The sequence below is a fragment of the Zingiber officinale genome, chromosome 2B (genome assembly GCF_018446385.1).
Source record: "Zingiber officinale cultivar Zhangliang chromosome 2B, Zo_v1.1, whole genome shotgun sequence".
NCBI lineage: Eukaryota > Viridiplantae > Streptophyta > Magnoliopsida > Zingiberales > Zingiberaceae > Zingiber > Zingiber officinale.
The window spans coordinates 81265553-81337641 of NC_055989.1; the positions used below are offsets into that span (position 1 = coordinate 81265553).

Here is a 72089-nt window from a genome sequence, read left to right on the forward strand (position 1 = left end):
TACATATATCTAATACTATATATTAAATATATCATATTTTAAGGATGAGCAATCAGTGCGAGCCATTGGATCATCCTTCTTGCATCGTATACATAATATCAAATATTTTATATCAAACAATTAATTGATCAATTTATGTTTCTTGTTAATTCTTTAAATTTGACCGCAAGATTATCAACTAAATTGATAAATCAATTTATCTATAATCAATTTAGGTAAACCAATTATTATAGGTAAAATCATGATTCACCATAATATTTATCAAATATTTTATGTGGTCAAACTAATTAAAAAGAACATATATACTTTTGTCTTAAAGTCCATACGACGAACAATGATAACCTAGCTCTGATACCATTGTTGGAACCGAATTTGAAATTCAGATATCGTGTTTCTACACTCTTATGTACAGCAGAAATTTAAAATTTTATTTAAAATTTAATAATTAATCAAAGGAATGTTTGTATGAATTTTTTAAGCAAAAATAAGCATGATCTTTATCTAAGCATGCATTACAATTTAACTTTTAAGTAAGATTCTATAAGCATAACAAAGATAATATATCATGTGATTGATTCATATAATACTAATTTAATCATTTTATTTAGACATGCTAAACTATCTAAAATAAATATATTAGATCATTTAAGCATAATTTAAATAAAACCATTAACACATGCATCAATATACATATGAATCATAGTATAAGCATAAATAGACCTTCCAAACAACCTATGTTTGGGGATGACTCCAACTATTCCAGTTGTAACGAAATAACTCTTTGTTAATTGTCACGAGCTCGTATTTCCTTAATTCAATCCGGTCTACAATCGGAGTCCTCTTTCTAACACCTGATCATACTAGAGATCAAGTGTCATTTTTCGTCGGACGATCGAAACATCTTCCTCAGAGATGAGGAAGGGGCTGCCCAATTATCCCTTCACAAGGGGCTATCTAATAGCCCTCAACAAGGGGTTATGCTTTCCAAAATTTTATAAAAAGGTGGATGGATATAATGTTTCTTGAAGAGGAGAAGCAACAATAAGGAGATGAATCTTGTTCGATGGAAGAGAAGAAAAAGATCTCTATTTTTTGGTTTGGGAGGGACTGCCAAAATTCTCCAATGAGAAGTAAAATGGTTGTCAAAAATTTTCCAAGGAGAAAGAAAGGAAGTAGAAATTCTCCAAGGAGAAGTCGAACAAAAAATGTGGCTGCCGAATTCAATTCTCCAAAAAATTAAGCCGTAGAGGTGACCACCAAAAGATGAAAAAAATTAAAAGCTTCACCACTCAACTCTTCAAGGAAGGCTCGTTAGAAAAAAAAAACGTGGTTGCCAAAGTGGAGTTAGTGGAGGTAGTGGAGGAGATGGTGGGAAAAAGAAAATAAAATTAATTATTTTCCTTTTCTCATGTCACGGTGAACCAAGTCTCCATTTTTTTTATATATTTATTTATTTTTTATTTCATGATGTAATTCTTAATGTGATTCCATCTTCTCTTGGGCTTGAGCTTTCAAAGCCCATTATATCTTCTATCTTTGTTTATTAGATTTTTAGAATTTTTCTAAAACCTAATAATGTGAGTCCATTATAATCATATCAACGATCCAATATAGTTGATGTAGCAAACACACTTGCTCACTATTATAATAATATAAATCTAATTTATAGACTGTGCGGAACTCTTTCACTCTCCTTGTTCCATTGATTGGAAATCACTTTAACATTTGATCATATCAACTTTATTTGTTAATATATTGTTTGATCACATCAAACTCTATTCGTCAAATTTAACTACTTGAATTTGACTTTCTCAACGAGAAATAGGAAAACCAATACTTGTGTGACCCTTAATGATTTAGGGATACAGCTAGCCGTGGGTTCACAACTTTTTATGATTTAGGCCTATACTTTTCCTTTATTTGGGCATACCCTTAATAGCTCCATCCTATGATCAATCCCTTAATTATAGGACGTCAGAACTAATTCTGATTAACACCCAATGAATCTTGGTAAGAGCGTCTAACAACACAACCCCATGCTTCCCTAGGTATCATTGAATAGTGTCTACAAGAACCAGTTGATTATGGTTAATGTATAGTTAGGTCCCTTCATCTCATATATCTCGGTCGAATCTGCAACCATTTGTACATCAAGGATTGTATATTGATTATACAACCATGTGATATATCTTATAGTGATATCGCATGTATAACTAGGAAACTTCTTTCCTAAAGTACATCTTACAGCTTTGATCAAAGACTTCATACACTATAAAATAATATATTATATAGGATATCCACACCTATAGGTGTGTGGCGAATCCCCAACTACAATACACTGGCTCTTATATGTTTCGTTACTACACTCAATCTCACCACCTGATGACCCTAATAGAGTCAGTAAATGAGTTAAAGTACAGCTCCAACATATAGAGTCTCAGTGTTGTCCCGGGCCATAAGAACTACTAGTGTACAACCATAACCAAAGACTTATCCACTTGATAAATGATAACCACTTGGAAAGTTTATGTGAGGGATGTTCGATGAATTCATCGTATGATCACCCATCTATATGTTTGAACATCTCTATGTCCTTACCAATGAAACATGGTACACTATATCACAGATGCTAGTCTCTAGCTCAAGCAGCCTTTTATCCTTGTTTATTAGGTGGCCCAACTGATTAGGACAAATTTAGAATATACAATGAATATTTATATATTTCTTGATGACCATCATATGTACCACCACATCTCTGTTGGATCGAAAGCGCTAGAGGGGGGGGTGAATAGTGCTCGTGGCTTTCACTCGTTTCGGAATAGGAAAATATTCGAGTTAACGCGGCGGAAATGATAGTCAGAATAAGCACAAACACAGAGAGACACCAAGGGTTTACTTGGTTCGGAGCCTAGGGCGACTCCTACTCTAAGGCCCGCGATTAAAGATCGTTTTCGGTGGGCAATCACTATTAGTTCGGAAAACTTTTGCAATCAAGGATTGCAAGTGCTGAATAAAGAAATGGTACCGACAATACACAAGAATTATGAGGTCGTCAGTTGTCGGAGTAGCAGCGTGTGTTGGAAGCGTTCGGAAGCACCAGTTGTTCTGTTCGAGATTGATGTTCGACTGCTTCTCGAGGCTCCTTTTTATAGGCTCTATGATGCTGATCTAGATCCCCAAGTCTCGGGATCAAGCTTGACCCGAGGTGGATCGGTTGACCGATCCCTGCGTTCAGTCGACCGATCAGGCGATCTCCTCCTATCTGATTCGCCCGATCCGCTGGCTCCTCTTCGATTTGGTCAAGTCTCATCCGGGGTTCGGTCGACTGATCCCGTTGTTCGGTCGACCAATCCGCTTCTCTGACCCAATCAATCTGGCCTGATCCAATCATCGATGATCCTTGGTTCGGTTGACTGATCTAAAGGTTCGATCGACCGATCCTCTGGTTGAGCCTGGTCCAATCTCTGTGAATCTGATTTGCTGACTTGGAGGTTCGGTCAACCGATCTCAAGGTTCGATCGACCGATCCAGCTCAGATCTAACCCTGCACAAAAATGTTAGTCACCTGCAAAACAGAGTTAGAACACAATAGATAATATACGAAAAATAGGTTTGACAGTCTTTGGACTGTCCGGTTCTAACTTTGGATTTCTAACTGGAAACCCTAAGTCGAACCGACGCCTACTGTTCCCTCTTCCGGGGAACGCGTCCTCACCTACTCCACTCAGGAGAAGTTACCTTTTGCCAATTTGGTCTTCCAGGCCGACTGGGCTTTTGCTCGGCGCTCAAATCTTCCGATCTTCATGTTGGACGCCCGCTCCACGACTCGTCCAGACTTCCACATGGTTCACAACACTAGGATTTCCACCAAGGGTTACCGCCCCAGAGGGTTTTTGCCCGAAGTTCCGACCCACCAAGACTTTCTGCCTAGGATTACCACCCCCTAGGACCTAGGGTTACCGCCCCCTAGGGTTTTTCCTTTGCCTAACCGCAACTAGGGCTTTTGCCTAAGTGACCTTAGGAGTTACTTGCTATCTCAATCAACATATCAGATAACAAAACAACTTAACTTTGAATCCTTTGCCATTATCAAAACTCGGGTTCGATCGTCGGATGCTTCCCGCACCAACAATCTCCCCCTTTTTGATTATGGCAACCAAAATTCAAAGTTAAGCAAAAGAGGGGTACCATAAAGAAATGTTACTTAGCATAAGCATTAATAACTTTTGTAAAAAGCTCCCCCTTAATAAAAGCTCTCTTTTTCTTAATTTCTTTTAATTTTCTTTATACTCTCCCCCTTTACCATATATCAAAATTTTCTTATACTTTCCCTCTAAGCATAAGTGATTATTGGCCTTAGCAAAAAATAGTTGCTTAAAATAAGTTAACAAATAACAATGTTTATAAAAATTAATTTGATTTTGGAAAACTTAGCTAATGTTAACTTAATACACTTAGCTTGTTGGAATAATTTTTCTTGTAACACTTTTTGGCTAAGTGAAAAGGTCTTATAAGTTTGAGAAGCCTTTGAAAAAAATACTTAGTCAATGTTTTTTTTTAAAAAAAATTGTACGATTTAAACTACCAATTTCAAGATTTAATTTTAGCAAAAGATTTGGCTTAAGAAGAGTTGAAAAATAACTTAGCAAAAAGGATTTGAAAAAATAGATGAGAAAACTTTTAGGAAAAAAAATGTTTAATAGATCAAAATATGATTTTGAAACTCCTTGATTTAAATAATTTTAGATAAGACCACTTTCACAACAAACATTCAAAGAGTCCTACAATCCAAGTATGAGTAATTTCAATTCCTTAGCCACATGTCTAACCATTAACTATTCGCTGTTCACCTAGAGGGCAACAATTTTCACTTAATTAGTCAAGTTAAGTTAGTGATCCAGTTAGATTTGTCTAAGACATGATTACTTAACTTGATTAATATACTTTTGGTATTTAACGCCCAGACTTATGTCGATGCACTGACATAAGCATTCTTAAGTTCAGGCAGTACCCTATGCACCTCACACCGTTCTAAGTATTTTCAAACACAAGCAAGTTAGTCCTAGTGTGCTTGTGAGATGCTTTGGCTGAAACTAGGGGTACATGATTTCTAGGGGGTAAAATCCTATGCTAAGCCGGATTTTTGAAAAAACTAACAAAATTTGGAACTTTGAAAAACATTTTTCCTAAGATTTTAAAACCAATCTGATTTAAAGACAAAATTTTCAAGTAAAGATAAGTCCTATTCTACTAAGCACATCCCTATTTGTCTTCTAAGTGAACTGAACTCAAGTTCAAATAAGGGCTTTGTGAAAATGTCAGCTAGGTTTGATTTTGACTCAACATAGTTAAGTACAATATCACCCTTAGCTATGTGATCCCTTACAAAATGGTGTTTTACTTCTATATGTTTAGTCCTTGAGTGGTGGATTGGGTTTTTTGTTAGATTTATTGAACTTATATTATCAATTGAGATTTTTGTTTTCTGATATTCTAGTTGATAGTCTTTAAGGGTATGCATCATCCATAGCAACTGAGATGCACATTCACCTAGAGCTATATATTCAGCTTCAGTGGTAGACAAAGCAATACAGTGTTGTTTTCTGCTTGACCAACTTACTAGGCATTGTCCTAGAAATTGACAGCTACCACTTGTGCTTTTTCTATCTAGCTTGCACCCGGCATAGTCTGAGTCAGAGTAGCTGGTTAGGTCAAGGGTGCAAGATCTAGGGTACCATAGTCCTACATTTAGGGTTCCCTTAACATACCTAAGGATTCTTTTGACAAGGGTTAAGTGAGACTCTTTTGCACAAGATTGGTATCTTGCACACATACCTACTACGAAAATAATGTCTGGTCGGCTCGCAGTTAGGTACAGTAGGCTTCCTATCACACTTCGATAGTATTTCAAGTCTACTGATTTACCGTATAAGTCTGAGTCAATTTTAGCATTAGTATCCATTGGTGTATTAATAATTTTTAAGTTCTCCATTCCAAATTTTCTAATTAATTCCTTAGCATATTTAGTTTGGTGAATATAAATTTCATCTTTGGTTTGTTTAATTTGTAAACCTAGGAAGAAATTAAGTTCACCTACCAGACTCATTTCAAATTCATTTTCCATTAGTTTGGTGAATTCTTTTAGAAATTTAGAGTTGGTTGATCCAAAAATAATATCGTCTACATAAATTTGGGCTATAAAAATATCTTTTTCTAAGGTTTTTACAAAGAGGGTTGGATCTATTTGCCCTTGGTTGAACCCTTTTAATATTAGATAATTGGACAGACGTTCATACCAAGCCCTAGGTGTTTGTTTTAGTCCGTATAGGGCTTTTTTAGTCTAAAGGCATAGTTTGGTTGTTCTAAGTCTTCAAATCCTGGGGGTTGACCTACATATACCTCTTCTTTAATAAATCCATTCAAAAATATGGATTTTACGTTCATTTGAAATAGCTTGAATCCCTTATGTGCTGCATAGGCCAGCAGCATCCTAATGAATTCAAGTCTTGCTATAGGGGCATAGGTCTCATCATAGTCTAACCCTTCTACTTGATTGAACCCGAAAGCTACTTGACATTCTCTTGCTCCCTTACTTAATCATACTCTTACTTTTAACTACAATTTCCATTCTTTGCTAATCATATATCATTCATGACTCTAGTGGTTATCATACCCATTTAGCTTTATCTATTGTGAGGGGTTCATGGTTCAAACCTTAACTTCTCTTTCTTTTTATTTCTTTTTAGTTCTATTTCCATTTCCCTTTTATTCTAAAAGAGAATACCCATATGTATAGCTTAAATATTTCATGGGTGTTACAGTACACACTGAACAGCCTAGTGAGCAGAACAGGACAGCGACAACTGCACCAACTACCACTACCCATGAGTGGTCGAGTGTGCGGCGCTAGATATAACTAACGACTCTCTCACAACATAAGGGAGACAATGGTCGTTAGTATGCAATGAATGATGAACATGATATAGATAATCATGATACAACCACAGTCATCATCAATGCAACCTCCAAATCCACATAAGTACCCCACAACATGTATATAATCGTCACAATACCGCCACATATCCCACCACATACATGCACCCAAACAGACATGTACAATCAACATATATCCTCTAGTAAAAACACATCAAACACGTGTATATACCATAAATATACAATCAACACAACTCCTCCAAAAGTACATAACAAATACATAGGTACATGTAAATATACGGTCAACATGATGACTCCTATAACACATATCAACCTACGTACAATCCACATCCTATGCACAATCCGCATGGTAATTCAATCAACCAGACAATCCCTAAAATACATACTCTACACGTGTATACACAGCAGATTAAAAATCAAGAGTTGAGACTGTATATGATATAACTAGAACACCTCAAAGATCAAGCATAAGAAACAAGCAGAAAGGCAATAAATGAACATGATATAAGATAAAGCAGCCTATTCCATCACATAAAAACCATACACTAAGTTCAAAGAACTTAATAGAAGCCAAGGAAGAAATACCCGCCTCAAAAATTCTCGTACTAACAGAACCACCCCACGTCACGTTTCTCGTCCAGTTCAAGGTTATGTGTCATATATGTATAATGTATCAAATTATATATACATATATATACTACAACGTATAAATCGTGTACCCAAAAGAAATAGTCATACTTAACGCATTAGCTAAACCGAATTAGGGTCTCCTTCTATTAATTAAATTAAAACCACTTGTCCTTTCCTAATTGTTTAAAATGGAATAACCCTAACATTCCATAAACAATTGGATCAAGCTCCAATAGGATACACCTTTAATTTTCTAACCACAACCCTTAGTTTTCATTCTAACTCCAAATCTGATTCCAACAAGGAATTCTAGTATCAATATGGGTTAAATCAATACATCTACTCACTACTTAACAAATCTAAGCAAAAATAAAACCCTACACCCATTAGAAACCTAATTTAGCACATACAAATGAGAATAACATATGTACCTCTCTAGAAAACACTTACCGTGTGATTTTGGCAGTAATTCCTGAATCTCACAGCCAACAAAACCCCTGCCCAATAGCCACCAAAAACCCTACATCATTTCTTTAAAAAAAATCAAACCCACAACCTAGCTGTAGAGCAATTAGTTTGCTGAAACCCTAACATACAGAGTCTTACCTCAAACAGGCCTCCACCTCTACACCGAGACCTTAACAGTCGCAAGAATTGAAGAAGATGAAGATTTGATAGGGGAGATCCATCACTAGGTTGATCTGAAGCTTTCCTCTAACCTAGATCAGAAAGAACACAGAAAAAGAAGCCAATTACACAAGAATCCTTGAATCTAAAGAATTCCCGACATTGCCTTACCACAATCAGTGGCCTCCATATGATGTCGCGTGATCCACTCCAACTGGTGACAATCCGGAATATACTCTAGTGAACAAATCGAGGAGGAGAACCAAAAGGAATCAGTTAGCTGGGGATGACACGAAGCCAGCACCCCGCGATGCCCTAGTCACTGAGCGTCCATCAATCGCAAGCAAGAAACCACTGAAGAGGTGATCGCTCCATCGGAGATGGCTTGGACAATGTCAGTACCATCGAGATCCAGTGATGTATCCTCCGGCGATGCGGTGAAGACGAGATCGCGTTGGAGAACTCGCACTCCGTCGGCGTGGGGTCGTCCGTGCGCGAGAGAGAAAGGGAAATAGAGGATAGTCGGGTCGGGTCTCTGTGCGCGAAAGAGAAAAGGAATAAGAAGGGAGTCGGGTCGGGATTCAGGTTATTGGGTGCGGGTGGGAAGGAAAATCCTATTTAATATAGCCCACTTAGGGTTAAGGGAATTAAACCCTAAGCAACTCCTCAATTAAACCCCAGTAACGCGTAATTTCAAATAGGCTTCTTCCCACCCAATTTATCTATCCCCTTAACCGGCTCATACAAACTCCATTTAAATCAAGAAAAATTTCTAAAAGTCCCCAAAAAATCCAATAAGATTATTTCTCAAATAACCTTATTATTTATTTTGCGATATCTTACACTTTCCAACTTGATCAAGCTCTAAATTTGTAAGTCCGCATAGGAGAATACATGTTTCTTTTGCATTTGCCTCAATTTTTCTTCTTGTTTGTGCATCCCACTTGTCACAGGCAATGGGTACACATTCTTCGATGGGGAGTATAAATCCAATCTGGACTATAGTCTATATCTCTACTTGGGTCTTCAGTTGGTGCTCCATTTGGTCTTTCCAGTATCTAAAATTCTCACTGGACAAGAGTGGTAGGTGTGTGGTGCTATACCCATCTTGGTAGGCCATTAAATAAGAATCTCGCACACAAAAAAATAATAACAAATGTTCCAAGACTTGGTCTTGGATTAGTAGTGCGGGAGAAAAATAAAAATAGCAATTCACTAATTCTAAGAAATAAATAATAAAATATTAATAAAAAAATATTATTACAAATTTTGGTAGCTACGATATTTTGCTAATACTAACCAATGGTGAAAAGATGAAAAAAAAAATTAAAAATAATTTTGGAGGGTAAAAATGAAAGGCGTAAGAATATTTTAAAAACACAAATGATATATAATTTTCTTTTTCAAAAAGGTCTCCCCTGCTTGATTGGTGGTTTATCCAATTCAGAGCGACATTACTCTGATACCAATTGTAGAATCAAAAAGCGCTAGAGGCGGGTAAATAGCGCTCTTGGCTAATTCTTTTGTTTTAAAACAATCAAGTAAAGATGCAGCGGAATAATGAAAAGACAGAGACAAGAGAAAGCACACCAAGATTTATTTGGTTTGGAGCCTGTGATGACTCCTACTCCAAGGCCCGCGCGTGAGAGTACTTTCGATGGGCAATCACTTATTAATCAAAGGTTACAACAAGATTTACAGTTGAAGTATAAGTAACTTTGAAATACAGCAATACCGATGACTTGGACAGTTGAATCCTTAGCGCAATTGTCGTCGGGGCTGTTTTCGAGCGTCGAGAAGGTGTTTTCTAAGTAGCTCGAAGAAGCGGAACTTGTTCAGAATGTTGTTGTTAAGCTCCTAGTCGAAGCATGCTTTTATAGGCTGTTCTGGGCACCTGGAACCACTCTGGGCGCCTGGACCATGTGGTTCGGCCAACCGGCGCGTGCCACATTAACTTGCAGATTATTTTTGGGTTCCGAGTGCCTGGACTTTCCACCTAGTGTAACCACCCCCTAGGTAGAAAGTCTTGACCAGTCCCCGACTCTAGGACTTTTGCCCGAAGCCCTCGACCCGCCAAGACTTTCCACCTAAAGTTACCACCCCCTAGGACCTAGGGTTACCTACCCCTAGGATTTTTTACCTGCCTAACCACGCTAGGACTTTTCATCACCTACCACCCCTTGGGACCTAGGGTTACCACCCACTAGGATTTTTCACCTGCCTAGAATCTACTAGAACTTTACTTAAGACAACTTAGGACTTTTTTGCAAGCTCAATCAACCTTATTAGACAACAAGACATCTTAACTTTTGAATTCTTTACTATTATCAAAATACAGGTTTGATTATCTGGTGCTTCCTACACCAATAGGAACTTGCTTGACGATGGGTATCATAGGTAAATTTAGACTTGAAGTCCCTATCCGAGGCTTTTTGTGCTTGATGATGAAAATATTATCTGATTCTAGGGAGTTGGAAGATGGCTCTAGTGTCGGCTCAGCCGGAGGGAGTAGACCAATAGATGCAGAAGTTTGATTGAGTTGGTGCTCCTTTAGTAAATCTTCTCCTAACGTGTTAAGAACTGCACTTGTTAACGAGGTATTTCTATCCAAAAAAGCTGGGAGAATAGCCTCAGCTATGAAAATAAGTAAGGGTTATAGACTTATATAATAAGTGGTCAAGGAATGATAAGCACTTATTTACAAGGAAAATAAAAATTTTCTCTACTCACCAAAGGAAGAAATTAGTTCTAAATTGACTGGAGTAAGTCCAAAAATGAATAAGAATCCTTCTATGGTCAGTGCGAGTAAGTTGAACTTTGCACCTTTTAGTTTCTCCATAGAGGTGCAAAAGGTTGGATCTATGGTAATATTGCCTATGTCGGGGATTGGAGAAAGACTCTGTTGCCTAGTTACAGCATAAGGTGGAGGAAAGGGAGGATGTATGAAGAAATATTTATCTCTCTATTCCTCCTGAGGTGGAAATCTATTAAACAAAATTGCCTTAGAGCGGGCCTGGAATTTGAACAGACCATTCTGTATTTGATGGAGATAGAAAAAGTAGTGAAATAGATGAGGAGATAAGGGGACATTTAGTAAGTGATAAATAATAACAATACCACTTAAGATGTTGAGGGATTGGGGAAAAGTTTGTGTAGTGGAAGGTTAAAATACCGACTAACATCAACGAAGAAAGGATCTAAAGGAAACCGGAGGCCCGATTCAACTTGCTCCCTAAAGATGGCAATGCTTTCTAATGGGAGATAGTGAGGACAGTCTTCAGGGTAGGAATGACTATATAGGAAGGAATGTCATAGTTTATATAGAGGTCATAAACATCATTGAGGGTGAAACTGGAAGAACACTGAGCATACCACTCGTTATTCTTTGACATCTTTGAGAGAAAGGATCACTAGAGTTAAAGAAGAGAGGAACCGAGGGTCAGAGGAAAAATGAGGAAGTCTTAGGATTTTTTGCTAAATGTTTATAAAGATTCTTCAAGAAGGTTAACCAAAGGAGACTGTCAGATCATAGCAGTAAGAAAGGAGGAATTAACGTTGAACCATTTGATGGTTGGATTAGGCGATGGGCATAGAAAAATGGGTGTACTTATGACATCACGCTCACACGTGTCGCCAATGAGAGGCCTATATCAATAATCGAGGTAATGGGTCATCATTCCGAAGCATCAGTGTGATTACTGAGAATAGGTGTAAAACTCCAGATCAAGTTAAAATTAGAAGAAAAGGAGCCTTGAAGTTTCTATTTGGGCATGCAACATAAGTTGCAGTCCAGCTTGTCATGAGAATTGAATAAATTTAAGTGCAAATAAGAACAAGCTCGAACGAAAGCGAACCTGACCAGCCACTAGAGACCGGATGGATGCTGAATTCATTTGATCCTGAACGAAAGTAAACTCAGGCAGAGATAAACCCGACTAGTTGCCAAGGGTCGAATGAGTGTTAGGATAAATAGAACCTAAACAAAAATTGGTTAAATCTTACTCTCTCGTCCAGATGTTAGCTTATCTATAAAAACATAAATTACTAGTAGATATAGAAATATTCATATCCATATTATTAAAATGTTCTTTAAAAAGCATGGTCAGAAAATAGAAACATAAAAAAGTTACACCAGTTTAGGAAAAAGATCGGAGGGGGGGGGGGGGGGGTTTAGCAATCTCTTGCAATCAAGGAAATTGGCAGGGGGTTAGGATGTTAAGTAGCCTCCTTCTTTTAACTTCTCTATAGCCCCTTCCACTCCATGCATGAAGGCTTTAGTGATCGATATGGCGATAAGATCATTAAATTCAGGAGATATAAGGAGTAGTTTCTTCCTTTTCTCAAATCACTCATCTTCTCCCATCTTGTAGGCTTCTAATTCCGCCTTAGTGTTTGTTAGCTCAGTCTCTCTAGTAGATAACATGGTCTCGATTTTTGCCAAAGTAGAATGTAAAGAATCTTGTTCAGCGTCTTTAGCTACTAGCTCAAAAATTTTGATGGATAACTCAGAAGCATGTGCAGCTTTTAGTGTCTCCAACTAAGTAGATAACTTTTGACTCTCTGTAATCTGTTCATCTAACTTTGTTTTCAAGTCTAGTCAGAGACGAGTCTCCGATTGAAGTTGGGATTCCATACTACCTATGGTTGTTTGTCACTGAGTTACTTTATCAAACTCAACTTGTGCTAATTTTTGAGTCTCTTGGAACTGAGCAGACAATTCTTATATTCACTCAGAAGCATGGGTAGAAGATGTCTCCGGAATTTGCTACTTTAATGACTCATTTTCTTGAGCCAAATCATGCAACTGTTGAGCTACACTCATACTCATCACCCAGTGCTGAAGAGTAGATGTTGTTAGTAGTATCCAAAAGGGAGGAGAAATGGTTAATTAAAAGTTACATTATCTTAGTCTATTCATATGAAAATCTGTTTGCTAATTCTGTGGGAATAAGCTCACTAAGTTGTTTTCTTGTCTCTTCCTAAGCAATCATTAACTGACCTCCTAATAATAGGGGGAGAGTATGGGAAGGAGTGAATGTTAAAGATAATGAAGCTTGAGCAGAGGGTTAGGAGAGAATGAAGAATGGTGAGTCGTGTGTAGGCAAAGGCTATTCTCCCCAGAAAGACATAAGGAAACTGGGGTCAGAGGTGTCGCCCAGTACAAAAGTAGTTTCCTGAATTTGAGCAGGATGTGGAGTGGAAAGGGTCGAATAAAGGGTGGACAAGGTTGATTCAGGAGATTGCTCTCTCATGTCCCCCTATGTAGGATCTTCTGGTGCGGAAGGTGCTTTCCTCTTGGAGGAAGGGACCAAAGTAAGTTTTTTCCTTTTTTATTTGTTTCTTAGTAGTGACCTCCCCTTCCAAAGGAATATCTTCGAGCAGGAGAGGTAAATCAGAAGGTGGTTCCCCAGAAGTAGCTGCTGTGCTAGAGGGGGTTGCCTGACTACTAGAGGCTTCACCAAATAGAGCACTTTGTGGTAAATCCTGCTCGGCCAAAAGTTCTTGCTCTTTAGCAAAAAGTTCTTCTTCCTCTAGACCAATCACCTTGTCGACTAGGGCCTCAAAAACAACATCCACTATATAAAATAAAAAAAATACTTTAGTTAGTAATAAGATAATGGCTAAGGTATCATAACTTACTTAAGTAATTAGGCAGCCTCTTTTGAATAGGGTTTAAGCCAAACAAATGTAGGAGATCTTCGCGCAACCATTTGTGAATGAAAAAACGATGATCGGTCAATTTATTAGAATAAGTAAGAAAAGTAGGATCATGTTTAAGTCTTTTTAGATCAGGAAGAGGGAGAAAAGAGGATTGCCATTTGGTTAACCAAGGGGCAGGCTGAGATTTCCAACCTTTATTAGAAAATACATTTCTTCAAAGAAATCCTTCTTTAGATGAGATTGAAAAAGGAACACCTCAAGTTCTAATTTCTTAGGATAAGCAAACAGAAAAAGGTTGCTGGGGGTAAAGGGAATGTCAAAAAGGAGGAACAACATGTATAACTCGTATATATAACGAAAAAATTAGGGTTGCAGGGGAATACTAAAGTATCGACTGACCTGCGACATGAAGGGAGGGATAGGAAAACGAAAACCACCCATTAGCTAGTCCTTGAAGAAGGTAACGTGATTATTAGGGTGATAATGAGGATAAGGGTTGGGTTCAAGAATGATGATACGATAATCCTTAGGGATTTTGTACCGAAGGTGTAGGGCAGCTTTATCAGAATTGTTAAAATTCGAACGAGTATGAGTATACCAAGGGGAGAGCGATTCTTCCTCCATGAGAAAATGCAAGAATAATGAAGGGATGGGAACCTTACTAGGATCCTGAGAAGAGGAGGCGTTAAAAGAAAAGTGTAAAAGAGCAAGGAAGCATGGAGAGTTGTAAAGAAGAAAAATCGCCAAAGGAAAAGGTTGAGGAAGATGAAAGTAAAGTATGAAAAAATGAAATATGTTTAGGGTTTTTATCAAGTACAATTCAAGTATAGCTGTTCGATCAAAACGTCAAGTAGGCGGGGGAGCATTGATCCACCTGGTAGAAGATTTTATTGAGTCGTGCAAGCAGGCATTCGCAAAAGCCGTTGGAAAAAATAAGAAGTGATGTCACGTGACAATCACCCATAAACAGATATTTATGATGGATATGATAAACTAAATCATTCCTATAAAATACGACATCCAAATAATAATTAAATAATAAGGTTATTTGATAGATAATCTTATTAGATTTTTAAAGAATTTTTAAAAATTTTCTGGGATTTAAACGGAATTCATATGAGCCGTTTAAGGGGATAAAACTATCCGGCGTAGAGAAAGCATGTTTGGAATACCTAAAAATGGGAGTTGATTGAGGAGTGTACTTAGTGTTTGATTAAACAAAACCTAAGTTCATTTGCTATTTTTATTTCCTCTCCTCTCATCGCCGCACACATCACCGCTCGAGCTCTACTCTTCCCCCATTTCCTCTTCATTGCACCTCTGCCCAACGCCGTCGACGCCGCCCGACGCCGCGCCGCCCGATGGACGGTGTACCACCGCCAGTGACCCTTGTCATTCCGGTAGAAGCTACGCTGGGATGCTAGTGTGTGATCCTCTATGCCCTAGCTATCCTCACCGCCCGATCTCCTTCGCCTTCTCCTTTCTCCTCTCTGGGTCGCCGCCGACTGCCACGGCCGACGTCAACCATCAACCGCCAGACGCCAGCCACCGTGAGACTTGACAGTAGAACACCGGCACCCTAGGTTTTCAGCTGCCTCGCCTGATCGCGTTGCTAATGCTAGGAGAAAACAAAATCAACAAGGGGATTAGGGAAATCCTATTCTCTTTGCTCGTGGAATCGGGAAGAGCCATCACCTCTTCTTCCCGACTACAGTCGCAGACCACATCTCCCTCTGCCTTTTTGTATCATCGCCAACCACCACACCTGATGTTGTTCTTCTTCGATTATCCTCTGGTCAGTACCCTAGTATTATTGTCTCCTGTCTCTTGGTCGGCTCATAATCACAGCAGTGGATCTCCGGCATAAACAAGGGTTGGATCAGTCCTTGTAGCTCCATCTCTGGTTCCAGCAGTAGCTCCACTGATCACCCATTCCGGCAGCTAGGTCTTCGGCTGTGAGATAACAGGGGAGCAATCATATGAAGGTAAGATGTTTATAGAATTGGAGAAGGGGTTGTCAACTTGGGATTGGGTTTAATGCTTAGATGACTGTGATGATTGTTATGTAGGGTGTTAGATTTGGAAATCAACAACTCCATCTTGCTCTGGCCTCAATCCTCGGTAGCGAGCACTTCTCCAATTGTGAATTGACAGAGAGGTCTCCAATTTAGGTGAGTTGATAGAACTAAATTATGTTTAGCCTTAATCAAATGTGATTATTGCATGTTTAATCTAAGGTAGTTGTGATTGGTTATGGATGAGTAATTAGTGGTGTTGTTGGGATTATTAGATGTGGAGGTTAGAAACTGATTATGTGGATGAACTATATATGTTGGGTTTATGATGTTTAGTAGTTGATTTAATGGATTAAATGATTGGATGATTGTGGAATTTAGTTGTATTATAAAGATGATTGATTAATTCAAAGGAAGAGTGAATGTGATCGATGGAGGATTTATTGAAGTTAATCATTAATTAGGAATTATTTAATGAAAGTTCGATTAGGGTTTTCCATTATTAGGTTGGGCTTTGGGTTTAGCTAGTTATTGCATATGTAGTTAGCTAAACTGTATATCATACGATTTGCAGGATGTTGATTCGAAATGAGCGTCTCGACGTGCGATTGGTTTATCACGATCTACAGTTAAAGGCGGATATTTCTTGCTTTATCTCTTTAGTACATTGATCTTAGTGCATGAATTAAATATTCAGATAGTTACTGTATTTATCTTGACTCCACTCTTATTTTTCTTGCATTTGATACTTCCACTCAATCTTTGAGCTACTCGTTTCTGTATCTATACAGTTTCTCATTGCTATCCATGATATTTAGCAGATACCAGACACCAGATACTAGATATTGGATATATAGATACCAGATATCATGTTTACTTGCTTTGACTGCTATTTATTCTTATTTCGTATTGAGCATGCTGGCCACATGTAGCATACCTGTTTCTGTTTATATATATATGATGACTACTGCATTTTATGCATCATGTCATTGCATGCATGTCAACGACCATGTCTCCCTTATGGTTGAGAGGGTCGTTGGCCAGGGCCGCACACTCAGCCACTCATGGGTAGTGATAGCTGGAGAGTGTCGCTTGTCCTATCGTGCTTCCACTCACTCACTCGGGGGTAGTGATAGCTGGAGTTACGAGCAGCAGGGACTCCCGTCGCAGATGTAGCTATTCAGCTACTATGCAACTGTCCCCTCGGTCACTCGAGACTAGTGGTAGCTGGAGTAGAGTACAGTCTGTCACTGACCCAGCCTTTAGACCATACAGGGGTCATGGTGCTAGAGGGGTAGGCGGCAGTGACCATCCGTGCATACGCTGTTATTTTTATATCTACTAATTGCTTACTTATGTTGCTATTGCTTAAATATGTTGCCGCTGTTTTCTTATGCTGATATGCTCACATAGGTTGAGATATATATATTTGAGGTATGTGTTTAGACACTGGTTTACTTATTGGTAGTATACCTCACATGATACCCTTGTAGTTATGAGTAGTACTGTAGCAGGTCTGAACTATTCCTGACCTTACTAGCCTAGGATATGGTTTCAGGTATGGACATCTACTATGATATCACTTTAGTATCTGGTATTTTCCCTATGAGACTGTATACCTTTATATCTCTAGTTCTGTACTATACTCATGCACTATCTGTCTATTATCCACTGAGTCTTTATACTCACCACCTCGTAAACTGGTAATTTTGCCAGGTAGCAGGTAAAGGATTTATGGAGTCGCTTGGAGATCCTGTCAGCCAGTCCCACATCACATTCGAGGACGATCTCATAGTTTTAGTATTCCTTACGCTATTTGTATTTTGGTTTTGTACTTGTTCTTGTATTTGTGTATTCCGTTATATGGAGATTGGTTTTATAATATCTTGCATTTGGTTTGATGTGGTTGTTGTGTCAAGCCAAGCCGACTCGCAGTTAGTTGTATTGTGATTTTGTGATCGTTCTTGTGATTTCCGCGGTGTTTTACTTTGAGCCGTGTGGGCTGTTTTAAATATATATATAACTACGTGGTTGTATTTATTCTTATTCTAACTGAGTGGGTTGATTATATAACTGCGTGGTTGTGTGTATATTCTAGTCATATGTGGCTGATGTATTTTGTATGTATGTATGCCTCAGATTGTCACTGGTACATGGGGAGTTGCTGTCGAAATTTTTCGGTAGGGACTCATCTGGGGGTGTGACAATTCTCCTATCAAAAATGTTTATTGGCATGGATTCATTCTTTTCTTTATGGATGAGCAATCATCAATAGGAAATTTTTAGAAAAAGGTATCAAGTGTCCAAGGGAGGAATAAGAATAGGAGTTGGGAAATGGTGCTACTATAAAAAATTAACGAATGAAACCATAACTTAAGTCCAATCAATTGACTACGCCTCCTTCGACTAGACTTAAAGGGGAGACTAGTGATATGGGTTATGGCGAGTAAATATGGAGGATGACATAGCGGTCAAAGTCAAGGTGATGTGGCAGTCGGAGCCAGGATGGAAGAACATTTCATACTTGATCCTGATGATCACCTAGCTTCAAAGTTGTCAAGTTCTACCTGCATCACCCCAAAGCAAGTTGCTTAAGTAGAGATGACCAGTTACGAACCTGGTCGGATGTAAAGACTTTAGTATTTTACTCTCAAGATGGAAAGTAATACGTTTAACCATAATGATGGTCGGCTGAGTAAAGGTGGAAAGAGCATGAGATTCTCTGCAAATACCCGATTTAGCAAAGTTCGGGCAGGTCCAGAGATATTTAATCTCGTATACAGGTTTCAATACAAGACCGGCTAGGTGAAGGTTGATTGAAGACAAGGTTATCTATATATGCCTGACCGGGTTAAGACCAGACAAACTTAAATATACTTAGCCTTGTACTTAATTAACACAAGATCGGCTGGGCAAAGGCCGAACGAACATAAGGTTCTCTGTGAACACCTGGTCGAGAAAAGTCCAGATGGACCCAGAGATAAGTAATCTTATATATAGCTCCTGATACATGTTCGGTCGGGTAAAGGCTGAACGAGCATAAAGTTCTCTATGAACACGCGATCAGGCAAAGTCCAGACAAACCCAGATATATGTAATCTTATATATAGCTCTTGATACACATTCGGTCAGGCAAAGGTCGAACAAGCATAAGGTTCTCTATGAACACCCGGTCAGGTAACGTCTAGACGGACCTAGAGATATGTAATCTTATATATTGCTCTTGATACACGTTTGGTCAAGTAAAGATCAAATGAACATAATGTTCTCTGTGAACACCTGGTCAGGTAAAGTCCGGACGGACCCAGAGATATGTGATCTTATATATAGCTCCTGATACACGTTCGGCCGAGTAAATGCCGAACAAACATAAGGTTCTTTCAGAACACCCGGTCAGGCAAAGCCAGGGTGGATCCCGAGATACTTAATCTTATATATAGCTATTAATATACGTTCAACCGGGTAAAGGTCAAACGAACATAAAGTTCTCTATGAACACCCAGTTGGGCAAAGCCTGAATGGACTTAGATATATGTAACCTTATAAATAACTCTTGACATATGTTCAGTCGGGTAAGGCAGAGTGAGCATAAGGTTCTCAGTAAACACTGGACTGAACAAGGGTTGTGCAGGCCTAAGAATGTTTCGTCTCATAAAACTCTATATACATACACTAACATTCAGATGATGATTGATTAAACATATGACTCTCTGTATATGCCTAGCCTGGTAAAGGTCAGACGTGTTTAAATTACTTGAAAATATAGTACCCCTAAAATATAGTTCTAACATACGTGCTTTATTATATGACTCCTCAAGTGAACTTATGACATAATATGGGTATTGTATTAGCTTTTGAGCAAGTTTTGCAGTATTTAATGTATAATCAAGTAGATTAATACACTAGCAAATAATGCAGTCAGCCTTGTGGAGCGACTGAGATACATTCAGCAGGCAAATAGCAAACAACACTTCGACAACCAATCATAATTATCAGGGAATATTCCCTTAAACTCTCCTTTGAAAACTATTTGGTTTCCCATTGATGAGTCAATTATAACACCGTTCTTCTCCAACAACCTTAGTAATGTTGTGAAGCATAAAGGACAAAAGAGTTACATTTATGGGTAAAAAAAAGATTCCTCGGACTATTATGAAACACCCAGGTTGTACTTTCTTCCATCACCTAACAAACTCTAACAAACTGGGGACCACCTCATGACCGTGGAGGTTATGTGAGGTCATATAAAAAGGGAGAGCCTCTCTGCTGGCGAGGTACACAAATATTTACATCTGAACCTAACTTTTTTAATACTTTCTTTATTGTTCTTCTTCCACTTTCGAGAGAGGTGACTGACTTGAGCGTCGGAGGGCCTAGTCAGGGATCTCCACCCCGGTCTTAGGTCACTAACGCTTTATTGACTCGTCTGATTGTGCGTAGGATTGTTGAGGAGTTCCTTTAGATCTCGAGAAGCTTATTACTCTTCAACAGACCATCAATCAAAGCCAGCACGCTATCTCATAGCCTTCAGAAAGGATCACATGAACTTTTTATAATGTCAATACAAATATTGTGAAGTTTCATGAGATCATTGTCCTTGTCTTTCACATAAAATAGCTATTTTTTATTCATGTATCCTTATATATGTTTAGTAAATCATGTACATACTTTATTTAATTGTCATAGAAGGAGGAGGTAAGAAGGCCACCATAAAAAAAAACAATATCACAAGTGATTCTTGTTATGAAGAAGATGATTCATCAGTTGTTTGTCGAAGAGGACCTAATCGAGGATCTCATATTCCGTCAAATGGTTATGAAAGGACTATGATCCATGTGGTCATGAATAAGTAAAACTTCGTCCCCTCGGGATGGTCTAGTGGCTAGCACATGAGGTGTTGCCACCATAAGGTCTGGGGTTCAAATCTCAGCAAAGCCGAGATAAAATGTCTACCTTATGTGCTAGTCACTATTCCAAAGGTTAGTAGCCCGGCTAGTAGCTGCCCATGATTTACCTCCTCTGTGTTGACCCTAGGATGGGTTGGCGGGGGCGCTGGGGGCGAGCGTATTCGCCTTTTGCCACCATGAATAAGTAAAACTTCTCATCTTTTAAATTTTATAAGTACCAATATTTTTGTGATTAGTTAGTATTATTTCTATACATTTTTTGATTTCCATATATTAGATTTGTTGAGATTAAGGTTGCTCATGAAATAACAAACGATATCAAAGGAACCATTACAGAAGCTTGACTAATATGGAAAAAGGTGCCTAATGATAATAAAAACATACTTTGGGACAATTTTAAGATAAGTGATAATTTCTGAATTGGTTTTAGTTCAGTTTTGATATTTATTGTAACCATGAATTGCTGAATGTAAATATTGCAGCTGAGATACAAATGGGATAATTTTACTGGTAGGGAAATGAAAAACGTGTGGGATGAAAATATCGGTGAAATATATAGATCATCCATTCATTTGGCTAAAAAAGTAGAATTATCATCGGCGTACGAAGAGTTAGAAAGGGAACCAACCATGTTAGATATGATGGGTAGGGGACTGAGTGAATGGATGATAAGGTATAGAATAACTTAGTTAACAATCATTGGAATAAAGAAAATTACAAGACAATGAAGGATGGATCTATTACAAAGCATGCAGGGGGTTTGATTTCTTTTGGAACACATCGAAAGAGAATGGTAAACCTTTTCTTCTACACAATTATCCAAATAGTCACATCTCTTATTAAATTTTGAATTCGTATTTCATTAAAATGTAATTCCTTTTTTATTTGATATTATAGTGAAATGTGGTATATATTTAATTGTAGTTGAAAGATTTGGGATGAGATGTTGATGACTTTGAAGTGTTTGAACGGATGCATAAAAGAATGTAATGTACGAGAGATTTTGTAGACAACAAATCGGCCTGAGTTAGTATGAGTAAATTTAATCAAATTTATAATTATTTGTTCTTTTATCTTATTAACAATATTAAAGTGAGTATATTACATCGTTAAAGTGAGTATCCCTACAATGCTGATGGAAATACTCTATTGGTGGCTGATTTTTTGTTTAATTTATGTTTATACATTTGGCCTTCATTTTATCTATTACACAGATTATTCCTTATTAGGGTTATACTATTGATTCTTTCTTTCTTGAACTATTAGCATAAATGTTTTGACAATAGAGTTTAACTTGTACAAAAAGGTTGATTACTTTAGTCATGTTGCTAAAGTATTGATGTGGGCAGTTAGAAAAGAACATAACTAAATTTGGAATTTGATTATACTAATATTGATTGCAAAGTAGTATTGATTTTATTGATTTGTTTTTATATTTATTAGACTAACATAATTTATTTTAATATTGGCAGGAAAAATACAAAGAGAAATAAAATGATCAATCTGCTGATCATTCATTTGATCCTAACTCATGGTGTGATGTGGTGGGTCGCTCATCGAAGAGGAGAGTGTATGGACACAATCATTATTTTAGAAGAGTAATATATAATGGAAATTCACTTATACTAGCAAGTAATGAGATGTGTTCAAATGAGGAAAATAAAGAAGTGTCCAAAGAAATCAAAGACATGCGTGCATCTACCAAGAGATTGGAACAAGAAATAATTGACGGAAAGAAGCAATTAGAACTTGCAATCATAGAAAGTAGACATAGAGAAGAGAAGCTTATCGAGGAAAGTTGATAGAGAGAAGAAAATCTAGAAGCGATGGTTCATAAAATGATTCAAGAGATGAGATATATGAATCATATATTTGTATGAGGATCTGACTTCCGTGAACAATGTTATAAATGATGTAAAGGTTAGATTTGTTGTGGGATTTCACATTTATTTAAATACTTGTAGTTTGATACTTTTAGATTTGAAAATTTATTCAGTTTCTTATAATTTTATTAATTATCAATGATTCAGTTAAAAAACATATTTATTTATATAAATGTTAATATTGTGATATCTTTTGTGAATTGAGAAATATGTATATGTTATTGTTTTTCACAAATGATACGTGGATGTGAAATATAAGAATTGGATTATAATATACATTTCGTAATAAAATTAGAAATGAATTTATACACAGAATGGCAAATAGATTCATAAATAGAAATTTTTGTATATACGGATTTATAAATGAAATGAAACTATATTTTTTTATGTTATTTGAGACCGAATAATGAAGGATTTGAGACAAAATCACAGACGAAATTTGTATTTGAAATTAATAGCATTTGATCAAATTAAAAACATATTCATAAATGATTTTATAATCTATCTCTAAAATTAGAAACAGGAAATTTCCATTTCAAAATCAAAGACGACACCTTCAACAACGGATTTATGAGACAGAATTTTTCATCTCAAATTTTCATTTGAGACAGAAAAATAGGCTTCAGAGATAGATTTTTTCGTCTTTGAAACCTTGTTTCCTTGTAGTGATGCGGGCACCTGAACCAAGTTCGAGCGCATGGACTATGGGCGCCTGGACACAATCAACTAAGCAGTTGACTTTTGTTCGGTTACTTGGGTGATGTTCCGATCGTCCAGAATTGAGCTTACTCGAATTCAACTCTGGCATTTTTCTCGAGCAGTCTTACTCCCCGATTTCTCATCCCTCAGAAGCGCCATGCACATCCTTCTCATATGCCAATGTACACTTCCACGCACCTCGTTTCTTAGATGCACCGAACCTGTTGACTCGCTTCCCGTGTCATCCTTTCGCTAGCTGCGCCTTCTGCTTGACACTTATGTTCTTATGTCCCTGCATATTTAGACACAAGGGATCAAATATGCAAAGTCTAACTTAACTCAGTCGATCATATTAAAATCAACCAGAAGTACTTACAATATTTCTCTTTTTGATATGCATCAATCCACATTTAGAAAGATTTAAACCAAATAAAATTTTATACCTCCTTCTTAACTTAAGCTTTCTAACTTTCTCCCTATTTGATCTTATCAAAAATAATGTTATGGAAAAAAATTAGAAAATATTTGAAACATTGTTTAGGGGTGTCAAACAAAATTTTTGATAATCACCTTTTTTTTTTTGCTGAAATGAATTTTCAAAGACAATAATTTAAAAATTATTTTAAGGTTTCAAAAAATCCCTAAAATTTTTATCAATAACAATCATAGTTAATCAAAGTATGATAAAAAATTTTATAAAAAATATTTTTATTTTAAATGTAAGAAATATTTTTAAAATAAAATATTTAAAAATAATTTTTGAGTCTTAAAAATCTCGCTAATTTTTCTACTCATTCAAAATACAATGGTGATTATCTAAAAAATTAAGTTTTTCAAAATTAATCTATGAAAGATTCCAAATTTTAATTTTTTATCAAAAATTAATAAAAAATTAATTAAAAAAGTTTAGAAAATTTTATACTAATGGATAATTCATTTGTGCATCACAGTAAAAATTTTCAATAGAAAGCATGAAAACAAGTATATAAACTAATTAATTTTATAAGCAAAGATAAAAATGAAAGCAAATTAAATCTAAAGCATGCATAAAAATTAACTTTAATCATACAAAACATGATTTAGAAATCCAATATATATAAGCTTCTACCTACTAGATTAATAAGATAATTTTTAGAATATATTTTTATGTCACATTTCTAATTTCATTCCTATGAAATTTAAAATACCAATTTAACCTTTTATAATTTTTACAATTTGAAATTGGTAAAAAAAATACAATTTGAACTCGCTGAACTCTTTTCTAATAATTCTATTTTATCTTTTTTATTTAAATTTTCAACCTTTAATTTTTTAAAATTTTTTAGTATACAAGCATAATTTTTCTTTGATTCTAAATATATTGACCTAGTTTTACATAAAGATTTACTTTGCAATTTTATGCATTCATATAGTTGATCTGGAGGAAGCTGATGTCCTGACTTACCATGTTGGATTCGTCTGTTAATACTCCCCCTTCGTCGATGCTTGCTTCAGAAGTGGTTTCATTGTCGTCTTCCTGGTGGCTAGCCATTTTTGTTAGTCCGGCATACTCTTTGAGCTCAGACCCTTTTGATGACGACTCGTCCTACGTCGCTTTTAGATTCTTGTGTTTGGATTTGGTAGCTCCTTTGTCTTTTGCCTTGCTCTTCAATTTTGGACAGTTATTTTTGATGTGCTCTTCTTTTTAGCAATTGTAGTATCGAACCTTCCTTTTCTGATGTGCTTCTTCTTCTTCGTCGAGTGAGGAATCTAATTCCGGTTCATTCTTCTTGACATTCAATGCTAAGTTCTGACTCGACTCCTTTTCTTTTCTTATACCTATACATCTAGACTCGTGTAATTCTAATATAAAAAAATAACTCTTCTAAAGTACTTACCTCTAGGTCTTTCGAGACTTAGTAGACATCTATTGATGTTCACTCTAGAGTTCTCGGAAAGGCATTAAGTGTATAACGAACTGAGTCTCGATTTGTTATTGATTCGCTAAGGTTGATAAGTCCGATGATTAGCTCCTTGATCTTCGGGTGTAATTGGGCCACCATCTCTCCTTTTTCCATTCGGGGGTTTGTTAACTAACTTCGTAGTGTAACGCCCGAAAATTCTCAAAATAATTATTAGAAATATCTTAGTATTTTTCTGAAATTTTAGGATATTTTTATGGAATTTTTAGATTAGCGGAAGTAGCAAAAATAAATAGAAAACGAAAGCTATAGTAACCAAGTGAACCCAGCAATGTCGTGCTGAAAAGAAAGGGAATCAATTATATTTATATTTGAGTTGGGACGAATTACCCACTTAATATAAATAAAGATTTAAGTGAGGAATTGTTATTTTTCTTAAAGGAGAAAAACCTTTCCCTCACCCTAGTCACGCCGCCCCCTCCTCCTTTTCTTCTTCCTTCGATGCCAACCACAAGGAAGACCTAGGGTTCCATCCCTAGGGCCATAGGAGTGGTTTCCGGCAACGTCAAAGGCACGAGGACGCTCCTCTCCGCGAGAGGAACACATAGACGCAAGGAGATCGTCGAAGGGATCTTCCCCACCGGAAATTTAGCGATTAGAATCGTAAGAAACTTCGAGCAGGAGGTAAGAAACCCCTCACCTGCGGTATAAGTAGCTATTCGTGTGATATTTATGCATTAGTTTAGTCGTATGCAAATTTCAGCACATAAGGTGTGCACTAGCGTACACCAAGTGCTCGATAGAATGTTTAGCGCAGTCAAATGCAAATTAGGCATTTTATTAGCCTGGATAAATGCACTAGAAGCATTTAAATAGCCTATTTAGTCTTGCTCCAGCTTTTACAGGACCAGATGTCCAATGGGTGGGCTCCCACAGTCGCCTCTAGGTTCAGATAACCTAGTTCTGGGTTTAGACAACCTAGTAGAAGCAAGACAATAGCTATTAGCTTATGTTCACTATTTTACTTTCTCAGTGGCACTGTGCTGGATTAGATATTCATTGGATTGGACTCCCATAGTCGTCCCTAGGTTCAGCTAACCTAGCAAACCCTACTAGATTCAGAATTTGCAATCCCGGGTTTAGTTAGGGATGCGCGCACAGCCAGTACAGTCGCCGGGCCCAAACAGCAGCATGATTATTATTTTAATCTATTATGTTATTAGCTTTTCAAAACTCACAAAGATCAGTTATATTAGTTGAGTTTGAATTCAGTTTCAGTCTAGCTCAGTTCATGTTTCAGCTCAGTTCTTTCTTATTGATACACATGATAGTTTATGATTAGCTTTGTATGCCATGCTTTAGTGTTCATGTTCAGTGATTTTAGTATGCCATGTTTAGTCTAAACAGTACATATTTCAAATAGCATGTTTTAAAGGCATATTGCATCGAATGCATGTTTTTGTGAGGTAGATGGTTTCTTACTAAGCGAAAGCTTACAGATACTTGCTTTTCCTTATACTACAGATAAAGGTAAAGGAAATATGGACTAGCGGAGGCTGGAGGGCAATGCTACGAAGATGTGTGTGGATGGAACTTGGAATAGAGATCTTAGGGAATTTCAGCAAGCTTGTTTAAGCACTAGAACTTTTTAGCATTTGGTTATTTTGCACCTTAGCATGTTAAATGTTATGAATTAGTTAATCAAGCACCCTATCATGTTTAGAATACTATTTTTGTGATGTTAGAATGTTTGGCATTTAGTTTAGAAAGGTTATAGGTGATTTTGGCACGAACAAGTGTTGGAATCAGACCCTTGGTTGAAATCAGAAACTCGAATCGATTAGCTGATCGATTCGAGGGTTCCCAATCGATCAGCCGATCGATTGAGAAGTTCGTACCGCGAACAGTAGGCCTCTGGATCGATCAGCCGATCGATCCAGCAAATTCTGTCGTGAACAGAAGGCTCTGGGATCGATCACTGGATCGATTGGCCAGTCTGGATCGATCAGCCGATCGATCTAGAATATTGCCCGAGCACAGTAGTGTGCTGGATCGATCACCGGATCGATCCAACCTAAGCCCCACATATAGTAGCCACCTAGATCGATCAATGGATCGATCCGGCCATTCCAATCGATCCGTGGATCGATTGGGAGGCCTGATATCAGCAAGAAACTCTTAGTTAGGTTCCTTGACCATTGGGGGATGTAATATATGTCATGAATAGTTTAGATTACACCCCTTAGCACATGTAGAACCAAGAAATGATAATAGTTTAGAAAAATTTTAATTAGTACAGCTTCCACATCTAGATTTAGTAATGGTCAGGGAATAGTTAGCACAGATTAATGTAATGATCGGTCTCACATCTTAGCAAGTAGAAGGAGGGTCGTTACAGAGTGGTATCAGAGCAGTTTCCATACTTCCTACACACACATCAGCATTTAACCTGCAGCTTCCAAGTAAGAACATCTCTCACTTTCTTTATGTTTCTTGTTTCATGTTTAGATATAACTAAAGCATGCTTGTTCATGATAGTAGTTGACATGATAACAATAGTTACTCCCTTATGATTGTGTTAGTCATGTATGTCCTCCATGTCTCTAGAGATGGCACGAGGACGCCCAGCTAGGAGGGCACCAGCCACTGAGCCCTAGCATGAGGTAGGCAGTTTAGTGCCACCCCCAGACCTTACAGCAGTAGTGGCTCAGTTACAGAAGCAGCTAGAAGAACAGCGACAGGAGATAGCCACCTTAAAGGCTAATCAGCAGAACACTTCCACTGTCACCCCGGAACCAAACATAGCAACCCCAGTAGTTATAGAGGTTCCACCAGTCCAGCCTACAGCACCAGTAGCCCTAGCAGCAGAGGCAAAGAGAGAAGCCTATCTGATCCAGTGGCAGAGAGTCAAGCCCGAGAACTTCTCAGGCACCAGTGAACCATGGGATGCTCAAGCCTGGTTCAAAATACTGGAGAGTACGATGGAGCTTCTGGACTGGCCAGAGCATGAAAAGGTGAAGTGCGCCTCCTTCTGCTTGACAGGAGATGCACGTATGTGGTGGGAGAGAATTAGAGCGAAGCGCCCAGTGAACCAGATGACATGGGCTGATTTCGAGAATGAATTCTTCGAGGAGTTCTTTCACATGTGGGTTACAAACCGCCACTATGACGAGTTCACTGAGTTTCGTCAGGGTAACCTATCAGTTGAGGAAGCCGTGAAGAAATTCAATAGGTTGGCTCGTCTATGCCCCGAACTAGCCAGCACAGAAAAAGAACAAGTTCGGTTGATGCTCAAGATGCTGAGGCCGGAAATAGCGATGAACGTGGCTGGCGGCATTCATAGGCCGCAAATCACCGAAGAACTAGTCAGCAGTGCTCTAACCACCGAGCACTACCAGAACAATATCAAACAGCAGAAGCAAGTCCTCTCAGAGTCAAAAGGGCAAGGAGGCTCAGGCACTCAGAAACAACAGGGCCACAGCTCCAACTGGAAAGGGAACTCCAGCAATAAGCGCAAACCAGGGAGTTACCCAAAAGGAGGGCCAGCTAGCAAACAGCCCAGTTATCCAAAGTGTGTTACTTGTGGAAAATTCCAACCGGGAGTTTGTCGTAAAGGCACACGAGGATGCTTTGAGTGTGGACAGGAAGGGCATATGGCTAAGCAGTGCCCGAACAAGACTAGTCTTCCTCCACCACAGCCGATTCAGTATGGAGGCCAGCCAACTCAGTTACATCAGATGCAGGCCGCTCTAGATGGTCCACACATCAGCCAGGGCAGACTAGAAGCCCCTCCAGCTATGACGAATGTAAGGATCTACTCCTTAACCAGAGAAGACGTAGCGAATGCCTCGACAGTTGTTACAGGTCAAATTAGTATTTTACAGCAAAGTACAACTGTATTATTCGATACTGGGGCAACCCATTCTTATATATCCAGGGCATTTGCTGAGAAGTTAGCAAGACCTCCAGAGGTACTCAGTAGTCAGTTTCTGACGACCTTACCTTCAGGAGAAATTATGGCATCCACGCACTGGCTAAGAGCAGTGCCAGTCATTATAGAAAACAGAGAGCTCTTTTGTGATCTGATAGTGCTAAATATGACTGACTACGATGTCATCCTTGGAATGGACTTCTTGATCAGATACGGTGCTTCCATCGAGTGTCGTAAACAGAAAGTCGTATTCCAACCTGAAGCAGAAGCACAGTTCGAGTTCATCGGAGAACCCAAGAGAAAGGCCAAAAAGTTTCTCTCCGCTATAAAAGCACAAAGATTAATGGATTCAGGATGTACGGGATTTTTAGCACATGTAGTCAGTACCGGTCAGGACAAGGACCGACAGCTAGCAGAGGTCCGAGTCGTATGTGACTACCCAGTAGTCTTCCCTAAAGAGTTACCAGGCTTAGCACCAGACAGGGAGATTGAATTTGAGATAGAACTCATTCCCGATACAAATCCTATCTCCAAAGCGCCTTACCGCATGGCTCCAGCAGAACTGAAGGAACTTCATGAGCAACTACAGGAGCTGTTTGACAAGGGCTTCATACGTCCGAGTCACTCACCATGGGGAGCGCCTGTGTTGTTCGTGAAGAAGAAGGACGGGATCATGCGCCTGTGCATAGATTACAGAGCACTGAACCAAGTCACGATCAAGAATAGGTATCCTCTTCCCAGAATTGATGACCTATTCGATCAGCTGAAGGGAGCAGCAGTGTTCTCTAAGATAGACCTCAGGTCAGGTTATCATCAGGTGAAGGTTAGAGAAGGGGATATACCCAAGACAGCATTCAGGACTAGATACGGACATTACGAGTTTGTAGTCATGCCCTTTGGCGTGACAAATGCTCCAGCTACTTTCATGGACCTCATGAAAATAGTATTCAGAGAGTACTTAGATAAGTTCGTTATCGTCTTCATCGATGACATCCTTATCTATTCAGGAACTCAGGAAGAACACGCAGAGCACCTGAGAATAGTACTGCAGACCCTTCAGCAGAACCAGTTGTACGCCAAGTTCACAAAATGTGAATTTTGGTTAGATCAGGTGTCCTTCCTGGGTCACATCATCTCAAAGGATGGTATCATGGTAGACCCCAGTAAAATAAAAGCTGTGAGTAACTGGAAAAGACCCAAGAATGCCAGTGAGATCAGGAGCTTTCTGAGATTAGCAGGTTATTACAGAAAATTCGTAGAGGATTTCTCCAGGATAGCCTCCCCACTGACAACTCTCACCAGCAAAAACAGGAAATATCAGTGGACAGAGGACTGCGAGAACAGCTTCAGCGAGTTAAAAAGAAGATTGACCAGTGCACCTATTCTAGCTCTACCCGAGAACACAGACAGTTTCGATATTTATAGTGATGCCTCTAAGTTGGGACTGTTGGTGCAACATCCCTCAGGTCAAGGTTGACCTGGTTGACCAAGCTGAGTCTTGGTTTGAGTTTAGATGTTTGACAATAAGATATTGATTGAAGAAGAGTCAAGTAGGTCAAGGGAGTGACCGGATACTTGACTGGGAAGTCCTAGTGAGTGAAGCTAGGCAGATGGAAAGTCCTAGTGAGTGAAGCTAGGCAGATGGAAAGTCCTAGTGAGTGAAGCTAGGCAGATGGAAAACCCTAGTGAGTGAAACTAGGTGAAAGTCCTGGTGAGTGAAGCCAGGCAAGGGAAAATTCAGATGGATCAAGGATGATCGGATATCTGGTGTTGGGAAGTCCAAGTAGGTCAAAGGATTGACTGGATACTTGGCATGAGGAAATCCAGATGGGTCAAGGTTGACCAGACATCTGGTGGAAGTCCAAGTAGGTCAAGGGAGTGACCGGATACTTGGCACGACTAGAAAAGTCCAAGTGGGTCACACTTGGTGGGAAGTCCTAGCAGGTCAAAGGAGTGACCAGATGCTAGGCATGATGTACCAACGGGTCAAGGTTGACCGGGTGTTGGTTTGGTAGGCTTGGGACTTGGTTTTGGGCAAAATCCAAGTACTGGATCGATCAGTGGATCGATCCAGGAGCTGGATCGATCAGTGAATCGATCCAAGCCTTTCCTAGCGAACAGAGAGTCTCTGGATCGATCCGTGGATCGATCCAGATGTCCCAATCGATCAGTGGATCGATTGGGACGCGGCTGCTTCGCGCGATAAGCGCTGGATCGATCCGTGGATCGATCCAGGCGTTTTTCCAGAGCACAGAGGCGCTCTGGATCGATCCAAAGCCTCCCCGATCGATTGGGAACATTCGGATCGATCGGGATCCGACCGTTGCGTCGGGTTTATAGCCGCAGGCGGACGTTGTCTTCGGCAATCTCTTCTCCGATTCACTCCAGATCTTTCGCCAACTTCTCCACAGCGCTCTCAAAGATCAGATCGCCAGTTCTTGAAGGATCTTGGAAGCTTTCCAAGTCAAGAGGCGGATCAAAGGCAAGAAGAGAAGCTAGGGTTAGGGTTTTCTGTACTCATTGTAAGCTTTGCGCTTGTATTTTGTTTCCCTTTCCTTTCTTCTTGTACTGAGAGTCTTGTAGGGCTTCTCCGCCCTCGGTAGTTACCGAAAAGGAGTGTTTTCATAGTGGAGGGTGCGTGCGTGGTGTGGATCCTTGGATTAGTCACCTCTTGTGAGGTGGATACCAAGTAAACCAACCTTGTTAGCGTTGTGTGTTTGTTTCTGTTATTTTCCGCTGCATATCCTTGAAGAAACAAGCCACGCCGAGCGACGAGCGAGCGACGAGCTATTCACCCCCCCTCTAGCTACTTTTGGTCCTAACAAGTGGTATCAGAGCAAGACCGCTCTTCACCGGAATCATCGCCGGAAGGGTCAAGCATAACAAGAAAAGCTAGAGGGTGAAGAAGTTGGAGCAAATTCTTCAAGTTCAAGACTTTATCAAGCTCAACTTCAAGATACAATTCCAAGATGGGCTTGGATTTGACACAAGGGTGGCTCCACCATACACTTCTACGAGTTTCGATTCTTGGAAATCAAGAATCGAAAATTTTCTTATGATGGAGATAGAGCAATGGTTTGCTCTAATGGAAGGCTTCAAGGCTCCAAGAAATTCAAAGGGTAAAGTTCTCAAGAGGAGCAAGTGGAGCCAAGAGCAAGTCCAAAGGTGCGAGGCTAATGACAAAGTGACCAAGCTTTTGGTCAATTTATTGCCAAGCACCATCCTTTGCAAAATTGGAGAATTTGAAGATGCAAAGGAATTATGGAGCAAATTGGACAAGCTTCATGAAGAGATCCCCTCCACTGTACAAGATCATGAAGAATCCAGAGAGGGTGACTCTTTGGAGCAAGACCAAGAGGAGGACTCCGAGGTTGAGAGATGCTCAACCTCCGAAGAAGAGGAAATCCAAGAAGCTTCATCCTCAAGGGAATGCAACGAAGGGAACAAGGAGGGAGCATACTCCTTGTTTCATGTTCAAGATGATGAAGCCTCCACCTCTAGGATTGAGGGGGAGCAATCCTTGGTGACGCCGGATCAAGAAGAAGGAGAAGCTTCTACATCCGGGTCAAGTGAAGAAGAAGAAGATGGTGCCACCTCCGAAATTCAAGAAATAGCAAATGGAGGAGCAAGTGCCATCCCTATACAAGAAGGTATAAATGTTTCAATTAAAAATAAAAATCATATAATATGTTTTGAGTGTAGGGAAAGTGGGCACTACAAGAGCAAGTGTCCCAACTTGGCCAAGAAGAAGGGTCAAGTGACGCAAAAGAGCAAGGAGAAGCCCGAGGAGACCATTCCCGGAACAAAGAAGAGCAAGGAGCATATCATATGCTTCTCTTGCAATCAAAAGGGGCATTACCGGAGTCAATGCCTCAAGGGGAAGAAGATGGTCAAGGCTCAAGGAGGCATTAGTCAAGGGGGAGCCTCCAAGGTAAAGAAGAATGTAACATTTATTGAGCCTACTCCTTTACATTATGGTAAAAAGCATGATAGTTCTAATTTTTATCATTTTAATGCAATTTACCATAAGAATAGGAAGCATGAGGGCTTTAAGGAAAAACATGTGGCCCTACATGCCAAAACTACTACACCTAAGGCTAGGAATGTAGGTAAAAGTCTAGGCAAGAACTCTAAGGATTGTAGCTACAAGCCTAGAAACAAAAATACTCATGAACTTAATGGAAAAACAAAAACTAAGGACTTAGTGATGGAAAATCAAGTCTTGAGGTCAAGACTTGATAAAATGGAAAAGACCCTAAAAAGGATGGAAAATATCCTATTAGGGCAAAAAGAGCATAACCTAGGTTTAGGGGTACAAGAGCCATCCAATGGCCATAGAGGGTTGGGATACAAACCGAAGGCTAAGAAGGATGTGCCCTCTTACCATAGAGTTCCATATACTTATGGAACAAACCCTAGGTCTAGTGGTCAAGCCAAAAATACTAGGGAAGTCATCCCTAAGAGTATTTTTGCAATAAATGTGACTAAGGCTTCTAAGAAGTCTAAGAAAGTCACAAACAAGGTCACAAGGGAGGCTATCCCTAGAGTTGACCTAGAAAGTGTGACCAAGGCCTCCAAGAAGCCAAGCAAGGTCACTAGGAAGGTATCTAGGGAAGTTATCCCTAGTGAATACCTAGAGCATCCAAGGAGCACCAATAGGTGTTGGGTTCCTAGGAGCATCTTCTCTACCCCATAGATGGGTTAGAGAGTGTCAACTCCGATTAGAAGGGTAGTTAACCCAACTTTGAGGAAATTGACACTCAATGAGCATTTTCAAGGTTTTTGTTAACCTTTGAAAATGAAATGAAATTATTATTTACTCCTTGAAAGAGTAAAATGTGCCTAATGGTGGAAGAATTGATTTTAATCTTAAATGGCACATATTGGGAAATTCATAAGAACTACCAAGTTAGGATTTTGGTATGCTCTTAGGAAATTTAAGGCAATCCGGCCCTAAATTTAACTGTGCTACTCTTGTGGAAAAATGAAATATGCCAACATTTGAGGAATATGCTTAATTTCAATTGGCATAAATTAATCAAGGGAAGTAGAAATGTCAATTTAGGCTTTGGCATTTTCATGAAGCACTTTAGGGCAATCTAGGTTTTAGTTATAAGTTTAACTAAGATTTCAAGGATACTTAGATAGTTAATCTAGGTATATTTTAGTTAGGCTAAATCTTGCCATGATTGTTTGCCTATCATATGCCATGACATCATGTCTATTTTTGCATTCATGTTTTATTATGCAAAATCCAAAAATATCATGTCATGACATTCATACATCATGTAGTTATAGGAATCTTTCTTTTGAAAGTTATTTTATTTTGATGTATGCCATAACATTATCATGCATTAGTTTAATTTCTTGTACTTAAGGACAAATGGCATTTAACAACAAATTTTTAACAAGTGACATCCTAGGTGGATGTCTAATAACTCTAGAATGCCTAGATAGATATGCATGATCCCTAGATTAGAGAAAAATCAAAATCTTACATCTCACAAGGACTATAAGGTGACTTGTATGTGTTTTAGTGCACATTAGATATAAGTGAGATGTTAGGAAGATGAACAAAACTCAAGATGTTGATTTAGTGCATTCTTTTGAGTTTTAGGTTCATCAAAACACATAGTTATGTGTTTTCCCATCATTGGGAAAGCTAATGTACAAGTCATGTGCATTATGCCCAAGGAACATGATGGGATATTGGTTTTGAAAATGTTTTTGGAAAACTTTGGTGAAGGCTATCTTTTAATAGTAATCACCATTGAATAGTTAGACATAAACTTGAAGAAAACGCTAAAGTTTTTGCAAGTTTTCAAGTTTGTGTCAATCTTTGAAAATATGATGTATCTTCATAGAAAATTATTTTTCCTTGATTGTATATACCCTAAATAATGTCTACACGAAATTTCATAATTTTTGGATTTTTGCAGAATTTTCTAGGGGTTTCTGAAGTTGACTGAAATGGAATTTCAGCAACTATCAGAGCTCTGATCGATCCATGGATCGATTGGAGTGCCTGAATCGATCCGTGGATCGATTGGAAAACCTCTCGACGATGGCTCTGGATCGATCAGCCGATCGATCCACAAAACTGAATCGATCAGTGGATCGATTCAGACAGGTTCAATCGATTGGAACCCAACTCCAATCGATCCAAGTTGCTGATTTTGGCTGGGAAGGCCTGATTTCAGTATCTTTGAACCATGTTGAGTCTATGTGACCATTCCAAACCCTTAAAATACATTTGTATACATAAAAAGGGTGTTTTCGTGTTGAAAACAAGGATGGAATGGTTAAGGAAGACTTTATTGAAGTTTAGGTTGAGGTTTGTTTCAAATTTTGAACATTTGAACCTCAAAACTTCTAAATCTGGGTTTCCTAAAGGTTTAAGGATTCCAAGTCATTATTGGTGCAATGACAGAAGTTATCACCATGTCTTTAGGGGGAGGGACTCTTTAAAGGCATGAAAATTATTTTTCATGAACCTTGGAAGGTGGTTAACCTTCTTTAAAGAAAATACTCATGGACGAGCTTTTGAACTTGAAATGGGGAGTGGATATCCTCATTATTTCAAGTGGAAACTCAAGTGGTTAGAAAATGCTCAAGGTTGGGTATTTGTCTACATTGAGGGAGAAATTAAGGATAAATGAAGGGTATGGGACCTTCATTGTCGTGTTGATCACAACGAGTGATGTTGTGAACAACGATGAGCAACTCTTCAGGGGGAGAGTTGTCAACAAATGGATTTGTTGATGTATACCCAAAATTGGGGCATGGGTTGATGTGTGCCCAAAGATGGGTTGATGTGTTTTATCAGTAGGGGGTTTGATGTGTGCCAATAGGGGGAGAATGAAAGGACTTGTGAATAGGAGTAAGTTAGGCTTTCATTACCTAGAGGGAGTTTGCCCTCTTAGGGGGAGAATGAAGAGTCTAACTTATGTGTTCATTACCTAGTGGCATGAAGAATGAGGCTATGGGATTAGCTTAACTTACATGTGGTATTGTAAGTGTTATTTGTTGGTGCAACCTTAGGTCAAGGTTGACCTGGTTGACCTGACTCGAGTTGACCTGACTCGAGTTGTATTTTGATGTTTGACTTAGGAAGATTGTCGGTGCAACCTTAGGTCAAGGTTGACCTAGTTGAGTTGCATGTTGATGTTTGACACTCGTGAGAGAGTTCTATTCTTGATGTGGGACAAGAATAGATGGTTGGGAGATTATTGGTGCAACCGTAGGTCAAGGTTGACCTGGTTGACCTGATTCGGGAAAAAGTCCAAGCAGGGAGCTTGGCACTTGAAAAGTCCAAGTATGGAGACTTGGCACGGGAAAAGTCCAAGTATGGAGACTTGGCACTGGAAAAGTCCAAGCAGGGAGCTTGGCACGAGGGAAAGTCCTAACTGGGATGTTAGGCAGTTGGAAAGTCCTGGTGAGTGAAGCCAGGCAATGGGAAAGTCCTAACTGGGATGTTAGGCAGTTGGAAAGCCCTGGTGAGTGAAGTCAGGCAGTGTGGAAAGTCCTGGTGAGTGAAGCCAGGCAGTGGGAAAGTCCTAACTGGGATGTTAGGCAGTTGGAGAGTCCTGGTGAGTGAAACCAGGCAAGGGAAAATCCAGATGGATCAGGGATGATCGGACTTCTGGTGTTGGAAAGTCCAAGTAGGTCAAGGGAGTGATCGGATACTTGGCACGAAGAGGAAAATCCAGATGGATCAGGGATGGTCGGACATCTGGTGTGGAAAAGTCTAAGTGGGTCAAAGGGATTGACCAGACACTTAGCGGGGAGTGCTAGCAGGTCAAGGGAGTGACCAGATGCTAGGGATAATGTACCAACAGGTCAAGGTTGACCGGATGTTGGTGTGGAAGCCTTAGGTTTAGGGCTGAGAAGTTTGGATCGGTCTGGTGACCGATCCGGTGATCTGCGTTTGCCACGATCGGCAGTGACCGATCGAATCGAATCGATGGCTCGCGGTTGTAATCTGATCGATGCGGAGACCGATCGAGGCAACCTCGCGAAGAAAGCCGTGGATCGGTCTGCGGCCGATCCACCCATCATGATCGGTCCGGCGAGACCGATCGGGCATAGATCGATGGCGGAAGAACGGCTGATCGGTCTATGGACCGATCGGATGTTCCTGATCGGTCCAGACCTATCGAGAGCGCCGATCGGACAAGGACGGCTTGATCGATGCGTGGACCGATCAGGAGGTTCCCTGATCGGTCCATGGACCGATCAGGAATCTAGCCGTTGCGACGCAACGGCTAGTTCTCTGCTTTTCTTCTTCGCAGGTATAAAAGAGGGCTACAGGACTTCGGTGAAATCTCTCCTTTGGCTACTTCTTCTTCCTTCTGGAAGTTCTCTCCTGCCTGAAGCTTCTTCTTCTTCTTCCTGCTGAGCTTTGTTGAGCTCGTTGGGTGCTAAAGCTTCGCGTGAGCTTCTTCCTGTTGCTGGTTTTCTAGCTAGGCTTGGATCCGAGAAGCTGCTGCTTCACCAGGGTTCCTGCTGAATTCAAGAAGGCAAGCAAGTGTTGTTTACATTTCTGTTCTTGTTTTCTTGTTCCTATTTGTACTCCTATTGCTGTTGCAAAGATTGTGGTGAGGTTTCTCCACCCACAAGGAGTATCTATTAGCCGGGTTTCCGGGGACTCATCCACCGACGGATTGGTAGGCTTCGTCCACCTTACGGACACGCCGAGGAGTAGGAGCCCTAATCTCCGAACCTCGTTACATCCTTGTGTTAAGGTTTGATTTTCTTCTCCTGTTTTCTTTCTGCATTTAGTTTCCGCTGCGCTAACCTAGTTTGTAGAAAGAAACGCGAGCGATTTGGGGCGGCTATTCACACCCCCCCTCTCTAGCCGAGTACGAACGATCCCAACATTATTGTGGTATTATCAAACATCAAAAAGGGGGAGATTGTTGGTGCAACATCCCTCAGGTCAAGGTTGACCTGGTTGACCAAGCTGAGTCTTGGTTTGAGTTTAGATGTTTGACAATAAGATATTGATTGAAGAAGAGTCAAGTAGGTCAAGGGAGTGACCGGATACTTGACTGGGAAGTCCTAGTGAGTGAAGCTAGGCAGATGGAAAGTCCTAGTGAGTGAAGCTAGGTAGATGGAAAGTCCTAGTGAGTGAAGCTAGGCAGATGGAAAACCCTAGTGAGTGAAACTAGGTGAAAGTCCTGGTGAGTGAAGCCAGGCAAGGGAAAATTCAGATGGATCAAGGATGATCGGACATCTGGTGTTGGGAAGTCCAAGTAGGTCAAAGGATTGTTGGATACTTGGCATGAGGAAATCCGGATGGGTCAAGGTTGACCGGACATCGGTGGAAGTCCAAGTAGGTCAAGGGTGACCGGATGCTTGCACGACTAGAAAAGTCAAGTGGGTCAAAGGTTGACCGGACACTTGGTGGGAAGTCCTAGCAGTCAAGGGTGACCGGATGCTAGGCATGATGTACCACGGGTCAAGGTTGACCGGTGTTGGTTTGGTAGGCTTGGGACTTGGTTTTGGGCAAAATCCAAGTCTTGGATCGTTGCACCCTCTCTGAGCGATCAGAGTCTCGGATCGATCCGTGGATCGATCGGATATCAATCGATCGGTGGATCGATTGGGGCCTGCAGCGCGATAAGCGCTGGATCGATCCGTGGATCGATCCGCCGATCACGAGCAGAGCGCGGATCGATCCATGGATCGATCCAAAGCCTCCCGATCGATTGGGAACATTCGGATCGATCGGGATCCGACCGTTGCGTCGGGTTTATAGCCATGAGGACGTTGTCTTGGCAATCTCTTCTCGATTCACTCGGATCTTTCGCCAACTTCTCCACAGCGCTCTCAAAGATCAGATCGCCAGTTCTTGAAGGATCTTGGAAGCTTTCCAAGTCAAGAGGCGGATCAAAGGCAAGAAGAGAAGCTAGGGTTAGGGTTTTCTGTACTCATTATAAGCTTTGCGCTTGTATTTTGTTTCCCTTTCCTTTCTTCTTGTACTGAGAGTCTTGTAGGGCTTCTCCGCCCTCGGTAGTTACCGAAAAGGAGTGTTTTCATAGTGGAGGGTGCGTGCGTGGTGTGGATCCTTGGATTAGTCACCTCTTGTGAGGTGGATACCAAGTAAACCAACCTTGTTAGCGTTGTGTGTTTATTTCTGTTATTTTCCGCTGCATATCCTTGAAGAAACAAGCCACGCCGAGCGACGAGCTATTCCCCCCCCCCCCCCCCCTCTAGCTACTTTTGGTCCTAACAGGGACTAGGAGCAGTGTTGATGCAAGACGGCAAGGTAATCGCCTATGCCTCCAGACAACTCAAGGATTATGAGAAGAACTATCCTACTCATGACCTTGAGCTTGCAGCAGTGGTGCTCGCTCTCAAAATTTGGAGACATTACTTGTATGAAGCTCAGTGCAGAGTGTATACAGATTATCAGAGTCTGAAGTACTTTTTCACTCAGAAGGATCTGAATATGAGACAGCGCAGATGGCTAGAACTGGTTAAAGACTACGACATAGACATCCTCTACCACCCAGGAAAAGCAAATAGGGTAGCAGATGCATTTAGCAGAAAGTCCAGTGCTACCTTGTTATCTCTAGCAGCCATGTCACCGCCCCTACAGAAAGAGATCACAGATTTCGGTCTCGAACTCATAGTCAAGCAGCTCTCTACTATGACATTAGAGTCTACCTTGCTTGGTGACATCCAGACAGCTCAGGAACAGGATCCTGAAATTCAGAAAATTAAGCAAGGATTAACAGGAACAGAAAGTGGAGAATTCAGAGTGTCCGCCAACGGGGTGTTGTACTTTGGTGACAGATTATGCGTTCCAGATCAGGAGGAACTACGAAGCAAGATTTTAGAGGAGGCTCACAAGACTCCCTATGCGATGCATCCAGGCTCCACCAAAATGTACCAGGACTTGAAGAAGCGTTTTTGGTGGCCTGGGATGAAGAGAGACATCGCTCGATATGTCAGCATCTGCCTAACCTGTCAGGGGGTTAAGGCAGAACATCAGAGACCAGGAGGAGTCTTGCAGCCCATTCAGATACCCGAATGGAAGTGGGAGGACATTTCTATGGATTTCATAGTGGGACTACCCAGAACCACGAATGGTTTCGATACCATCTGGGTAATAGTCGATAGGTTGACTAAATCAGCCCACTTCTTAGCTATCAGGATATCCTACTCCATGGTACAGCTAGCACAGTTGTATCTCAAGGAGATCGTTAGACTACATGGAGTCCCACGAACCATTATATCATACAGAGACAGTAGGTTCACATCACACTTCTGGGAGTGTGTACAGTCAGCTTTGGGCACGAAGTTAAAGTTCAGCACAGCTTTCCATCCTCAGACAGATGGACAAACGGAGCGGGTAAATCAGGTACTTGAAGATATGCTCCGAGCATGTGCCCTAGATTTCAAGGGAAGTTGGTGCAAATATCTGAGTCTAGCAGAATTTGCATACAACAATAGCTATCGGGCCACTATCGGTATGGCACCTTACGAGGCTCTCTATGGGCGGAGGTGTAGATCTCCAATCTGCTGGTATGAGAGTGGTGAACAGAAAGAACTAGAGCTTCAGACAGATCTAGTAGCAGATACCACAGCAGCTATACAGCAGATCCGCCAGAGGATAGAGACAGCTCAGAGTCGCCAGAAAAGCTCTGCTGATACACGGCGCAGACCTTTAGAGTTCTCAGTTGGAGATTCAGTGTTCCTCAGAGTAGCTCCCATGAAGGGAGTAATGCGTTTTGGGAAGAAGGGCAAACTAAGTCACAGATATATGGGACCGTACCTTATCACTAGAAGAGTGGGCAGAGTAGTATATGAGCTAGAGCTACCTCAGGAAATGTCAGTTGTCCACAATGTATTTCATGTCTCTATGCTGAAGAAGCATATCCCAGATGCCACCCAGGTGATTGAGCCACAGCTGGTACAAGTCCACGAAGACCTCAGCTATGATAGTCGGCCTACTCAGATAGTAGATCGAGCAGTTAAGAAATTGCGGAATAAGGAAGTACCATTAATAAAGGTCATTTGGCAAAATCACACAGCAGAAGAGGCAACTTGGGAGACAGAAGCCAGTATGAGACAGAAGTACCCAGAGTTATTCTAAGTTCGAGGATGAACTTTTTAGAAGGTATGGGGGATTGTAACGCCCGAAAATTCTCAAAATAATTATTAGAAATATCCTAGTATTTTTCTAGAATTTTAGGATATTTTTATGGAATTTTTAGATTAGCGGAAGTAGCAAAAATAAATAGAAAACGAAAATAGTCTACGCGGGAATTGAACCCGACACCTATTGGGTCCTACGACTTATAGATAGCTATAGTAACCAAGTGAACCCAGCAGGGCCGTGCTGAAAAGAAAGGGAATCAATTATATTTATATTTGAGTTGGGCCGAATTACCCATTTAATATAAATAAAGATTTAAGTGAGGAATTGTTATTTTTCTTAAAGGAGAAAAACCTTTCCCTCACCCTAGTCACGCCGCCCCCTCCTCCTTTTCTTCTTCCTTCGGTGCCAACCACAAGGAAGACCTAGGGTTCCATCCCTAGGGCCATAGGAGTGGTTTCCGGCAACGTCAAAGGCACGAGGACGCTCCTCTCCGCGAGAGGAACGCATAGACGCAAGGAGATCGTCGAAGGGATCTTCCCCACCGGAAATTTAGCGATTAGAATCGTAAGAAACTTCGAGCAGGAGGAAAGAAACCCCTCACCTGCGGTATAAGTAGCTATTCGTGTGATTTTTATGCATTAGTTTAGTCGTATGCAAATTTCAGCACATAAGGTGTGCACTAGCGTACACCAAGTGCTCGATAGAATGTTTAGCGCAGTCAAATGCAAATTAGGCATTTTATTAGCTTGGATAAATGCACTAGAAGCATTTACATAGCCTATTTAGTCTTGCTCCAGCTTTTACAGGACCAGATGTCCAATGGGTGGGCTCCCACAGTCGCCTCTAGGTTCAGATAACCTAGTTCTGGGTTTAGACAACCTAGTAGAAGCAAGACAATAGATATTAGCTTATGTTCAGTATTTTACTTTCTCAGTGGCACTATGCTAGATTAGATATCCATTGGGTTGGACTCCCATTGTCGTCCCTAGGTTCAGCTAACCTAGCAAACCCTACTAGATTCGGAATTTGCAACCCCGGGTTTAGTTAAGGATGCGCGCACAGCAAGTACAGTCGCCGGGCCCAAACAGCAGCATGATTATTATTTTAATCTATTATGTTATTAGCTTTTCAAAACTCACAAAGATCAGTTATATTAGTTGAGTTTGAATTCAGCTTGAGTCTAGCTCAGTTCATGTTTCAGCTCAGTTCTTTCTTACTGATACACATGATAGTTTATGATTAGCTTTGTATGCCATGCTTTAGTGTTCATGTTCAGTGATTTCAGTATGTCATGTTTAGTCTAAACAGTACATATTTCAAATAGCATGTTTTAAAGGCATATTGCATCGAATGCATGTTTTTGTGAGGTAAATGGTTTCTTACTAAGCGAAAGCTTACAGATACTTCCTTTTCCTTATACTGCAGATAAAGGTAAAGGAAAGATGGACTAGCGGAGGCTGGAGGGCAATGCTACGAAGATGTGTGTGGATGGAACTTGGAATAGAGATCATAGGGAATTTCAGCAAGCTTGTTTAAGCACTAGAACTTTTTAGCATTTGGTTATTTTGCACCTTAGCATGTTAAATGTTATGAATTAGTTAATCAAGCACCCTATCATGTTTAGAATACTATTTTTGTGATGTTAGAATGTTTGGCATTTAGTTTAGAAAGGTTATAGGTGATTTTTGCACGAACAAGTGCTAGAATCAGACCCTTGGTTGAAATCAGAAACTCGAATCGATCAGCTGATCGATTCGAGGGCTCCCAATCGATCAGCCGATCGATTGAGAAGTTCGTACCGCGAACAGTAGACTTCTGGATCAATCAGTCAATCGATCCAGCAAATTCTGTCGCGAACAGAAGGCTCTGGGATCGATCACTGGATCGATTGGCCAGTCTGGATCGATCAGCCGATCGATCCAGAATATTGCCCGAGCACAGTAGCGTGCTGGATCGATCACCGGATCGATCCAACACTAATCGAGCAACCGGATTGATCAATGGATCGATCCGGCCATTCCAATCGATCCGTGGATCGATTGGGAGGCCTGATATCAGCAAGAAACTCTTAGTTAGGTTCCTTGACCATTGGGGGATGTAATATATATCATGAATAGTTTAGATTACACCCCTTAGCACATGTAGAACCAAGAAATGATAATAGTTTTGTAAAATTTTAATTAGTACAGTTTCCGCATCTAGATTTAGTAATGGTCAGGGAATAGTTAGCACAGATTAATGTAATGATCGGCCTCACAGCTTAGCCAGTAGAAGGAGGGTCGTTACACGTAGGATGTCCTATTTTGGTAGCTTTGCTTCCGATGTACCTCCGTGAAGTTCCAAGAACTTCTCCCAGAGTTCCTTTGCTGAGTTGTAGCTTCCAATGTGGTTGACTTCTGGATGTTGTAGTATGGTTAGCAGATGAAATTCTACTTTTTCGTTAGTCACGATGTCAGCCTACTCCTTTTTGCTCCAGAGGTATTCTTCTTTCTCATTGTCGTGCTGATATTTAGGTGCTACAAAGTCATATTTTATTATTAGTAAAATTTTAAAATTCATTTTAAAAAATACCTCCATCTTCTTTTTCCAAATCATGAAATCTCCCTCGAACTTTGGTGGATGAATACTTACTTCGGCCATCTCGTTGCTTCAGTTGGCGGTTAGTCCTTTTGAGACAGTTGAGCTCTGATACCAATTGACGATCCCGTGTAGACTGGCTAGAGAGAGGTGAATATCCTGCAAGTACAATTTGAAACTTCTCTTGTGTTCGGAACTTAATTAGCAAGGACAAACACAAGTTAGTTAAACAAAAATAAATGCATAAATGAAAAGTAAGAAAAGACTCCGAGTTTACTTGGTTTGCAACCAAGAAAATTGCTAATCCAAGGTGATGAAATCTCCACTAAAATTCTATAAATGTTGAAAACTTAGAACAAAGTACAAAAAAATGAAATTCAGTGTGTTGTATTGAACTATCAGGACCAAGGCACTATTTGTAGCGCACTGGTCGAAAATATTCGTTTGCTGACATGACAACTCCCGAGCGCCTAGACATGGTTTGGCATTTGGATTCGGCTAATGTGGCTCCGCACTAATCTTCTTCGCCACAACGGCTATTTGATATGGCTCGAAGGGATCCAGGTGCCAGCACTTGGTTTAAGCGCCTAGACCTAGTCCAGTTTCCTCGACGTAGTCAATTCAACAGTTGACTTTTGTCCGATCGCTTAGGTAATATTCCTATCGTCTAAAGTTGAGCTTACTTGAATCCATCTCTAGCCTTCTCCTCGAGCAGTTTCCTCCCCGACTTCTCGTCCCTCGGAAGAGCCACACTCATCCTTCTTGTTCGTCGGTGTACTCTTCCGCAGCACCTCGTCCCTCGGATGCATCGAGTTCGTCCACTCGCTTCCCATGTCATCCTTTTTGCTAGTTATATCTTCCAATCGACTTGTTGTGTTTTTAAGTCCCTGCACACTTAGACACAAAGAATCAAATGCGCAAAGCCTAACTTATCTCGGCTGATAACATCAAAATCAAATGGGGGTACTTACAAAAACCTCAAGTTGTATCAGAGTCATTCATAACTGAGTCAAGTGTCTCCACTAAGTACTCTGGCCGATCAGACTGGAGGTCCAATCGGACATGCTTGAGACACTGTCGAACCAGACTGAATTCTTTATCCTAGTGTAGAGGTCGAGCGTAGGCCTAGTCCTTAAGAGTGACATCCATCTTTTATCCAACCCGACCGTGCCTGCAAATAAGAGCCAATCAAGCTACCAAGAGGACTTGGTCAGTCTGCCAATAAAGCATATTAAGGGTCTATTAACCCAACGACTTAATATTCCCTTTTGACGTTTTGCATAATGGTTATCAGAGAAATAAAAGAATATTCCTTGTGTTGTCTTTTAAACGAATCTTCTACTCTATAAATCACAAAAATGATGGGTCCCTTTCGAAAAGGAATCAAAATGTCAGAAGGGTCGATCCTATTTTAGTAATGCATCGATATTTGTGCAAAAAAGGAAAAGTAACACTATTTTAGTAATGCATCGATATTTGTGCAAAAAAGGAAAAGTAACACTATATAAGAAGGTTTTCATTTATAGGTATAGGTATACAATGCAATATTACGCAACTTAAGACACTCAGATTCTACTATTCTTTTCTACTAGTCATTGCATTTTCTCTCGGCCATATGTTTGACCTGAATGCCAGAATGCTTATGCCTTGACCTCCATAGCCCAGTTGTTGATATTTTTTCCCTCTATTATCTGTTTTTGATATGCAGAATTACTTGGTGCCTTCAGTTTCCAACTTAGAGTCTTCTCATGATTAATATTAGAGTCACGTCTCCCGTGCTCTATCTTTTTTGATTTTAAACTGGATCAATGTACATAGGATATTAGGATATATAGAATCAACCATAATAGATTTAAAGAAAGAAAATGAATTATGATGGTTGTCGGTTGATGCATCAGCAGATAAGATGATATAGCTTCTTCAGCTCCTATGACAATCTCATCACACTTAGGCTATAGGCTATGTTTGGTAAGGAGTAATCAGTATTATAATATAATTAAAATTATATTATAGTGCTGATTATTTATTTGGTGCCGTTTTAAAGTTGTATTATAATATTATCTAGATTAAAAAAACAAGAAAGTCTTATGATTTGAATTATAAGACCAAGAACAAGTAATTCAGATTAAGATTATAAATATAAATATAAATATAAATAAATACAAACCCCTAAACGTCGGCCGTCTACCTTTGGCCATTGTCAACCGCTTGTTGGCAGCGTGTCGTCACCCGCCACCACTTGCTACCTGTCATCCACCACTTGCTGCCTCCCGGCCGTCGTCGCCTGCCGTTGGCCGTCAAACGTCGCCGCCTGTCGTCAGCAGTCAGTTGCTATACTGTCGTCGGCAGTCAATCGCTACTGTTGTCAATAGTCAGTCGTTGATGTCATCGGCCGTCGCCGCCCGCCACCGCCTGCCGCCACCACAGTCGGTAGAGATCGTAAGATATTTTTATCATTTTATAATAATATAAATTATATTATTTATAAAAAAAATATGAAGACCAAATAAAAGAATAAAATCAAAGACTACATGCAAATCTATTACCAAATAAGTCTTAATTATAATACATTACATTATATTACACTCCATTATAAAATTTATTACATTATAAACTTGCCACCATTACATTATAAACTTAATTATATTATCCTTAATCAAACGTAGCAGTATATTAATCTTAATTAGAGTCACTAGAAGAGCTGGATGAGTGAACGCAGGCCCGAGATTGGTGAGATGGTGTAGTCTGAGAAACCAGCAGCCATAAAGATACTTTTCCATTCTGCTTCGCTCCTCTCCTTCCCTGGATAAACCGCCCTTACGTACACATCCAACAGAAGCTGCGCCTTTGTCGTTTCATCATGATTACTCCCATCCTCCTCATTTTCCAATTGCGTCACCATTTCAATAATTATCACCTTCCCTCCTTCCTCCTTAGCAGGAATCGCCTTCTTGCAATTTTTCAGTATCCTCACGCAGTCTTCGTCGTTCCAGTCATGCAATATCCACTGCATTATATAGCAGCAGATGATTGATTGATTATTAATTATAAGAAAATTAAATGGAAGAAGAAAATTAATTAATGATATTGCATGCCTTGAGAATCACTGCATCTGCAGGGGGCACAAACTCGAACATGTTGCCAGCGATGGCGGCCACCGTTGGGTTTCCCTGCAGCGAACTCACAACGTGCGGGAGATCGAACACGGCGCACTTGATCTGCGGGAAGGCGTCGGCAATGGCAATGGCCAGAACGCCAGTCCCTCCTCCGACGTCCACCAGCGATCGCAGTCCCCGGAAGACGTCGTTGCCGCACTGTTTGAGGATCAATTTCGCCATGAACCTGGCATCGGCGGCCAAGCCAAGGTTGTAATTAACGTTGAACTCGGGGTTGTTTCCGGTCAACTCGAATATTGACTTCCCGTGGAAGAGATCGAAGGCGGAGGGTGGTTCGGCGGAGGAGGTGAACCACCTGCTCAAGCAGTGCCCGGGGTCGACAAGGATCGGGTCGAGAATTGTGAGCACGAACGGGGACATATTGTCTGCTTTGCTGGTCACGAGAAAGGAGGCAGAGATGGGGGTGAGGGCGTAGGCTTCTTCTTCTTCGTCTCTGGCGGTCGAGCTTGCGAAGAGGCCTGAGTGGACGAGCAGGCGCATGAGGCGGCGGAATGAGTCGGCTCTTGAAGGGGGAATGGAGAGCTTGGTAAGCAGAACGGAGAGAGGAAGACGCTGGCCATGTCGATGGATTTCATCGGCGATGCCAAGCTCGGCGGCGCACTTGAGGGCCATGGAGTTGACGTAGCCGAAGATGATGTTCCAGAGATGGCCGTGGCCTCGCACTAGCTCAGCCATGGTCACTTCTTGATCGCCATGAATTCCACTTTTATTCATGGATTCCATTTCTCATCAACTATGGATCTGCAAGTTAATGGTTCCTTGCAATCAGTCTTCGTGATGTATAAATAATGATACTCAAACGCCCATGGCATGATGGCATTAGAAAACAATTGCAAATTAACAGGCAAGTGTTTATATTAACATAAACGATTTGCACGGAGGAAATATAATGAAGCAAGTTGCAGTATAGTTAGTAAATACCTATCGAAAAAAAAAATATGATGTGAACGGAAGGAATCAGAAAAAAAAAGGCATGAACGAGGCTTTTCTTCTTGCTTTTCATTTTTTGGTCGTTGGATTTTTCCAGAATATAATCTCGACCGTTGTGAACAAACAAAAAGGCATCCGCCAACGGCTGCACCCGATTAAGATCAAGTTTTACAAATTACTTAGGATCAGTTGGTAGTGAATATTATTTTTTTTTTTCTAAAATATACTTTTTATGAAGTAAAAGTAATTATAAGAATTAAATAGAAAATTTTGATAGAATTATTTACATATTCTAATTACATTGTATTTACGATTGTCGGTTCTATTTTAAATATTATTATGTATCATATGTAAATAAATTTAATAGACTGAGTTTTGCAGTGATTTTTTAAGTATAAATAAGTTTCTTAACGTGCCTGTAATTCGAGAAGGATTTCATTTTTAATTTCATAGGTTTTTTTTTCACAGGCAGAGTTCTCTTCTAAAGTTTGACATTTTAATGGATCGCTTATTTCATTTTTATTAATACTCAAATCACTCATATATTTATCAAATCATCCATTTTTTTAAAAAAATGATTATATTGTAATTTTTAAAATCAGTATTTCCTTTCACCTTTTATCAAATCTCATTTTCAAGGGTTCACCTTTTATCTATATTGTGACACCGGATGTAATAACACTTATCTTATATACTATTGAATCTATTGATTCGTGCATAAATACCAAAAATAATCTTATGTCATCTATTAATTTGAAAGGAAAATGATACTACCGAAAATATCATTAAACCAAAACAAAATTTTTTTAACATCAACTAAATAATTATTTATAACTCTAAATCCTAGGATGTAAAGAAAAGAAATAAATCCTACCAGAAAAGATAAAAAATTTATAATTCTAAAATTTCTAAACTGACTCAAAATCTAAAAATATGAAAGATAAAAAATTATTAAAAATATCCTAAATATCAAAAATAGTTTAAATACTAAAAAAAAATAATCATCTTTATATCCTCCTACATCATTTACTCTATTTACTCTAGGTTGAAAAAAAAAACTGTCTCTAAATTTAGAATGGACGATCATCTGACAGCAACTCAACAATTCTTTATTATGGATAAATGTGTCCTAGAGTAGCTTTATTTGGTCCTTGTCTTCCAAAAGTTAATTCTTCTACTAAATCAATTTTTTGTACAAGTGGTTTCTGAATCTCTATAGGCAGAATCAGCTTCCTTGGATCCGTCGAGTTCATTTGCTTTAGTAGGTGCTTTTTCACAAAGGATTTCTTGAAATATATTTATCATTGCATGCTTCAATGTCATGTAATTGACTCCTTTGTGAATCTCAAATGCTCTGTTTATGTAGGAAACATTGTTCCAATTATTAAGGGTATGCACATCTTCTAAATATTCAAGATCTTGATCAAACATATGGAACAAATAATCTTACATTTTTTTTTATAGTTTTACTTTCAGATTTTACTATGATATGGTGGTAAAGGGAGCTTACCTAGTGATCCTGTCCGAATCGCCGAACCAAAGGACGCTGGGCACGTGGCGTGATCATAGTCGATGGAGTGGATCTCCGGCTGGTCGAACGAAGCTCCGGCGATCCTGCACAAAAGTCGAGCCGGGAAGGGATTCCCGGCGGCGACCCTCCGACGCTCAAGTCAGGTAAGTGGTGGAAAAAGTGGTTGCCAAGCTTGTATTATGCGTACCTTTTGAGAAGTAAGAGGCTCTTTATATAGGGCAGGGAAGGAACTAATGCACACCCACTGAGGTGCATATGTGTCAGCAACCCATACCTTGGTATGCACTTGTCAGAGAGTTTACCTGACACCATACTGCTACAGTCCGATCATGCCTTCGATGGGACAACAGGACACCCCGTTGTCAGATTAGGAGTATGGCGTAGCCATACGACTTGACGGCTGTCAGAAGATGTTCCCGTCTTTTACCCACCGCCCGGCCGGGACGTCCGTCCGGCCGGCCGGGCGAAGAACATCGTCCGGACGGCCTTAATTTCCGTCCCGGCCTTCCGGGCGAAGAACGTTGTCCGGACGGCCTTAATTCCCTGCGCCGGCCGGGCGGCACGTCCTTCCGCTCGGTCATTATGTACTGTTTCATTTGAGCGTCGGAACCCTGGTCCATACCAGGGTGCCTTTTACCACCAGATGTCCCTTTCTTCTAAGTCTGGTCGGCTCGTCCTTCTCCGGCGGGCCACTGGGCCCCTTTGACCTCCCTGTGGCGTTGACCCCTCGTTATGGGGTTCCGGATTCTTACCACCGGATCACTTGCCTTCCCCTCGAGTCTAGTCGAAGGAGGCGAAGTCCGACTGACTGGACTGCCGATATGACTGAGTAATGATCATTGCATTAGGCCGCTCGGCCAGGCATAAGGATGCTTATCCGTTCGGCAGTATCTATCCGTCCGGCGATATCGTGTCCGTGCCTTGTGTTTTCTTGGAATCCACGTCCGCTGTTCTCCCATACTACCCATCACGTGCTCTGCGCACGGTAAGGGGAGCTCATTAAATGCGGCTAGTAACCGGCTGACACGTGGCGATTGTGCGTTTGTCAGCGTATGGCGGTTGCGTCACCTCCGATGGGACAGCCGCCGTTTGAAATGGACGGCTAGATGACAACCTCGATATCAATGACCTGGATCGGACGGTGGAGATTGCTCCCGGGCGGCGATATAAAGCCCTCAACTCCGTTTCCTCCGCATTTCGTCCTCCTCGTTTCCAGACACCTGTTGCTCCTCCTTTCGCCGGCGACCTTGTGCTCAGGCTTTCCGGCAACCATACGGCTTCTTCCGACCATCTCCCTCGCTTGTAAGACCCTTTTTCTCGCTCCTGACGCTTTCTTGCTTCTGCTAATCGTCTCCTTCAGCCGATTTCCCTCCATTCCTTGCTTGAACCTTCCCTTTTGGTCCCGTATCCTTATTTGTCGACCATGACTAGCACCTCGCAGCCGACCGGCGGTGCTCCGGGTCTTTGGTACTCGAACATGGAAAGCCGGTTCGACGAGGAGGATGCCTTGCGCCTCACTCGAGCCTATGACCTGCCGATTGACCACCAAATAGTGTTAGCCACACCGGCCGATTGGCCTCACGATCCGCCGCCCGGCACTGTTGTTTTCTTCCGAGACCAATTTCTGGCCGGACTGCGTTTTCCACTCCACAAGTTTTTCTTAGAAGTTTGCAATTATTTCCGCATTCCGCTCAGCCAGGTAGTTCCCAACTCTATTAGGTTGCTGAGCGGAGTGATAGTTTTATTCAAACTGAACGGCATCCCCTTAGAACCAAAAACTTTCCACTACTTTTTTTATCCCAAGCAAGCCGAGTGGGGCACCTTTGTTTTCCAGTCTAGGATAGGCTTCGTCCTTTTTGATAATATGCCGAGCTCCAACAAACATTGGAAGGAGCATTTTTTCTATATCGTTCCCGAACGGCCAACTTTTCGCACCAAGTGGCGGACGGCGATGCCATCGCAACCGGAGCTCGGCAAATTTAGAGGTATGCGGCCTACCTTCATGCGACCGAACGGCTAGTTAGCGCTATCATATTGACAAGCTACTCCTCCGGGAGTAATGCACATATTAGGCTTGTCTTCTACCCGATCTGCCTGCGGCATGAGTAAGTTTCCTTATCCTCCCATTTGTTTTGTTCTAACGATTTATTTTTGCTCCTGTGACTGAAGTCATGTGGTGCGCCAAGCTACCGAGAAGCTCAAGCGAGGCCGCTCAGTTAGGCGGTGGCGAACAAGGAGGCCGAGCAGGGCCTTGCTCGGTGATCCGGCGGCGAAGAAGGTGAGGGACACCAGCGTCCTCGAAGCCTCGGGCCTGACCCCTCATGATGAGGCTGCAGGCGACATAGAACCTCCCACTGAAGAGTGGGAGGTCGTTCGGCCGATGATGTGCCGCTACGCACTCGGAAGACGACCGGAATCCGCCCCTGCCTCTACACTTGATGAGCCCCAACCCGAGCGGGGCGCGGGTGCACCGGGTGTCGGGACGGTTTCCTCGAGAGTACCCCGACCCCTTAGGGTTCTCAGGGCCCTCTGAGTCGTCCTCCGGCCCTTCAAGAACTTTCTTGCGTATCGAGGCGTTTGGCGACTTCCTTCCTCATCCACGGTAAGGCGGTGCTTCTCGAGCGAGCGGCTCGAACTTAATAAAGGCGTGCGCCTCCCCTCAGAGGCGTACATGGCTGCTGCTGATCGGCCAGTGGTCCCCGAGCAGCAGATTACCCTGACGGGCCCTCTTGCACAAGCTTGGATAGACGCTCGGCGTCGAATAGCCAAGATGACTCTCGGGTAGCTCGGTGACAGCAACCTCCAACAGGCCACCAGGGTATGTTCTCCTTTTCTTTGTTTGCATATTCGAATTAAGTTTTTAACCTGCGCACATTTGCTGGCAGAACTGGGTGGAGCAGATCGCTATTAGCGATCGATCGACCGAACTGGAAGACGGGTTGAAAAAACAAAAAGCTGCGGGAATAATGGGCAGTTGATGGCCGCTCTGGAGAAGTCCCAAAAACTGCTGGATGCCGAGCGGAAAAGGACGTCCGATCTGGCAAGCAAGGTCGTTCGGCTTGAGGCGATGCTCAAGCAACGGGATAAGGAGATCAAAACGGCGACCACTCGGAAGCAACAGGCCATCAATGATATGGATCGCATGAAGGTGGAGATCAGGGGGCTGGAGCAACGCATCAAAGACTTGGACGCCCTGCTGACCACCGAGAAGGAGAGCCGCTCGGCTGATCTCCAGAGATTTGATGGGGACTTGAAGGAGCTTCAAGCTGCCAGTGATGCCGCCCATGCCGCGCTCAAGGAATACCAAGAGGGGGAGTCGGCCCGCTCGGATGAAGTGAGGAAGGCGTTCCTCCGCTCGGAAGACTTCGGAGAGAAGTTTACCGACAAGATATCCCTCACTTTCGAGGAGGCGATCAAGGCGGCGGTGGGCTATCTGAAGGCCACCTGCCTGCCGAGCTGACCATCCCCCCCGAGGATCTAGCGAGCGTGATGGACACCATCCCCGACGCTCTTTTTGATTTTGATGTGTGAGGAGCGTTTTTGTAAACTTTTTTGAATTCCCGCCGTTCGGCCCTGCTTATCTCTGTAATGACTTTTTTTGGCTTGCATAGTAGATAATCTTCTGTTCCTTTCACTTTTTATTTTGGCAAGAAATTTTTCCTTCGTCACAACTAAGTGTTCTTTAAAACTCTTCCGCTCGGCACCACGCGAATTGTCTTTAATGTCTTTCATCATGCGACTAAGCAGCCGCTCAGCGTGCGAACGTCGGTTGATAACTTGTGTGCCCTTTTAATTCCGATTAACCATCTTTTGCTTCGCGCCTCACCTCAAAGGGGTTTTCGCTGGATTTTCGCATGCGAGCTGCTCGGACGTTTAAAGACACCGGCTCGTCTCTCGATCTTTAACGTCGGAGCTCGACGGCGCGGATATTTATAGCCGGACGACGCGGCTCTCGATCTTTAGCGACGGAGCTAGTCGGTCTTCCGCTCGGACGTTTATAGACGCCAGCTCGTCTCTCGATCTTTAACGTCGGAGCTCGACGGTGCGGATATTTATAGCCGGACGGCGTGGCTCTTGATCTTTAGCGACGGAGCTCGTCGGTCTTCCGCTCGGACGTTTATAGACGCCGGCTCGTCTCTCGATCTTTAATGTCGGAGCTCGACGGCGCGGATATTTATAGCCGGACGGCGCGGCTCTCGATCTTTAGCGACGGAGCTCGTCGTCTTTCGCTCGGACGTTTATAGACGCCGGCTCGTCTCTCGATCTTTAACGTCGGAGCTTGACGGCGCGGATATTTATAGCCGGACGGCGCGGCTCTTGATCTTTAGCGGCGGAGCTCGTCGGTCTTCCGCTCGGACGTTTATAGACGCCGGCTCGTCTATCGATCTTTAACGTCGGAGCTCGACGGCGCGGATATTTATAGCCGGACGGCGCGACTCTCGATCTTTAGCGACGGAGCTCGTCGGTCTTCCGCTCGGACGTTTATAGACGCCGACTCGTCTCTCGATCTTTAACGTCGGAGCTCGACGGCGCGGATATTTATAGCCGGACGGCGCGGCTCTTGATCTTTAGCGACGGAGCTCGTCGGTCTTCCGCTCGGACGTTTATAGACGCCGGCTCGTCTCTCGATCTTTAACGTCGGAGCTCGACGGCGCGGATATTTATAGCCGGACGGCGCGGCTCTCGATCTTTAGCGACGGAGCTCGTCGGTCTTCCGCTCGGACATTTATAGACGCCGGCTCGTCTCTCGATCTTTAACGTAGGAGCTCGACGGCGCGGATATTTATAGCCGGACGGCGCGGCTCTCGATCTTTAGCGACGGAGCTCGTCGGTCTTCCGCTCGGACGTTTATAGACGCCGGCTCGTCTCTCGATCTTTAACGTCGGAGCTCGACGGTGCGGATATTTATAGCCGGACGGCGCGGCTCTCGATCTTTAGCGACGGAGCTCGTCGGTCTTCCGCTCGGACGTTTATAGACGCCGGCTCGTCTCTCGATCTTTAACGTCGGAGCTCAACGGCGTGGATATTTATAGCCGGACAGCGCGGCTCTTGATCTTTAGCGACGGAGCTCGTCGGTCTTCCGCTCGGACGTTTATAGACGCCGGCTCGTCTCTCGATCTTTAACGTCGGAGCTCGACGGCGCAGATATTTATAGCCGGACGGCGCGGCTCTTGATCTTTAGCGACGGAGCTCGTCAGTCTTTCAAGGCTAACTCCTTACCATGCCGAGCGGACTGGGCCTTCGTATCATATCCCGCGCTTGAACAATATTTATGCCCGGCCGAACAGCACGGGTTATTTGCTTACAAGTCTTTAAACATATAAACCTCCCGGCCGATCGGCTCAGGGGCCTTCACTCTTAGAGCGCTTGGCTCGGATAATTTACCTCCGGCCGAACGGCACAGGGCCTTCACGTAGTAAGCCATTCGGCGGAGAATGCTCAATGTGTTTTCATCTTTTTGCTTCCTGCATTACAAGTATATAGGCGACTAGCATATACACAAAAATGGATTACATTCGTGCACCTTTCATCCAGCTCGATAAGGCTGGAGATGATTTGCACTCCACGGTCGATCCAGCTGCTGCCCGGCTTCATCTTCCAAATAATAGGCTCCCGAGAGGAGATTTTCAATAACTTTGAAGGAGCCTGCCCACGGTGCCTCCAGTTTGCCTACGTCGCAGACCGGCCTGACTTTCTTCCAGACGAGATCGCCGACCTAGAATGATCTGGGGATTACTCGACGGTTGTAGTTCTGCTTCATCCGCTGTCGGTATGCCATCAGCCGAACGGACGCCTTGGCTCGCTCCTCTTCGACCAAATCCAGCTCCATGTCCCTCCGTTCGGCGTTGCCATCATCATAGCTCTGGATCCGAACGGACTCAACGCCGACTTCCACCGGAATGACTGCCTCGCCGCCGTACACCAAATGGAACGGTGTGGCGCTCGTCCCTTCCTTTGGCGTTGTTCGGATGGCCCACAAGACACCCGGCACTTCATCCGGCCAACTTCCTCCCAAATGGTCGAGCCGAGCACGCAAAATACGAAGGATTTCCCGATTGGCTACTTCGGCTTGACCGTTGCTCTGGGGATAGGCCACGGACGTGAAGTGCTGTTCGATGCCGTAACTTTTGCACCAATCCTCTAGCACCTTCCCTGTGAACTGCCGCCCGTTGTCGGAAACCAATCGGCGAGGGATGCCGAATCGACAGATGATGTGTTGCCAGATGAATTTTTTAACCGTCTGTTCGGTGATCTTTGCCAGCGGCTCAGCCTCCACCCACTTGGAAAAATAGTCGACCGCCACTAGTAAAAATTTCCTCTGCCCGGTCGCCATCGGAAATGGACCGACAATATCCATTCCCCATTGATCGAACGGGCATGAAACGGTTGATGCCTTCATTTCTTCGGCCGGTCGGTGGGAGAAGTTATGATATTTCTGGCACGAAAGGCATGTAGATACTGTCCGAGCGGCGTCTGCTTGTAAAGTTGGCCAAAAGTACCTGGCCAAGAGGATCTTCTTGGCCAATGAGCGGCCGCCCGGATGCCCCCCGCATGATCCTTGATGTACTTCCTGGAGGATGTAGGCCGAGTCCTCCGAGCTCACGCATTTCAGCAACGGGCGAGAGAAAGCTTTCTTATAAATCTGATCGCCGATGAGTGTGAACCGACCGGCCCTCCTTCTTAGCAGCCGGGCTTCATACTCACTGGATGGTGTGGCGCCCGAGCGGAGGAACTCTATGATGGGTGTCCGCCAGTCGCTTGGATATGTAAGGCCTTGCATCCGGTCGACGTGCGCTACTAACAGTACTTTTTCAATTGATTGCTGAATGGCAACCGACGTTATTGAGCTCGCGAGCTTGGCTAACTCACCAGCTGCTTGATTTTCTGCTCTGGGTATCTTCTGTACAATAACTTCTCTAAAATCAGCCTTGAGTTTCTCGAAGGCTTCAGCGTAGAGCTTGAGCCGAGCGCTATTGATTTCGAAGGTACCAGAGAGCTGCTGAGCGGCCAACTGCGAATCCGAGTGAAGAGTGACCCGACCGGCTCCCACATGCCGAGCTGCCTGCAAGCTAGCTATGAGGGCCTCGTACTCTGCTTCATTGTTGGTAGCTTTATAATCCAGCCGGACGGATAAGTGCATCTTCTCTTCTTGAGGGGAGAGTAACAATATCCCAATCCCGCTTCCGAGCCGTGTGGACGACCCATCCACATATATTCTCCACATAGCTTCTGGCTCCGGCCTTTGCACTTCAGTCACAAAATCGGCCAAGGATTGAGCTTTGATCGCCGAGCGGGGCTGGTATTGGATGTCAAATTCACTCAACTCCGTCGTCCATTTGATGAGCCGTCTGGATGCCTCTGGATTTAGTAGCACACGTCCGAGCGGGCTATTGGTTTTGACAACGATTGTGTGCGCCAGGAAGTATGGACGAAGGCGCCGAGCGGCGAGAACCAGAGCGAAAGCTAGCTTTTCGAGCCCGGTGTAGCGAGATTCAGCATCTTTTAAAATGTGACTAAGGAAATACACAGGCTCTTCTCCGCTCGACCTCACTAAAGCTGAGCCGATTGCATGCTCGGTTGAAGACAAGTACATATGAAGTGGCTCACCCGCAGTCGGCTTAGCTAATACCGGGAGGGAGTTCAGGTATGCCTTCAAATCTTCGAACGTCGCATTCTTCGTCCCAGTGAAATTTTGTAGCTTTGCGTAAGATCTTGAAAAAGGAAGGCTCCGGTCGGCGGTTTTGGAGATGAACCTAGACAGAGCGGTTATCCGACCGGTCAAGCACTGCCCTTGTATTTTGGAGGCGACATATCTTGTAGAGCTTTCACCTTCTTGGGATTTGCTTCGATTTCCCGTTCGGTCACTATATACCCCAAACTCCCTCCCGGCAGGCACTTCGGGATTTAACTTGACTCCATACTTGCGCAGTTCGGAAGGTTTCCTCAATGTCTTTGAAGAGATCGGCCGCTCGGACGGACTTAATGAGAATGTCATCCACATAAACTTCTAGATTCCCCGATCCGCTCTCTGAATACTTTATTCATCAAGCGATATGTGGCTCCGCGTTCTTGATCGAACGACATCACATTATAGCGATAAGTCTGGTTGGCCGTCACGGTGACTTTTCTTGATCTTCACGGCGGCGGCGCTTGGTGATATACGGTAGGCGTCGAGCATCTGATTAATTCATGACCGGTAGTAGAGTCCACGGTGATCTATCAGGGCAAGGATAAAAATCTTTCGGGCAGGCTTTGTTAAGATTCCGAAAATCTATGCACACTCTCCATTTGTTGCCGGCTTGGAGACTAATACCACGTTTGCCCGGCCCGGGAGCGCACCTCGCGTATATGGCTTCGAGCTTTTCCACCTCCGGGATGATGGCATTACGCTCGCTGAAATCTCTTTTTCTTTGCTTTACCGACCGAGCATCCGGTCGGACATGTAACTCGTGCTGCGCGATGCTCGGCGAAATTCCGGGCAGCTCATGTGTCGACCAGACGAAGACATCATGATTTCTTCTGAGGCATTGGATCAGCTCCTCTTTCTGCTTCTCCTCCAGATCGGACGCAATAAAGGTTGTGGCCTCCGATCGGGTGGGGTGAATTTGCACTTCCTCTTTTTCTTCATAAATTAAAGTGGGTGGCTTTTCGGTGATGGCGTTTACCTCGATCCGGGGCATTTTCCGAGCGGAATTAGCTTCTGCTCGGACCATCTCAATGTAACATCGCCGAGCTGCTAGCTGATCTCCTCGTACTTCTCCCACTTGGTCCTCCACGGGAAACTTGATCTTCTGATGAAAAGTTGAGACGACCGCCCGGAATTCGGGGAGAGTCAACCACCACGAAGTTTATTGTTCTTGTCCTCCTGAGCGGCTCTTCTCCAAGCGAGGTAGCCAGCCGGATCTGGCCGACCGGCTGAACTTCGTTACCCGTGAACCCGTAGAGCGGAGTCGTCATGGGTAGCAGCTCGGCTCGATCAATTTGCAGCTGATCGAACGCCCGCTTGAATATGATGTTGACTGAGCTCCCTGTGTCAACAAATACGCGGTGAATAGTATAATTGGCTATTACCGCTTTGATGAGCAGAGCATCGTCGTGGGGTACTTCAACTCCTTCCAAGTCCCTGGGCCCGAAACTAATTTCGGGTCCTTCCGCTCGTTCTTGGCTACAGCCGACTGCATGAATCTGGAGCTGCCGGGCGCTTGCTTTTCTAGCTCGGTTGGAGTCTCCTCCGGTTGGCCCGCCAGCAATAACGTTGATCTCGCCTCGGGAAGTATTGCTTCTATTTTCCTCTTCCCGAGCTGACGGTCGGGACCGTTCTCTGGACGCTCGGCGATTCTCCTTCCTTGGAGAATGATGCCGATCGGGAGTCTGTCGCTGTCGTCTATCAGCTCGCGTCCGATCGGCTTCATTGGCTCTTTGTCACCTGTCGACTGAGGGAGACCGTCGTCCGACATTTCGAGGCACAGGATGAGCCACGAAGGGAAGACTTCGACAATCCCTTGTATTGTGGGTATCCGTCCGGTGGAAGGAGCAGAACATCGGGGTCCATCTCTTCTTTATCTTGGGCCGAGCGGCAGCTACCTCTTGCACATGGGACCTAACGTGGGGGGATCGGATTGCTTCAGCCCTTCGTCCTCTGGGCGGCTGATGAGCAGTAGGTAGTTTCCGCTCGGACGGAGGAGGCCGCTCGGCTGGAGTTTCTTTTTTCCGAGCTACTTGCGCTTCTTCCACATTGATGTATTCATTCGCCCGGTGTAGCATGTGATCATAGTCTCGGGGCGACTTTCGGATGAGCGATCGGAAGAAATCTCCATCCACTAGGCCTTGTGTGAAGGCATTCATCATAGTTTCCGAGGTGGCCGTTGGAATGTCCATCGCCACTTGGTTGAATCGCTGGATGTAAGCTCGGAGCGATTCACGGGCTTCCTGCTTGATGGCGAACAGGCTAACGCTTGTTTTCTGGTAGCGTCTACTGCTGGCGAAGTGGTGGAGGAAGGCCATTCGGAAGTCCTTGAAGCTTGTGATGGATCCGTCCGGCAGCCTTCGAAACCACCGTTGGGCCGATCCCGAGAGAGTGGTAAGAAAAACTCGGCACTTTACTCCATCTGTGTATTGATGGAGGGTTGCCGTGTTATCAAACTTACTCAGATGATCATCTGAGTCGGTTGTCCCATTATACTCGCCGATCGTCGGAGGTACATAATGTTTGGGCAGAGGGTCTCGTAGAATAGCCTCCGAAAATTGGCGATTGATCCGCTCGGGCGATACGTCCGCTCGGGGGGATTTCCCCTTTCTGTTATCTCGTCTAGGCATTTCATCCGAAGAAGATTCCCTATCCTGGTGGGCTGCCCCGGCTTCAGGGGTGCGGAACAGAGCCCGATGAAATGCGACAGTGGCAGGTGGTGCTGCCGCTCGGCCACCAGATGCTGATGTTGATTGCTACTCCGGCCGCTCGGATGCGGCTTTCTGTTTTTGCTCCATGAGCTTGGCGGCCCTTGTCTCGATCAGAGCGTCGAGTTCCTCGTTCGAGAGCGTCACCATGTGTTGTCGTCCAGCCTCGTCCATTGTTTCCGATCGGACGCAGGAGCGTTCCCACAGACGACGCCAAATTGATCCTGTCCGAATCGCCGAACCAAAGGACGCTGGGCACGTGGCGCGATCCTAGTCGATGGAGTGGATCTCCGGCTAGTCGAACGAAGCTCCGGCGATCCTGCACAAAAGTCGAGCCGGGAAGGGATTCCCGGCGACGACCCTCCGACGCTCAAGTCAGGTAAGTGGTGGAAAAAGTGGCTGCCAAGCTTGTATTATGCGTACCTTTTGAGAAGTAAGAGGCTCTTTATAAAGGGCAGGGAAGGAACTAATGCACGTCCACCGAGGTACATACATGTCAGCAACCTATACCTTGGTATGCACTTGTCAGAGTGCTTACCTGACACCATACTGCTATAGTCCGAGCATGCCTTCGATGGGACAACAGGACACCCCGTTGTCAGATTAGGAGTATGGCGTAGCCATACGACTTGACGGCTGTCAGAAGATGTTCCCGTCTTTTACCCACCGCCCGGCCGGGACATCCGTCCGGCCGGCCGGGCGAAGAACGTCGTCCGGACGGCCTTAATTTCCGTCCCGGCCTTCCGGGCGAAGAACGTTGTCCGGACGGCCTTAATTCCCAGCGCCGGCCGGGCGGCACGTCCTTCCGCTCGATCATTATGTACTGTTTCATTTGAGCGTCGGAACCCTTGTCCATACCAGGGTGCCTTTTACCACCAGATGTCCCTTTCTTCCAAGTCCGGTCGGCTCGTCCTTCTCCGGCGGGCCACTGGGCCCCTTTGACCTCCCCGTGGCGTTGACCCCTCGTTATGGGGTTCCAGATTCTTACCACCGGATCACCTAGTATGAGTTACAGGTGTGAATAGGAGTCGACGTGGAGGTCAAAGGCAAGAAACCGTATGGTCATCAAAGTTGTCTGAGCAGGCAGCAGCAAGTCGGGCGGGCCTAAAGGGTTCGTTCGGCTGGGAGGCTCGCCTGGGCCAATCGCTCATCCGGCCCGATCGACTATAGAGAGGACATTAGAGGTTCAGTTGTGACGACCCTACAAAAGCTAGTCCGACCAAACCACATGGCCGATCACACGAGGAACCACCTATTGAGTTGAGCGACCGTGGAGAAGAACAGCTGAGATTGACAGGGCGGAGAATCCAGGCCAAGAGACTCCCTCGCTCGGCAAAATAGTGAGACTCCTTGCTTAGCTCATTATATCTTTCTGAGAGTTGGTGCCAATTACAACAAGGAATGGTTAACAGACAAATCGTACAATGAAGCTTTCATTGTCATGTCAGAGATTTGCATGCCTTATTAAGGAATGGTGTTACAGACACTTCCGACATGTATTTTCATAGGAAAGTTAGAAAAAAGTGCACGTGCCTTGAAAAGTGTGCACATCTGCTACTGGAGCACTATATAAAGGGGGTCTGTTAATATAGCGGATCTATATATTTTTTTTATATAGTTTTACTTTTGGATTTTACTATGATGTGGTGGTAAAGGGAGCTTACCGTGTATGAGTTAAAGGTAGGAACAACATCCGACGTGGAGGTCAAAGTCAAAGAACCGTATGGTCATCAAAGTTGTCTGAGCGGGCAGTGAGTCGGGCGGGCCTAAAGGGCTCATTCAGCTGGGAGGCTCGCCTGGGAAAATCGCTCATCCGGCTCGGTGGACTATAGAGAGGACATCAGAGGCTCAGCTGTGATGACCCTACAAAATCTAGTCCGACCGAACCACATGGCCGATCACGCGAGGAACCACCTATCGAGCCGAGCGACCGTGGAGAAGAACAGCTGAGATTGACAGGGCGGGGAATCCAGGTCGAGCGACTCCCTCGCTCGGCCAAACAGTGGAACCCCTTTCTTAGCTCATTATATCCTTCTGAGAGTTGGTGCCACTTACTGTTGGTGCGGGAAGCATCCAATGATCGAACCTTAGTTTTGATTATGGCAAAAGGGGATTCAAAGTTAAGATTCCTTGTTATCTAATGTATTTGATTGAGTGTTTCAGGAAAGTCCTAGCTGCGGTTAGACAAATGGAAAAACCCTAGGGGGTGGTAACCCTAGGTCATAGGGGGTGGTAACCCTATGCGGGAAGTCTTGGCGAGTCGGTGCTTCGGGCAGAAATCCTAGGGGGCGGTAACCCTAGGTTAAAATCCTGGTGTCGCGAACCGGGTAGAAGTCTGGATGGGTTGAGGATCGGACATCCAGCATGAAGATCGGAAGCATCGGATCGGACGCTGAGCAAAGGTAAACTCTCCTGAGAGGAGTAGATGAAGACGCGTTCCCCGTAGAGGGAACAATAGGCGTCGGGTCGACCTAGTTTTCGGTTGGAAATCCGAAGTCAGACCCGGACAGTCTGAAGGCTGTCAGTTTATTTTATCTATTATGTTCTAACTCTGTTTTACAGGGGACTAATATTTTTTTGTGCAGAGTTAGAAGTGACCGGGATCGGTCGACCGAACCTTGGGATCGGTCGACCGAACCTTCAACACAGAAGATCAGATTTCCAGAGGTTGGACCGGGCTCGACCAAGGGATCGGTCGACCGAACCAAGGAACGACGTCGACTGTATCAGGCCAGGTGGACGAGTCAGGACAGACTGATCAGTCAACCGAACCTGTTTATCGGTCGACCGAACCTCGGATAGAGTTTGACCAGAGCGAAGCAGAGCGTGCGGATCGAGCGGATCAGATGCGGTGGATATCATCTGATCGGTCGACCGAACCGGGGATCGGTCGACCGATCCACTTCGGGTCAAAGCTGATCCCGAGACTTGGGGATCTGGATCAAACTTGCAGAGGCTATAAAAGAAGGCTTAGGGTGCAGCTTCGAAATCAACTCGAACAGAAGAAAGTGTGATCCTGTACGCTGCTCCGAAAGCTTCAACTTGACTCTGCGAATCCGACAATCGACAACCACTTCGTTCATCTTTGTATTTGTCGGTATAATCTTTCAAAGTTTAATAGTTGTACTTATTTGCTTGTAAAATATTTGTGATATTATAGTTGTTGCCCACAGAAAGTGATTAACGATTGCGGGCCTTGGAGTAGGAGTCGCCCTAGGCTCCGAACCAAGTAAATATTGATGTCCTCTGTTTTCAGTGTTTGTTTCTTTGTTCTTGTCTTTTATTATTTCCGCTGCATTACTCTCGTAAGGTTTCCGAAACGAAAAGTGAAAGCCACAAGCGCTATTCACCCCCCCTCTAGCGCTTCTCAATCCAACAATTGGTATAAGAGCGGAGTCAATTTGAATTGGTGCAACTATCATTCAAGCATTTTTTTCGTCGCTTTTTTGTTTATATAGGTTAAAAATAAAACCTTACGCCTTTCGTTTTTTCCCTCCAAATCTGATTTTAAAAAATTAATTTTCATATTTTCACAATTGGTTGGGATTAACGAAATATCGCATTTTACAAATTTTTTAATAACATTTTTTTATTAATATTTTAATAATATTTTATTATTTTTTCCCAAAATTAGTGAATTGTTATTTTTATCCTTCTCTCATACTACTAATCCAAGATTAAGTCCTGGGACAAGTTTTTTTTTGTTTATTTGTGTGCTAGATCTTAAATGGCATTCCAAGAAGGATTTAGCACTACTCGCCCCCCGCTCTTCTCCGGAGATGATTTCAGATATTGGAAGAATCGGATGGAATACCACCTCAAGACGCAAGTCGAGATGTGGATTATTATCCAGACCGGTCTCGAGTTACCACGTGACGGCAAAGGTGAACTAGTGTCATGTATCAACTGGGACACCAACATCATGAAGAAGGTGCAAGCTGATGCCAAAGCATCCTACATGTTACAATGCAGATTGACAAAAGAAGAACTAAATAGAGTCGGACCATTTTCAAGTGTGAAAGAGCTGTGGAACAAACTAATCGAGCTGCACGAGGGCACTTCCGACGCTAAAGTAAGTAAACGTGATTTAATTTTAAATAAGTTATATAACATCAAAATGCAGGAAGATGAGACCACAAGCCAGCTTCACGCTCACATTCAGGACCTCCTAAACGACCTTCACGCAATCGGCCAAAGAATAGAAAACCGCGACGTAATAAGGTACGCGCTTAGCGCCTTTCCGAGGAACACCTTGTGGGCATCCATGGTTGATGCTTACAAGGTTTCTAAGGACCTCTCTTCAATCAAATTATACAAACTTTTTTCTGAGTTAGAATTGCATGAGCAGACTAATGCACGCCCGATCGAGAAAGGCGTTGCTTTGGTTGCAGGTACCAGCAGAACGCGCGAACCGACGTCAAGGCGCAAAACCAAACCCAACTCCAACGATGAATCAGACGCAGAGGATGAAGATGAAGTTATTTCCGAACTGATAAAGCTTGTACGGAAGATATGCAAGTCAAAAAGGGAGACTCAAACAAACACAAAGGACAAGTCTGGAGTCACCTGCTACGGCTGTAACCAGAAAGGGCACTACAAGCCGGACTGTCCAAATAAAAAGAAACAAAGAAAGAAAGCATTAAAGGCAACCTGGTCCGAGTCATCAGACGAATCTGGCACCGACGAAGAAGACCCGACAAGCTTCCTCGTGTTACCAGTGCAAGCAAACATCATCGAAACCGAGTGCGAGTTCGAATCTGAAACCGACAGCGAGTCAGAGACTGAGTCCGAATGAAGCCACGGATCCGCATCTGTTTCCGAAGGCCCGAACCCCACTGTAAGTTCTTTACTTGCCGAAACTCAAATAGATGAATTAAAGAATTTAGTTCCTTACTTGCTAAAGAAGTTGGCTAAATCCAACGTCCGGGTCAAGTCACTCCAAAAGGAGGTAACAGCCCTTAAGGAAGCAACTGACTCGAATTCTTTAACTGACCCAGTTCAAATTGGAAGTTCAACTCAAGTCCAACAACTTGAGCAAGAAAATTTCAATTTGAAAACTCAAATTAAAGAACTTAAGGACACATTGGAACGGTTCACCTTGGGTTCCAAGAATCTGGATCTGATTCTTGGAAAACAACGAGCCGTTTACAACAGATCCGGACTTGGATTTAAGACCAAAACAAAATATAAATCATATTTGTCTTTGTAAAATGAAATAATAGAAACATAAAACAAGCATGGGCCCCCAAGTCAAACTTGGTTAATCAAGTTGGACTTGGACACTATTGGATCCCCAAGGATCATATCCATTACCTTGATAGACCATATCGAGGCTATGATCCAGGGGGAGCAAATAGAAAGACCATCCTTACCAATAGATAGAACTGATTAATGCTTGTTTATTTTTTTAATACACATGTTTAGATTTAGGATAGTTTAAGGACCTAGGCATAATTTACACTTGTTAGTTAAACCTAGGGGTTTCAAAAAGAAAATTAAATATGTAATTTCTTTGAGCGGCTCTGTCTAGAAAGTGGTGGATGCTCCCATACCCAAGAAGGCCTAGTACCTCGCCACTGACTGGGAACCAATCTTTGAAATGTATATTTAATTGACTAATTGGAAAACCTAAGTTTAACTCAAATGTAAATTAATCCTTAGAAATAACCTAAATCAAAGATAACTGTCTCACAAAACTACTTATGATTACCTGATTGATAACTTAGAATCGGATGAGATGGATTTAGATTAAAATTAGTCTGGTCTAAAATTCAACATATTAATTCAATTTATTTAATTAATTCAACTTTAAAATTATTTTAAAAAACTTTCAAAATCAAAATTATTTAAAAAATCTTTCAAAATCAATTTAAAAATTATTTTAAAAAACTGTCAAAATCAATTTTAAAATTATTAAAAAATATCCTTTTAAAAAATATTTTAAAATCTTTTAAAAATTATTTCGAAGATATTTTAAAATCCTTTTAAAAATTATTTCGAAAATATTTTAAAATCCTTTTAAAAGTTATTTGAAAAACATTTTAAAATTTCTTTAAAACTATTTGAAAAATATTTTAAAAATTCCTTTTAAAAATTATTTGGAAAACATTTTAAAAATCCTTAAAAATTATTTGAAAAACATTTTAAAAATTCTTTAAAAATTATTTAAAAAACATTTTAAAAAATCCTTTAAAAAATTATTTGAAAATCATTTTAAAATCCTTTTAAAAAATTATTTCAAAATTATTTTAAAATCCTTTAAAAAAATTATTTGAAAATCATTTTAAAATCCTTTAAAAAATTATTTGAAAATCATTTTAAAATCCTTTAAAAAATTATTTTGAAAATTATTTTAAAATCCTTTAAAATTTATTTTTAAAAACATTTTAAAATCCTTTTAAAAATTATTTAAAAACCTTTTAAAAACTATTTGAAAATTATTATTGAAAAATTATTTTTAAATTATTTAAAAAATATTTTGAAAATTATTTTAAATTCCTTTTAAAAATTATTTACTTAAAAATAATTTTAAAATCCTTTATAAAATTAATTCGAAAAGCATTTTAAAATCCCTTGGAAATTATTTTGAAAAAGCATTTTTAAATCCTTTAACATTTATTTCAAAAAATATTTTTAAATCATTTAAAAATTATTTGAAAATTTTGAAAATCATTTCAAAATACTTTAAAAATATATTTCAAAATCATTTTAAAAAGTTATTTAAAAAGATTTTGAAAATTTTATTTCAAAATCATTTGAAAAAATTATTATTGTCAAAAGTTTTGTTTGCTAAGTCTTTTTCAAAATAGTTCGCAAAAACACTTTCTAAATTAACTAAGTGTATCTTTTTCTCGTTTGAAAAAATTTCTAGCATGACTAAATATTGTTTTTCGAAAGTATTTCAAATTTAATTACTTATTTTTCGGAAAAGCTTTAACTAAGTTTTCTTCAAAACTATTTTAGCTAAGTTATTTTTCAAAGACAAATTAACTTTCACTTAGCTAAATGTTTATCTAACCTAATTAGTAATCAATTTCTAAATGAAGAGAATTGTTTATACTTTATCATTTTACTCTCTTATTTATTTTTGATATATGGCAAAGGGAGAGAGTAGGAAGAAATTCAAAGAAAATTCAAAAATTAGTTTAAAATTAAAAGAAATCTTTTTAAAGGGGGAGCTTTGCATGTGCTTGTACTTATCTATGCTTGTGCTTATCTATGCTTATCTTTATTGCATTTTTACTTAACTTTGAATTTCGGTTGACATAATCAAAAAGGGGGAGATTGTTGGTGCGGGAAGCATCCGACAATCGAACCTTAGTTTTGATTATGACAAAAGGAGATTCAAAGTTAAGATTCCTTGTTATCTAATGTATTTGATTGAGTGTTTCAAGAAAGTCCTAACTGCGGTTAGGCAAATGAAAAAATCCTAGGGGGTAGTAACCCTAGGTCATAGGGGGTGGTTACCCTATGCGGGAAGTCGTGGCGGGTCGGTGCTTCGGGCAAAAATCCTAGGGGGCGGTAACCCTAGGTTAAAATCCTGGTATCGCGAACCGGGTATAAGTCTGGATGGGTCGAGGACCGGACATCCAGCATGAAGACCGGAAGCATCGGACCGGACGCTGAGCAAAGGTAAACTCTCTTGAGAGGAGTAGGTGAGGACGCGTTCCCCGTAGAGGAAACAGTAGGCGTCGGGTCAACCTAGGGTTTCCGGTTGGAAATCCGAAGTCAGACCCGGACAGTCCGAAGGTTGTCAGTTTATTTTATCTATTATGTTGTAACTCTGTTTTGCAGGGGACTAACGTTTTTTTGTGCAAAGTTAGAAGTAATCAGGATCGGTCGACCGAACCCTCAACACAGCAGATCAGATTTCCAGAGGTTGGACCAGGCTCGACCAGGAGATCGGTCGATTGAACCTTGGGATCGGTCGACCGAACCAAGGAACGACGTCGACTGGATCAGGCCAGGTGGACGAGTTAGGATAGACTGATCGGTCGATTGAACCTGTTTATCGGTCGACCGAACATCAAATAGAGTTTGACCAGAGCGAAGCAGAGCGTACGGATCGAGTGGATCAAATGCAGTGGAGATCGTCTGATCGGTCGACCGAACCGGGGATCGGTCGACTGATCCGCTTCGGGTCAAAGCTGATCCCGAGACTTGGGGATCTGGATCAAACTTGCAAAGGCTATAAAAGAAGGCTTAGGGTGCAGCTTCGAAATCAACTCGAATAGAAGAACATGTGATCTTGTATGCTGCTCCGAAAGCTTCAACTAGACTCTGCGACTCCGACAATCGACAACCACTTCGTTCATCTTTGTATTTGTCGGTATAATCTTTCAAAGTTTAATACTTGTACTTATTTTCTTGTAAAAGATTTGTGATATTATAGTTGTTGCCCACAGAAAGCGATCAACGATCGCGGGCCTTGGAGTAGGAGTCGCCCTAGGCTCCGAACCAAGTAAATATTGGTGTCCTCTGTTTCTATGTTTGTTTCTTTGTTCTTGTCTTTTATTATTTCCACTGCATTACTCTCGTAAGGTTTCCGAAACGGAAAGTGAAAGCCACGAGCGCTATTCACCCCCGCCCTTCTCCCTCTAGCGCTTCTCGATCCAACACTTACAACAAGGTGTAAGACCGATGCGGCCGGCTAGAAGGGGGGGTTGAATAGCCCTGAGTAAAACACAACCCTTTCTCGGACGATTAAGCTAACACTTGAAAAAAATAGATTAATCAGAAAATAAAGCATAAAAACGAGGCACCGGTTTTGACTTGGTTACAACCGGGGAGGTTGTTAATCCAAGGAAGATTGTTGCACTAAAAACTCCTTCAGGCGGAGAAGCCTCGTTTAAAGCAGTGTAGGCACAAAAAGAAAGAAGCTAATCAAAGCAATGGAAGCACACAAGTGTTGTTACAATTTCTGAACTGATGAAAAGCTTCTGGACCAAGGCTATATTTATAGCCTTGGTCGGGGCGCCTGGAAAGGTTCCGGGCGCCCTGGGGGGGATAAATTTTATCCCCCAACGTTCAGATCGAGATAATCCTCGATCTGGTCAAAGTTACTGTTCCGGGCGCCCCAGATGGGTCCGGGCGCCCCGGTCAGTTCCGGGCGCCCCGGACCCCGAAAGTCAACATAGTTGACTTTTTCATCCGGGACCGCTTCTCTGGTTCAGTCCCGCTTCGGTCCGGTTCTTCCGCTCCGGATCCGCTCGTTTGGGTGATCTCTGCCTTCCGGAAAAGGGCTCACCCGAACCCAACTTCCGGTCTTCTCGAGCGTGCTTCCCTCCGGCTTCTCGTCCCTCGGAATTGCCGCGTGTTTCCTTCTCGTCCGCCAGCGTACTCATCCGCAGTCTTCGTCCCTCGGTCGTCGACCTTCTCGCTAGCTGCGTCTCTTGCTTCCCGAGCAATCTTCCGCTCCGGCTTTCGTCCCTCGGAACCACCGCGCGCTTCCTTCTCGTCCGCCGGTGTACTCTTCCGCAGCGCCTCGTCCCTCGGACGCACAGCGTGCCGTCCTTCTCGCTAGCTGCGTCTTCCACTCGAGTACCTGTGTTCCTAAGCTCCTGTACTCTTAGACACAAGGTTAAATACACAGGACCTAACTTAACTTGTTGATCACACCAAAATAACCTTGGGGTTCCAACAATCTCCCCCTTTTTGGTGTGATCAACCCAAGTTAAGCTAGGGTTAAAATAGACATAAAATTGAATTAAGTAAATTAACTTAAATTGCAATTTAAGTGCAAAAAGATAGAAAAAAAATTAAATTCTATCTACCTCCCCCTAGACTTATACTTTCCCTTCTCCCCCTTTGATCACAAAAAAAATGGGGTTCCAAGAAAAATAATCTAAGGGTTAAAGACTTAGAAAAAAATATTTCTAAAAAAATCTAAGTTTTTAAGAAATTTAGAAAAATTTTCTAAGTAATTAAAGCTGAGATTTCTAGTTTCAAGAAAAAAAGTTCTTAACTTAGGAAAAAATAATTTTTGAGAATATTTCTAAGTATAAAAATAAAAAATAAAAAATTCTAAGTAGGTAAATTGAAATAAAATGTTTTGAATAACCTTTTTCAAGCACTAATTAATTCTTGTATTAATGCTTCATTAGTAAGTTAATTAAACATTTATTTCAATATTTTGGCTTCCAGGTCGTGGCGAGGCACTAGGCCTTCTTGGTTATTGGAGCAACAACCACTTCCTTAGACAAAGCCTCATAAAGAAATTCTTTATTTAATTTTCTCACTTAAAGCGCTAATTTTACTTTTAAAATTAATTTAAGCATGATTTAGGAACCCAATATAGGTTCCAACCTACTGGATTAACTAAAAAGTTTTTAGGGACATATTTTCTAGAGATATTTTTAATTTGTCCCTGGTGATATCTATAATACCAATTCAAATTATTGAACCTTCTAAAATTGGTTTTAGATGAGCAAGCAGAGTTTTTCAAATTTTCTACTTGAAAAATTAAATTTTGAATTTCTAATTTTAATTTTTCATTTTCTAAATTTGATTTATCTAGCATTTCTAACGGACAAGATGTAGCTAATATTGCTTTTAAATCTTTATTTTCATTTTCTAATTTGCAGCAATCTTTTGTTAAAATTTTAATGAATTTAAACATTTTATTAGGAGGAAGAGATCGTACCTCACTTACCTTGTCGATCTCGTTGTCGGTTTCTCCCCCTGAACTGCTGCTCTCTTCGGACGTGGCTCCCCCTTCATTGATGCTTTCGATGCTCATTTTGGAAGAGCTTGATTCGCAGTCGTCGTCTTGATGACTCGCCATTAACGCGAGCCCGGAGAACTCCTTGACTTCTGATTCCGACGACGTATCGTCCCACGTCGCTTTTAGGGCCTTGCGATTTTGGATAGGCTTCTTACCCTTGTCCTTCCCGTTGTTCTTCAATTTAGGGCAATTGTCCTTGACGTGCCCTTCTTCATCGCAATGGTAGCAGCGGATGGTTCTTTTCTTTCTTCCCTGCGGATGGTTAGATTTCCTAGATTTACAAATATTTTTAAATCGTCTTACCATCATTACCATTTCCTCGTCGTCGAGAGAAGATTCTGACTCAGGTTCGTCTCTCGAAGCTTTAAGGGCGACATTATTCTTGGGCTCCTTCGGACCTGCACATCTTGACTCATGCACTTCAAAAGTTGAAAAGAATTCGTCTAATGAAATTTTTTCTAGATCTTTCGAAATGTAAAAGGCATCTACTAGTGATGCCCATTTTGAGTTTCTAGGAAAGGAATTTAGGGCATACCTTAGCGAATCTCGGTTACTTACCTCTTCTCCGAGATTCGTAAGTCTAGTGATGAGTTCCTAAATCCTCGAGTGTAGATGTGCAATTGTTTCACCTTCTTCAAATCGGAGGTTTGTAAGCTGGTTACGAAGTAAATCCCGTCTTGCAAGTTTGGCTTCGGATGTTCCTTCGTGTAACTCAAGGAATTTATCCCAAAGCTCCTTTGCCGAGTTGTAGGTACCGACTCGATTGACTTCTTGTGTTGGAAGTACACTTAGCAGATGAAATTCTGCTTTCTTGTTTGCCACGTGGTCAGCCTGCTCCTTCTTTGACCATTGATTTCTTGCTTTGCCCTCTGGTGCTTCATAGCCAAATTCCATTGTTAGTAATAAATCATAATCTGTTTCAAGAAATACCTCCATTCGCTTTTTCCAGCTAGCGAAGTCCCCTTCGAATTTTGGTGCGTGGATGTTGGATCCGGCCATCTTGTTGCTTCGTTCGGCGGTTAGTCCTCCTGAAGCGCCTCGGCTCTGATACCACTTGTAAGACCGATGCGGCCGGCTAGAAGGGGGGGTTGAATAGCCCTGAGTAAAACACAACCCTTTCTCGGACAATTAAGCTAACACTTGAAAAAATAGATTAAGCAGAAAATAAAGCATAAAAACGAGGCACCGGTTTTGACTTGGTTACAACCGGGGAGGTTGTTAATCCAAGGAAGATTGTTGCACTAAAAACTCCTTCAGGCGGAGAAGCCTCGTTTACAGCAGTGTAGGCACAAAAAGAAAGAAGCTAATCAAAGCAATGGAAGCACACAAGTGTTGTTACAATTTCTGAACTGATGAAAAGCTTCTGGACCAAGGCTATATTTATAGCCTTGGTCGGGGCGCCTGGAAAGGTTCCGGGCGCCCTGGGGGGGATAAATTTTA

At 42.1% G+C, this 72089-nt stretch overlaps 1 protein-coding gene and 1 long non-coding RNA gene across 2 annotated transcripts; one reads left to right on the plus strand and one right to left on the minus strand.

Annotated features, from left to right (window-relative positions):
• Positions 1–15105: 15105 nt before the first annotated feature.
• Positions 15106–16654, plus strand: LOC122046023. Its single transcript, XR_006130166.1, has 3 exons — positions 15106–15857; positions 15942–16043; positions 16462–16654. It is a non-coding gene; the product is annotated as an uncharacterized LOC122046023 (long non-coding RNA).
• Positions 16655–46409: 29755 nt separating this feature from the next.
• On the minus strand, positions 46410–47870 carry LOC122046024 (trans-resveratrol di-O-methyltransferase-like). Its single transcript, XM_042606506.1, has 2 exons — positions 46990–47870; positions 46410–46901 (listed from the first exon to the last, which is right to left on the minus strand). Exons 1-2 carry the CDS (start codon positions 47791–47793, stop codon positions 46587–46589), a joined length of 1119 nt encoding a protein of 372 aa, XP_042462440.1. The 5' UTR covers positions 47794–47870; the 3' UTR covers positions 46410–46586.
• Positions 47871–72089: the final 24219 nt, after the last annotated feature.

What these genes read in the sequence shown, in the direction of transcription:
- LOC122046024 (XM_042606506.1), bottom strand. Translation starts at nt 47,793, where the DNA reads ATGGAATCCATGAATAAAAGTGGAATTCATGGCGATCAAGAAGTGACC. An exon ending in CAGATGCAGTGATTCTCAAG is followed by an intron (nt 46,902 to 46,989) that starts GCATGCAATATC and finishes TATATAATGCAG; the next exon opens with TGGATATTGCATGACTGGAA.